This window comes from Peromyscus eremicus, chromosome 3 (genome assembly GCF_949786415.1).
Source record: "Peromyscus eremicus chromosome 3, PerEre_H2_v1, whole genome shotgun sequence".
NCBI classification, from domain to species: domain Eukaryota; kingdom Metazoa; phylum Chordata; class Mammalia; order Rodentia; family Cricetidae; genus Peromyscus; species Peromyscus eremicus.
The window spans coordinates 52,135,509-52,207,597 of record NC_081418.1 but is presented as its reverse complement, the minus strand read 5'-3'; the positions used below and the strand labels follow the sequence as shown (position 1 = coordinate 52,207,597).

General features: G+C 38.5%; 4 protein-coding genes and 1 pseudogene across 5 annotated transcripts; 4 read left to right on the top strand and 1 right to left on the bottom strand.

Moving 5' to 3' along the window:
* Window positions 1-13,461: 13,461 nt before the first annotated feature.
* On the bottom strand, window positions 13,462-16,938 carry LOC131906827 (trypsin-4). Its single transcript, XM_059257631.1, has 5 exons — window positions 16,899-16,938; window positions 15,416-15,587; window positions 14,879-15,129; window positions 14,231-14,367; window positions 13,462-13,702 (listed from the first exon to the last, which is right to left on the bottom strand). Exons 1-5 carry the CDS (start codon window positions 16,936-16,938, stop codon window positions 13,553-13,555), a joined length of 750 nt encoding a protein of 249 aa, XP_059113614.1. The 3' UTR covers window positions 13,462-13,552.
* A 14,507-nt stretch (window positions 16,939-31,445) lies between these two features.
* Window positions 31,446-33,586, top strand: LOC131906253 (trypsin-4-like). The gene is made up of 4 exons (XM_059257022.1): window positions 31,446-31,639; window positions 31,923-32,176; window positions 32,690-32,826; window positions 33,356-33,586. The coding sequence occupies exons 1-4, from the start codon at window positions 31,446-31,448 to the stop codon at window positions 33,503-33,505; spliced, it is 735 nt and encodes a 244-aa protein (XP_059113005.1). The 3' UTR covers window positions 33,506-33,586.
* A 3,719-nt stretch (window positions 33,587-37,305) lies between these two features.
* On the top strand, window positions 37,306-42,672 carry LOC131906252 (trypsin V-A-like; annotated as a pseudogene).
* Window positions 42,673-46,278: 3,606 nt separating this feature from the next.
* On the top strand, window positions 46,279-54,403 carry LOC131906826 (cationic trypsin-3-like). Of its 2 annotated transcripts, XM_059257629.1 has the most exons (7): window positions 46,281-46,408; window positions 46,654-46,796; window positions 49,458-49,613; window positions 51,087-51,249; window positions 52,319-52,572; window positions 53,132-53,268; window positions 54,162-54,403. In XM_059257629.1, exons 3-7 carry the CDS (start codon window positions 49,574-49,576, stop codon window positions 54,309-54,311), a joined length of 744 nt encoding a protein of 247 aa, XP_059113612.1. In that variant the 5' UTR covers window positions 46,281-46,408; window positions 46,654-46,796; window positions 49,458-49,573; the 3' UTR covers window positions 54,312-54,403. The 2 variants fall into 2 exon arrangements, with proteins under 2 accessions (XP_059113613.1, XP_059113612.1); XM_059257630.1 differs by lacking the exon at window positions 46,654-46,796 and having other exon boundaries at window positions 46,279-46,408.
* A 3,600-nt stretch (window positions 54,404-58,003) lies between these two features.
* Window positions 58,004-65,070, top strand: LOC131905769 (serine protease 58-like). The gene is made up of 5 exons (XM_059256582.1): window positions 58,004-58,313; window positions 59,074-59,221; window positions 61,342-61,592; window positions 64,261-64,406; window positions 64,820-65,070. The coding sequence occupies exons 1-5, from the start codon at window positions 58,274-58,276 to the stop codon at window positions 64,967-64,969; spliced, it is 735 nt and encodes a 244-aa protein (XP_059112565.1). The 5' UTR covers window positions 58,004-58,273; the 3' UTR covers window positions 64,970-65,070.
* The last annotated feature ends 7,019 nt before the right edge of the window (window positions 65,071-72,089 follow it).

The following is a 72,089-nucleotide window of genomic DNA, read 5'->3' as shown; positions in this document are numbered from 1 at the left end:
ATTCACAGCCTTCAAATTTCCTCTCTCTATATTCTATGTTGCTGAAAATTCCAAGGTTTTATATCTTCTGTGTTATAAGTTTTACCATCACAGGTGGACAAGACAGACTCTTAGGGAATTCCTACAAGTATTATGTGTTTATCTAGGCTCTCTAATTTTCCTTTGAAATCTGGATGGAAGTTTCCACAGCATTGCACCAGTTGCATTCTGCATGTTTCAAAACCATCATCAGGGGTTGGGGATTTAGCTCAGTGGTAGAGCGCTTACCTAGCAAGTGCAAGGTCCTGGGTTTGGTCCTCAGCTCTGAAAAAAAAAAGACAAAATATCAAAACCATCATCAAGTGAATGACTTCAAATTTTGCCAAAAAACACAACTGTGTCTAGGCTCAAATAGATCATTTCTGCAAACTCTATAAATCTGGTTTGATAAATATGCACACTTAAGGAAACAACTTCCTAGGTGGTTGGGTCTAAGTCATACATTTAATGGCATTCTTTACCCAAGGGACACATAGGAAAGTTTACTACTTCATGTCCTTGAACTTTTGATGGAGGACATATGGTCAGTTCCCAAGATATACTACAGATATCTTTCTTGTTGTCCAGGTATGAAGCACATGGCTTCTGTGTGTTAAGCCTAACATTTTTAGGAAGCAAAACTTCCTTAGCACAAATATGAAAGAATTTTCTAACCAAACTGCTAAACTTCAATACTTATTGCTCAGATTTTCTCTCTTGACGTCATTGACTTCAACTGTAAACTTGGCCAAAAAAAAAAAAAAAAAAAAAAAAAAAAAGATGTAATGACTATGCCATGGACTCAGTGCTAGACTCCCTTAAAATTTTCTACATTAGATAGATCACTCCATAAATTTTCAACTCAGCCAGCCACTAAGTGTCAGGACATATACCATGTAGACATATTCTTTAGAGAATGGAGCATGAATGGCATCTATTTGATTTACAGATAGAGTGTTCATTGTACAATAAAAACCCAGACTTCACTATCCTTATTCCTATCAACAATGGGACTTCTGAATACCCAAAAGCTTTGTCCATTGACATCAGTTTGTAACATTCTTTGGTTTCTACTGCTATCTTCTCTAAATCTCCCAAATTGTTCCAGCTAAAGTTTAATAACCACAGAGGAAGATTCATCACAATGATGAAGATGCCTCTTTGGTACCAACTTTCAGTGTTAAAAATTTCTTATATGTAGAAAAATAATTAATATAAATTAAAAGGAAGGAAGACTTGTAGTGGCTGAGATGGCCTGGAATAAGCCCATCACTGCTTGTCTTGATGTCCTAGATAGCATCATGTAGTCAATACAATGTGATGGTCATTACTCAGTTCATAGCAGATAGAAACAAAGAAAGAACAACAGTCTCTAGGCTTTAGAGGCATGCATTTAATCAGACATTCTTTCTCATTATGTTTCATCCAAATATACACTATTTCCTACAATAATTTTACCTTAAATGCATAGTCCTTATAAATTTGCATGTGCACTATCTCTCTATTCAGATCCTGTGCATCTACAGGAACTTAACACCTTTTTTTCTGGCTGGAGAAATACTGTGAGCCTTGTGGGTAAGTGTCAATGGCTGTTAAGTTCTAAATGTACAAACACTAGAGATGAAAGGCATATTAGTGGTCAACTAGTCCAAATTGTCACTCTGGACCAAACCCCCAGAAGACAGTTTTCAACTTAGGCATTCTTGGAGTAAACTAATTGGAGTCTAGTCTTCTGGACTCCAACCATGTGGAAAACACAAGAAGAATGTGCTATTAGCAAGATGCAGAATTCTGTAACTGGTGGTCAGTGAATGATACTAAGGGAAATGAAAGTCAAGCGACAAATAGAACTGATTCTCAGAGATTTGGAGTTGCCTAAAGTATTCATCCAGTGGAGCAAACACTGTCCCTATATGTGAGACCCTAGACCACTAACAGTACTGTCATGGAAAGAAACACTTGCCAATTAGAACTACTGAGAAAATTGTCAAAAACAAAAGTAAGTCTAAATTGTAAATGTTTGACAAATTGGAACACAGGGAATGCTGTAAAGCACAGCAGAAGAAGTTAGAAATTTTCAGGAAGGTACTGAGGGATCTTCCATTTTCACTCTTAACAGGAAAATACCGTCGAGCCTTCAGTGTCTGGAAGCCACTGTCTTCTTGGCCATTTCTTCCAGAATTTTCTACCCAGCTATGGTCACCAGCAACCTGTTCTGCCTGGGCTTCCTGGAATGTGGAAAGGACACCTGTGATGCAAGTGTTCTTTGGGTTACTTCTTCAAAAACTACACGTTCTTTCTCTCCTCTTCAGCATAGTTCTCCTAGACTGAGAAGTCTGAATGTCTGTCTGGAAGGCTTCACATGAGATGAGAAAAGGCCTATGGATGAAAACAGGTTTCCTCACTGTGACACTGATGGTTAAATTTAAGAGCAAATTAAGTACAGAAAATGGTGTGCAAATAGTACGTAAAAGCAAAATTCTGTGAAAGTGGTTTATGGGTTGTGACCACTCTGGAAGGTCAGTGGGAAGAAGTCCAAGAAATTATCCCAGACCTTAAATTTTCCTGACCTTATATGCCAATTAAGGATACAGAAGGTTATAGAGAAATGATGAACAAGGATGGGAATCTTACAATTAGATATGCAGAGAGTCTGCATTGCTTCTCATAGTGTCAGTACCTGCTACACCAACCCCATGGTAATGAGGAACCATCCTGGAGTCCATTCTCTAACATCAGCATACTTACATGGTAACAGTCTTTTCTTTCTGACCAGGTGACTCTGGTGGCCCTGTCATCTGCGATGGAGGGATCCAGGGCATTATCTTCTGGGGTTCAGAATGTGCAATGAGAAGCAAGTCTGGTGTCTACTCCAAGGTCTGCAACTACCTGAGCTAATTTCAGGAGACCATGGCTGCCAAATGAGTCCTTTCACCCTCCATAAATCACCTGGTCTTGATCCATTTCTCTTTCTTCCTATGCTTGAAATAAACGTTAAATAAAAACATTTTCTCCAGCTCCATAACTGTCAAAATCTGTTTTTTTGCTTGATATTTGGGGGCATTCTCTGAAAACTTAGTAATAAACGAGAACATTGTCAGTGAGTTGAACGGATGCTTAAAATATTTCAGCAGTCATCTATTTATGAAAACCTATTGGTCTCCTTCTGTGATACGTGAGTTACAGAGGATACAATGGTAAATGTGAGTTCAATTATCGCTGTATTTTTGCAAAATGTTTTATTAATAAGTAGGGTACATTTTGTTTATAACATCTATAATACATGTTAAGACTTGCTTCATGGTAGATTGTATAATCATATCTTTTTATAGAACACAGGTATAGTAGTTTGAATGTAATCAGCCCCCATAATCTCGTAAGGAGTGGTACTATTAAAAGATGTGGCTTCATTGAATTGGTTATGGCCTTGTTGGAGGAAGTGTGTTACTGTGGAGATGGGCTTTGAGGTTTCCCATGCTCAGTATACTGCCCAGTGAGTCAGTTGACACCCTTTTTCCTGCAAGAAGTAGGATTCTCAGCTATTTCTCCAGCACCATGTCTGCCTGTGCATGCCACCATGCTCTCCACAATGATGACAATGGACTAAACCTCTGAACTTTAAGTGAGCCACCCCAATTAATTCCTTTATTAGAGTTGCTGTGGTCATGGTGTCTCTTCACAGCAATAAAAACACAAACTAAGACAGAAGTTGGTACCAGGGACTGGGGTATTGCTGTGATAGGCCAGACCTTGTGTGTATTTGGAGGAATTTGGACTTTGGTACTTTGAGTTATGAAAGCAGGAGAATGCTTTAAGCACTGCTTAATGGGCCATACGAAGAGAAGCATGGAAAGACAGCGGTGCTAGTCCGAGCATGGGCGGCATAGGTGCTAAGAGTTCTTTGAACTGTCAGGAACTCATTCAAGAGGTTTCATAGGAGAATTTTAGTATGTTACCTAGAGATCATTATTGTGATATTTTGGTGAAGGAAGTGGCTGCCTTTTGCACTTGTCTGAAGAGTCTTCCTGAGGCTAAAGTGGAGAGTCTTGAATTAATTCTGCTCTTAGAGGAAATATCAAAACAACTCAGTATAGACTCTGTCGTGTGGTCACTAGTGTTCATGCTTATAAAGATTTATAATGAAAAGGAGCAAGCTGAGCAGGGTAAATTACAAAATGTAAATTTCGAGGAGAAAAAGAGCACCAGGAAGTGGGATGGAGTTAAATCCTGTGTTCAAGGATGAGTTAAAAAACAGAATATAGGAAGTGGTGACCTCAGGGCAGTATCCCACCCAGCTAAGTTTCCAACTTGTGAAAAGGAACTAAAGAAAATCTTAGAGCCTGGTGTGCATGGGCACATCTTTAATTCCAGCACTAGGAAGGCAAAGGCTATTGTAATATCTAACAAAATTGACTTCAGTGGTGATATATTGTGTATCCTAATAAAATTTGCTTGAATATCAGAGAACAGAACAAGTCACTAGATTAAATACAGAAGCCAGGCAGTGGTGGCACACACCTTTAATCCTAGCACTTGGGAGACAGAGATCCACCTGGATCTCTGAGTTCAATGCCACCCTGGAATGAGATTGACTCAGTCTAGGAGAGAAATAGAGCCAAAGAGTGGTGGCACACATCTTTCATTCCAGTACTTGGGAATCATAGGCCTTTAATCCCAGCACTTGAGATCTCTTGCCTTTGCTTGGGAAGCACACATGCCTTTAATCCAGCACTAAGAAGGAAGTGATGGCTGGGCAGAGAAAGGTATAAAAGGCATGAGGAGATAGGAACTAAAGCTTTTTCAGGCTGAGGAGTCCTAGAGGTAAGATGTGGCAATGGCCTGTCCCTTTGTCTCTCTGATCTTCAGGCAAATTTTATTAGGGTACACAATATATCACCACAATTTCCAACCAAAATTAGTCAAAGGAGATGAGGAAGGACATTTCATACTCATAAAATGAAAAACCCACCGAGATGATCTTTCACTTCAGAACAATATGCCCCAAATGCAAGGGCACACACATTTGTAAGAGAAACATTACTAAAGCTTAAATCACACATCAAACCCCATACATTAATAGTAGGAGACTTCAACACTCTATTCTCACCAATGGGACAGTCACCCAGACAAAAAAACTGAACAGAGAAACGCTGGAGCTAACAGACATTATAAACCAAATTGACCTAACAGATATCTACAAAATATTTCACCCAAACACAAAATAATATACCTTCTTCTCAGCACCTTAGGCAACTTTCTCCAAAATTGACCACATATTTGAACACACAAAGCAAGTCTAAACAGATACAAGAATATTGAAATAACCTCCTGCATCCTATCAGACTACCATGGATTGAAGCTGGATTTCAACAACAGAAACAACAGGAAGCCTACAAACTCATGGAAACTGAACAGCTCTCTATTGAACAACTACTGGGTCAAGGCAGGAATAAAGAAATAAATTAAAGACTTCCTAGAATTAAATGAAAATGAAATTGAATGAAAAATGAGTGTACAGCATATCCAAACTTATGAAACACAATGAAAGAAGTGCTAAGAGGAAAGTTCATATCACTAAGTGCCTTCATAAAAAAAAAAGGAGAGATCTCATATTAGCAACTTAACAGCACAATCGAAAGCCCCAGAACAAAAAGAAGCAAGCTCACTCAAGAGGAATAGACAGTAAGAAATAATCAAACTGAGGGCTGAGATCAATCAAATAGAATCAAAGAGAACAATAAAAAGAAACAATGAAACCAAGAGTTGGTTCTTTGAAAAAATCCACAAGATAGACAAGTCTTTATCAACCCTAACTAAAAGACAGAGAAAGAATATCTAAATTAACAAAATCAGAAACAAAAAAAGAGACATAACAAGGCATTAAGGAAATCCAAAGAATTATTAGGTCATACTGAAAAAACCTGTATTCCAAAAAAACTGTAAAAGCTAAAAGAAATGGATAATTTTCTTGATAGATATCACTTACCAAAGTTAAATCCAGATAAGAAAATTTAAATAGACCTATAACACCTAAAGAAATAGAAGTAGTCATTAAAAGTCTACCAACAATAAAAGGCCAGGGCCAGACAGTTTTAGTGCAGAATTATTCCAGACTTTCAAAGAATATCTAATACCAATACTCCTCAAATTATCCCACAAAATAGAAACAGAAGAAACATTACCCAACTCATTCTATGAGACCACAGTCACTCTGTTACCCAAACCACACAAACACTCAACAAAGAAAGAGAATTACTGATCAATTTCCCTCATGTATACTGATGCTAAAAGATTCAATAAATACTGGCTAACCAAATCCAAGAACACATCAAAAAGGTCATCTACCATGAGAAAGTAGACTTCATCCAAGAGATGCAGGGCTACTTCATCATATGAAAATCAGTCAGTGTAATCAACCACATAAACAAACTGAAAGGAAAAAAAGAACGTGTTCATGTGAAACATGCTGAAAAAGCCTTTGACAAAATCTAATACCCCTTTGTGATAAAAGTCTTGGGGAGATCAGGGAAATAGAAACACACTTAAACATAATAAAGGCAATTTATAGCAAGCCTATAGCCAACATCAAATTAAATGGTGAGAAACTTGATGAGCAATCTTAATTAGTCTTAATAATAAAAACCCAGAGTCAGATATTGGGGTAAAAGCTGAATGATCAGAGAAATAAAGAAGCAGCCAGAGTCACCTCTTGTCACTCAGACTACTCAGACCAAAAAAGGACTGAGCTCCTATTCGCCCACCTTACAACTTCTTCCCTCTGCCCAGCCATAACACTTCTATCTGTACAGACCTCCAGACCTCTATGGTTAACTAGTGGCTAGCTCCACCCTCTGATCTTTAGGCAAGCTTTATTTGTCAGAACACAAACAAAATGTCACAACAGAAACTCAAAGCAATTCCACTGAAATCAGGAACAAGATAAGGCTTCACATTATCTCCATATCTGTTCAATATAGTACTTGAAGTTCTAGTTAAAGCAATAAGAGAAAGGAGATCACATGAATACAAATTTAAAAAGTAGAAGCAAAATATCACTATGTGCAGCTGATATGATATTATACATAAGCCACCTAAAAACTCCTACAATGGATAAATACCTTCAGCAAAGTGACTAAATATAAGTTTAACTAAAAAAAATCAATACCTCTCATATATATATATATATATATATATATATATATATATATATATACACACACTACAAAACAGACTGAGAAAAAAAATCAGGGGAAAATTACTCCCCACAATAGCCATAAATAATATAAAATACCTTGGTGTAACTCTACCCAAGCAAGTAAAAGACATGTATGACAAGAACTTCCAGTCATTGAAGAAGGAAATTGAAGATATCAGAATATGGAATGACCTCCAATGGTCATGGATCTGTAGGACTGACATAGAAAAATGGCCATTTTACCAAAAGCAGTTTACAAATTCAGTGCATCAAAATTCAAACATAATTCTTTACAGACCTTTAAACAACAATATTCAATTTTATATGGAAAAATAAAAAAAATCCAGAATAGCTAAAACAATACTATACAAGAGTAGAACCATCCCTGATTCCAAGCTGCACTATAGAGCTATAGAATGAAATCTGCATGGTATTGGCATAAAAATACACAAATTGATCAACAGAATTGAATCAAAGACCCAGACATAAATACATACACCTATAGACCTGATTTTTGATAAAGAAATCAGAAATATACAATGAAAAAAAGAAAGCTTCTTGAATAAATGGTGCTGGTCTAACTGGATGTCAGCATGTTGCAGAATGTAAATAGATCCTTATCTATAATCCTGTACAAAACTCAAGTCCAAGTGGATCAAAGACCTCAATGTACAACCAAATACACTGAACCTGATAGAAAAGAAAGTGGAGAATATCCTTGAAAACATTGGCACAGGAGACAATTTCTTAAACAGAACACTTATAGCACAGGTACTAAGACCAACAATCAATAAATAGGAACTCATGAAACTGCAAAGCTTCTGTAAGGCAAAGGACACTGTCAATAGAACACAATGACAGCCTAAAGACTGGAAAAAGATTTTCACTATCCCCACATCTGACAGAGTGCTAATATAAAAATATATAAAGAATTCAAGAAACTAGAATCAACAAACCAAATAATTCAATTTAAAAATAAATCTAAACAGAATTCTCAACAGAGGAATCTCAAATGGTAGAGAAACTTTAAAAAATATTCAACATCCTTAGCCACCAGGGAAGTGCAAATCAAAATAACCCTGAGGCTTCATCTTACGCGTATGAGAATGGCTAAGAATAAAAACACAAGTGACAGCTCATGCTGGAGAGAATATGGACTAAGGTGAACACCCCTCTATCTCTGTGGAAGTGCAAACTTGTACAGAGACTTTGGAAATCAATGTGGTAGTTTCTCAGAAAATTGAGAATCAATCCACCTTAAGACCCAGCTATAACACTGCTGTGTATATACTCAATAGATGTTCCATCCTTACCATGTGGACACTTTCTCAACTATGTTCATAGCTTTATTCATAGCAGGTAGAAACTGAAAGCAACTTAGATGTCCCTCAGCTGAAGAATGGATAAAGAAAATGCAGTGCATTTATACAATGGTGAATCACTCAGCTGTTAAAGCAATGTCATCATGAAATTTGCAGGCAAATGGATGGAATTAGAAAAAAACCATCCTGCATGAGACAATCCAGCCCCAGAAAGACAAACATGGTATGTATTCACTTATAGATGGATATTAGCTGTAAAGCAGAGGATAACATTGCTACAATCCACAGACCCAGGTATAACAAGGAGGGCTCAAGTGAGGATGCATGGATCTCACAGAAGGATAAACAGAATATATTTTGAGGGTGGACTATGGGAGGGTAGGGATAGGAACATAAGGGAACAGGTCTGGGGGTGGGGAGGAGAGTACTGGGAGAGATGACTGCAATTGGGGAGAATTTCTGGCATATGTAGAAACCTAGTGTAACAGAAACTCTCGGGAGTTTACAAGGGTGACCCTCGAGAAAACTCCTAGTAATGGGAGATTAGGAACCTGAACTGGCTATATTCTGTAACTAGGCAAGACTTCCAGTGGAGGGACTGGGACACCAACCCAGACACAAAACTTTAGACCTACAATTTCTCCTACCTGAAAAATGTGGTAAAGATGGGGTGCAAGATGGGTTAAAGATGGCAAAGAACACTGTGGTCACAATGACTGGTCCAATGAGACCCATGCCAAGAGAGGGAGCCCATTCCTGACACTGTCTAGAGAGCCAGGAAACAGGCTGGATAGTCCAAAGGCCAGGATAGAACCAAACAAGTCTGAAAAAAAATCAATGAAATGATTCCTAAAGATACTGCTATGCTCATAGACCAGAGCCTAGCACAATTATCATCAGAGAGGTTTTATGCAGCAACTGAAGGGAGCAGATAGAGACCCACATCCAAACATTAGGTGGAGCTCAGAATCCTGCATAAGTGTAGGTGGAATTTTCCTTGGGCCACCAGCTCATAAAAAACAACAAGGAGACTTATTATTGATTATGAAAGCTTGGCCTTAGCTTGGGCTTGTTTCTAACTAGCTCTTATAACTCAAATTGACACATTTCTGTTAATCTACATGCTGTTGCATGGCTTGTGGCTTTTACCTTTCCTCCTGCATGTCTTGATTCCTCTGTGTCCAGCTGTGACCCCCCCTTTCTTCTTCTCCCCAGAGCTCTCTGTCCCCAGAAGTCCTGCCTAACCTCTTCCTGTCTAGCTAATGATAATTCAGCTCTTTATTAAACCAATCACAGTGACACATTTTCCCATATTGTAAAGGAATATTCCACAACACAGAGAGAATGAGGAAGGAATGTAGGAGCCAGGGGGATGAAGATACTACAACAAAACAGTGCACTGAATCAACTAAGTAGGCCTCATAGGGGCTCACAGATACTCAACCAACAATCAGGAAGCCTATATGGGTCTGACCTAAATCTTTTGCTTATATGTTATAGTTGTGTAGCTTGATGTTGCTGTGGGACTCTTAATAGTGGAAGAAGGGTCTGTCTCTGACTATTTTGCCTGCACTGAGGACCCTTTCCTCCTACTGGGTTGCTTTGACCAAACAATATAAGGGGAGGGGCCAAGATTTATTATAACTTGACATGCCTTGTTTGGTTGATATCCACGGGAGGTTTTCCCATTTCAATGGGAAAAGGAGGAGTGAAACTATGGGAGAGGGTACTTGGCTGTGGCGGGGAAGGGGACTGGAAAGAGAGGCTGCCCTCCTCTCCTTCCAGTTTACCTGCTCTGTAAACTGCAATCTGAATGGAATATATGAGAGAAGAATAAATTAAAAAAAAAAAGACATGGAAATCCCAGAAACATGGTATGTATAGAGGAAATTTCAAGCCTTGAGTGGACCAAGATCAAGAGAACACCCTGTTCATGTGGGCTAAACTATGAAATACAGCCCATGGTTTCATGAGTTGAATTCTCAGTTCATGGTCCAATTTTGGGAGGTGAAATTGAGTCGGGAAAAGTGGTTAATAGGGCCATGTCTTTGTGTGTTATCTCTAGTCCTAATAGCTTCTCACTCTTTATATTCTGGCTGTCATGAACTGCTGAGGCTTCTTTGCCAACAGCTTCTGCCACCATGATTTGCTGCACAAGTATATGAAGCCGAGTAATGTTAGACTCAATCCTCTCAAAGCAAGAGCCCAGGTCATTCTTTCCTTCCTTAACTTGTCATGGCATGTAATCGTCATAGAGCTACAAAATTCGACCACCACTTATTTATGATTTCTCAAGTTCTTGGGACAATGTTGCAAGCTAACATGGAATCACCCACAAATATTTATTCTTCCTCTGTACCATACGGCTAATGATGATGCTATATTTTATGACAGATGGCTACTTGGCAGATATTTAGGAGTAGAAGTTTATACTGTAAGATTAGAAAACTATGGAGGATAATTTCTATTTGCAAGCTTTCAATTCATTCTATAATTAATATCTAATGGACACACGACTACACTAATGTTGCAGGGAAGAAAGAATACTAATAGCTCTCCAATAACTTGAGTATTTGTGGGAAGACACTAGAGAAGAAATTCAGGTATAAAAGACTGTGCAGTCTGGTTATTACTCACAGCTTATAGAAAGTTTATAGTGAGAATTGTGAACAAAAGGGAGACTAGACTAGTGTAAGAAATGAGCATTTATGAGTTTAATTACTGAGAAACTACTGCAGTCATAGACCAAAGGATAAGTTTCCTTCTAGCTTGCTGTCTAAGAGGTAGTGGCATTGCTGGCATGAAGGATCCAAGTGTTACAGAGTTATGCAAGCTTGTATCTAGATCACTAGGAAAACCTGGCCTTTGAGCCACTGTGTAGAAGGGTCAGATTGCATTAAGGTAGCTTGTGAGTGGGCTCTGCATGAAGCTATGGTTGAAGCCCAAGTGGATGTGAATAACTGCAGTCTTAGACAGGCCAAGAATTTGGCTCATCTGCTGAAAAATGCTAATAGTTTTGGGTTACACCTGCCTGGGAGAGAATGTGTACCATGTGTGGTAAGACAAGAGAGGTGGACTGTCCAAGACTCTTGGAAAGCAGATGATGCCAGGATGTGCTCCAGATACTTCACAAAAAAAGCATCATGAGTCAGTGCTCATTCTTCAGAGTCACATTTTTTGATTGGTTCATTATTTCCTTTCTATTTCAATGCCTCCTTTTTGGCATGGAAATGTCTTTCTTGGACCATTGATTTTGGAAGCATGTAAAGCTTTGTGAATTTGTAGGAGCCTAGTGTGTACATACTTTGTGTCTCAGAGGGGATTTTGGACTTGGGCTTTTGATCACTTGGAACTGTTTTGAGAGTGAAGACTAAGGAGAAATTTACTTCTGCTTTGAAGCTGGGCCCTGAGAAATTTTTTGTAGCAGCCTGAGCTTTCTAAGTCAATATGTTTCCTTTCTTTAGCTCTGAGGATATAGTTATTCTTCTCCAAACCCTTCCATTTATTCCACTGTGTTTTTACTCAAGTACATTTTGTTCTGCATTTCCATGGATCATTTAAAATTATCCCAGGAAGCATTTGTAGGCTCTTTTATAACAATTGTGTAGTTTGGTAATCCATGAACAAATGATGATTAGAGGAGAGCAAGTGAGAAAACAAGGCTGATCTAAAAATGCAGTTGACAGATCTCTACCAATGGCAACATGACAGTAGAGGAGTTAATAGACATACTGAAAAACTTTTTGATGTATAATTGGTGTTGGATATGGATGTAATTCATATGCAGTCTGTACTTGGGTGAAGGTTTGGGTGAGTTGAGGTGACTCAAGAAGCCAAAATTTAGAGGAAAAAATATATTTAAAAATAATTCTTCAAGGACTTTAGATATGCTCAGAGGTAAAGAGCATATACTATTCTTATATAACCCCAGAGTTTGATTCCCAGTAAACATGTCAGCAAGTGCTCAAATCCCAGTACATGCAGAACAAGGTGTCTAACACCTCCTTCCTCTACAGATACTTGGCTTACACGCATGCACATCCACGCAGGCACACATATATTTGTAATTGGGAAAAAAAAATCTCAAAATTTCTTCATCTTGAGTTTGCAGTCACTAAGCACCATAGAGATTCTGAGCTTCTAAAAGATTAAGAAAAAAAGGAAGGAAGACATATCACTGTGTCTTAGGGCACACAAGACACAAGGCATCAGGACTGTTCATGCTGAAATTCAGTTTGTCAAAGAAAATACTTGGATAACTTGATAATGTGTAATAACTGCAGTTTTAGGTTATCTTAAGTTATAAATATACAATCTGCCATGAAGCAAGTCTGAACAGGTGTGTGTGGTAGCTATGTCTTAAAACAAATTGTATCCCACCTATTAATAAAGCATTAATAGTTATTTTGGAAAATACTGATAATTGTAAGCACATTCAACACTGTATCCCCTATACTTCACACACTATAGAAGGACGTAAGTAAATCCCTATTGTCAGCTGAATGTTTATTTATTTACACTATTCTCAACTTTCTGACCTTATTCTCATTTAGCACCAAGTTTTCAGAGAGCACCAAATAATAGGATTGTAGTGGGTAGCCATTCTAGCTTTGATCTGGAAGTTCCAACCCCCATTGAGGATTTGGTAACTGTCACGCCTACAAGGTGGGGCCAAGGGAGGACCCTGAAGACCCGAGATTCTGATGCTTGGGCCTTCTTGGTTTCTGGACCCTGGACACTGGAGGTAGACCTAGAAGATTTCTCCAGAGAACACCGCTGGACTGTGCCACAACTTTCCCAGATTCTGTAAACTAACCATTCTTTTGTAATTTACCCCACAAAATAAACCTCCCTTTTAACTACATGAGTGGCCTTAATAATTTCACCAATATAGGATGCAAGAATAAAACACTCACAGGGATAGAGCAGGGGAAAATGTATTTATTCTGACCTCATTTCAGGAGGGGGAGGAAAGAGAAATGGATAAGGAACCAGTGATTCACATAAGGGAAGAAACTCAGTTGGCAGCCATGGTCTCATGAATCCAGCTCAGGTAGTTGCAGACCTTGGTGTAGACACCAGGTTTGCCTCTCAGTGCACAGCCTGTACCCCAGGAGACAATGCCCTGGATCTCTCCATCGCAGATGACAGGGCCACCAGAGTCACCCTGGTCAGAGAGAAAAGATCATTACCGTATGCTTATGCTGATGTGAACAAATGGACTTCAAGAGGATTTCCCCTTATCATGGTGCCAGTGTGGCACACATTGACACCTGAGAAGCAATGCAGACTCCATGTCTATCGAATTGTCCATTTCCTAACCTGGTTTACCATTTCTCTATAACTGTGTGTTTCCTAATTGGCACTTAAGATCAGGAGAACCTGAGGATTCGAGTATTACTTTCTGTAATCCTTGTTGTCCTGCCAGAGTGGTCACATCCCATAAAACAGCCTGTTAGAAATTTGTTTTTATGTGATATTTACACCACGCCATCTTCTGTACATATTTTACCATTGAGCTTAACCATCAATATCACAATGAGAAAACCTGTTTGATCACTTGTTTTTCATCATAGACTTTTGTCATCCAACATGAAATCTTCCAGACATATGTACAGGCTTCTCAGCCAGGAGAAATAAATATACAGAAGAGAATAGACTGCAAGTTTTGGGGAAGAACTTGAGGAAAACTCACATCACAGGAGTCCTTTCCACCTTCCAGGAAGCCAAGGCAGAACATGTTGTTGGTGATCATGCCTGGGTAGGATTTTCTGCAGGAACTGGCAGAAAGAACAGGGGCTTCCAGACACTGAAGGATTGCTGGGTATTTGCCTGTTGGGAGCAAAAATGGAAGAACCTTCTGTATATTCCATGAAATCTCTAATTCTTTCAATTTGCCAAACATTTGTCATTTAAAAGTACTTTTGTTTTGTTTAGAAGATTTTTTTTATTCATTTTAACTAACATGCTGTTCTTTTTGTGACAATATCATCATTGGCTTAGATTTCAAATACTGAGGCACGGTTTCCCCCAAGCGGTAGATACCTCAGGGAAAGCAAATACTTGGGCATCTCTTCTACTTCTCACTTGATTTTTCACTTCCTTCGCATCACTGATTACACTCGCTAAATACCTCAGCATCTTGCTAATAGCTCATTCTTAGTGTGATTTCCACATTGTCTCAGAAAAGCAATCTTCTGGACTTCAGACAGTATATTTCAACATCACCCATGTTGAAAACTTCTGGGAGTATGGCTCCCAGCGAGTATTTGGGCAAGTGGCCACCAATATACCTTTCACCTTTCATCTTGTGCACATGGAACTTAGAGTCATTGACACTTACCTCCAAGGTTCACAGTATTTCCCCAGCCAGACACGAGGCACTGAGCACCTGTAGATGGGCAGGATGTGGGCAGAGAGATTGTGGACACTTGAGAGTTGAGGGTGGCAGGTGACTTCAGTTTAATCAGCAGGATGTCATTGTCTGTAGTGCTCTTGTTGTACTTTGGATGGCGGATTATCTTTTCTGGATCAATGAATTGCTCACCACCCTCAAGCACATGAATATTGTGTTCTCCAAGGCGAACCTGAAGGCTCCTGCATGGAAAGGTTAAGGATTTCTTAGCATCCCTGTTGAGCTGTTTCTCTTCCAAGCTCAAAGTTCAGAGCATAAGAACACAAACACCATCTTCTTAAACCATTTAGTCCAACAAGGACTATGCAGTTAAGGTAGTATTATGCCCTACCACCAATGTGCAGGATAGAGGATTCCTTAGGGTGTGTCCTGCAAGTACAGATTCGTAAAGGGCCATACCCTTGGAGCTGGTAAGAGAGGACTGATGGGCCTTAGATTACAAGAATTTGAGTATTGTTCCCTTACCTTCCTTTATAGCAGTGAGCTGCAGACAATACCCATTGGTCGCTGATGAGGGAGCCACCACACTTATGGCCATCACCATCATTCAAGGACACTTGGTAAGGAATGGAATGTTTTGCACAAGCATAGCCTCCAATGATCTTGTCATCATCATCACCACTGGCAGGGAAAGCAACTGAGGAAGGATTTTGTCTCATTAGCACAAGAAGACTTGTCTCTAACTCAGTCTTCTACACGATGTTTGTACAGAAAAGACATGTTTTTCCTGTTGAGCAACATATGCTTGTAGTATTTTAAAGGTATCATTTTCTAACTCTAGCAATATTCTTTTGATATCATTGCTATATGTTTGTCTGTACATGTACCTCTCCTCTCTCTCTTCCTCTTCCTCTCTTTTTCTCTGTCTCCCTGTCTCTCTGTCTCTGTCTCTGTCTCTCTCTCTCTGTGTGTGTGTGTGTGTGTGTGTGTGTGTGTGTGTGTGTGTAGCATAGTGCCTTTGTGGAGGACAAAAACAACTTCCAAGTGACCACTCCATCTGTTCACTGCATGGCTCCCAGCATCTTTCCTGAGTCCTAACACTTAGCAGCAAGTACCTTTATATAAGAATCAATTTTCCAGCCCAGATAATGTACTTTAATTTATTTTTTAGTTTTCTTTATACCTAACACATACAAAGATTGAATGAGTTAATTTTTTGGATATAATTTGTATACATCATGTAATCACCACCCTATGATTTTCTTCTCAGAACTTCCCTTTTATTCTAATTATCTACTGGACATATATCAATACATTTAGCATTTTTAATGAAGACTGATTTCTTAGTTTTGGCAAATAATATTTTTATTATTCATACTGAATTCCATAATTTTATATGCTTTATATTGATGATATCCACTCCCAAATTTTCTTATAAAGACTGTAATGAATCTCTCTGGGCCATACATTCCAATATGTAAAATTAATGGTGAAGTTTCCAAACATAAGAGAATTTACTAAACTGAAAGCCATTTAAATTGTAAGAATTTAGTTTTAAATGTAGAGGTTTTGATAAAAAAAAGAAATTTCTGTTCATTATTTAATGACAGTATAATAAAAGACTGATTTCATCAGTAATGATTTTGAGAGACAGGGTCTAAGGTTTTTAATCTCTGGATAATAACATATCTCTTCTAATTATAATAACTCTGTGTAAATCAGCAGACCTTGATTTTCCATGGACTCAGGAATTAATTTTCTCACTGTCTTTTTGGAGCAGACAGTAATTCCAGTTATTTACACTACGTTATAGAGAAGGAAGACACACACTTGTGTCATGTGTCCTTTCTTTTCCTGACTAAGCCATGGAACACATAAGTGTAGGAAATAGTGTTGATGGGTTACTTGAAGGTCCTTGCTCAAAACGGCCTTTGCTGTTTTCCCACCCACAAAGCACAAACTTGCATGTATGATAGAATCCTTGTGAAATGTTCCTTTAAAGACTCACCAGCAGCTCCCAGGAAAGCAAAGAAGATGAAGATCTTCATGGCTTCTCAGTGTGTCTGGAGTAGGCACTAGGATGAAGGCTTTTCCTTCACAGCTATTTATACCTCTAGTTTTGGTTTCAACAGCCAGGACCACAGTGCCAAAAAAGGTGATATCATTGAACACACAAAAATACAAATTTAGAGTTCTGTTCTATGATTGATGGAAGGTGATTCAGCATCAAGTTTCCACATCCCCTTTCCTCCCAGTTTTCCATAAAGGTAATGGGAAAGGAAGTAACAGTTCCACCTGGTGGCAATGCATTCCTATAGTAGGAAAGCACACTGTAGAAAGACCAAAGGGCAGGTTCAAGGTTTCCAGAATTCTAGACACAATCACAGAAACCCTGTTCCCTCAGGAACTTAAGAAGTGTGTCTTGTTTATAAGTACAGCCTTGTGCATTTCACCTGCCGTGTTTAATTAATATTGTGTCTCTTATGATTATATACTTTTTTAAGGTCTGTTTTAGATTTCAATTTGATATTATCTTCCTATTGTTAGAAACAACCTGTACTAAATAGAAAAAATAATGAACAAAATTGAAAACAATTGTAAGCTATTCCTTATTTTCTTACTAAATAGAATAAAAAAACACAAAGCAATTTGAGAAACCACCCGTTTCTTATGGATAGGGATGTTGTTGGTAGTAAATTATGTTAGTTAGAAATTAGAACCTTAAAGCCTGAGAAAAGTTTCACCTGTAAGCATTTTCTTAGCTCTTTTGTCATCACCGTGAATACCATGGGACAGGAACTGAGGAGTAATGGCTTTACTCTGGATTCTGGTTTGAGGGTATATATAGTCAACATAGGCCATGGAAGCATTTTATGGCTGTTGGTTTAGGATTGTCTGTGTTCTTTTTCACATCTGGGCAGATTAAGAAGGAGTGATATCAAAAGAAGGTGAACTGTAATCATAGCCTTTCTCCCTTACATCTGGGACTCCTAGTACTGGAGGATATGGAGCCTGGACCAGCCATTTTCTGTAACCAGGCTGGGTTCCCAGTCAGGGAAGTTGAACACCAACCCAGTCACAAAATCTAGGATGCACAACTTGCCCTTTCTGCAAGATACCCTGGGTCAGTTGTAGCTTAGAACTCATGGGAGTGAGCAACCAATGACGGGTTCTGCCTGGGTCCTATATCAAGGATGAAGCCCATATCTGACTTAGATGACCAGGATCCTGAAGTTGGATGGCTCAGAAACCTAGAGGGTAGAACCAAACAAGACTACCAAAGAAAGTCTATAAATGATTTCTAATGATGTTCTGCTATACTCTTAGGATGGGTACGTAGCCCAGTGGTCATCAAGGAGGCTTCCTCCAGCAGTTGTGTTGAGAACAGTTACAAAGACTCACAGGCAAATATTAGATGGAGCTTCTGGAACTCTGAAAAAGAGGAGGAGGAAGGAGAGTAGGAAACAGAGGGGTCGAGGACCCCAGAAGAACATGAATTAATTGAGAGTCAACTAAGCAGGACTTACAGGGGCTCACAAAGAGTGAAGCAACAAACTTAGACCTTCATGTTGCATACATGTTGTGGTTCTTTAGCTTGCAGTTTTTGTGGACTCCTAACAATGGGAAAGGGTGTGTCTCTGACTCTTTTGCATATTCATAGAATCTTTTTCCTCCTACTGGACTGCCCTGTCCAGGCTTTATATGATGATTTATGCCTAGTCATATTGTATCTTGTTATGCACAGTTCAGTTGATATCCCTAGGGGGGACTGCTCTTTTCTGCAGGGAAGTAGAATATCAGTGGATCAAGGAAAGAGGGGAGGGGACACTGGGTGAAGGAGATTGTAGCTGGAGAATTTCTCTCCAGCTCCCGTCACCAAGTTCCGCCAGTCCCAGAGCCCACTTATAAAATAAACACACAAACTCTTACATTATTTAAACTGCTTGGCCATTAGCTCAGGCCTGTCATTGTCTAGCTCTTACTCTTATATTTAGCCCATTTCTATTAATCTTTACTTTGCCACATGGCTCATGGCTTACTGGTACCTTACATCTTCCTTGTCCTGATGGCGGCTGGCAGTGTCTCTCTCTCAGCCTTCCACTTCCCAGAATTCTTTTCCTTGTCCCGCCTATACTTCCTGCCTAGCCAATGGCCAATCAGTGATTTATTTACTGACCAATCAGCAACACACTTGACATACAGACCATCCCACAGCACTTCCCCTTTTCTTTTCTTAAAAAGGAAGGTTTTAACTTTAACATAGTAAAATTACATATAACAAAACAATTATCAAGCAAGAATTACAGTTACAATATTAAAGAAGAGAGCCTATCTATCTTATATTTGTAAGTTTAAGGTTTTATATCTAACTTATCTTTTATTATAACTAAGGAAAATTGTAAGTATCTAGTCTTTAACCACATCAAAGACCTCAGAAGGATATACTACTACCTGAGAAATGGAGAAGGATATAAGCAACTCTTAGGAGTCTTGTAGGGTAGACAGAGACAGCTGGCAGCCTGGACAGTCATTCAAAGTTCTCTTGTAAGGTTGGGGCATCTGTCTTCAGCCCACAGGCCTAGAGTCTCTTATTCACTTTTCTCTGTGTCCTGTAGAATGTCTGGCAGTTTTCTCTGCAAAGCAGGAACCTGAAGGACCATTTTGTCAAGCAAAGTTCAGTGGTCACCTTTGTATGGGTCCTGCATGTCCAGTTGATCAGGCAGTCCAGGCAAGAACAGTTTCTTGCCCAAATGGCTATTTTTGTCAAGGTGAAGATAAACTCCGTATGGAGTGTCTTCGATGCCCATCCTCCTCTCTGAAGTAAATCGGTGCTGTCAGGAGCAGACACGTCTCACTGTCCAAAAAGTCTAAACTTTTAAAACATTTTAAATGCCATATTCTGTAGGTCTTTGAAGTGTTTGAAGACTACCTATCTATCTGAAATATATCTATGTATACCTAGAAGACTTAACTAACATGGCTACAAATATTATCATAGATGACTAACTATTAATTTATTTTTTAATTATCCATTACAATTTTAAATGAGTTACATAAACATAATACCTCAAACAAGAATAGAAATATATATACAGTATAACAAAATTAAGTTTAAATTTGTATCAATAAACTAAAATCTGTAGCAATGTAAAACATTTTAAACAAGTTGTTACTCTTTAAAAGTAGGTTCATTAATCTACCCTTTCATCCTATCATATCTAAACTATCCCCTTTTTTTCTTTAGAAAGAGATTGTATTTATAATCAACCTGCTTTAAATAAAAATATTGGTTTTTGTCTGTCCCACACCAGAGGGCTCTTCTGATTTGGGACATAAGAATCTCTTAACCATTTTTTTTTTTTGAGCAATATGTCTGGTTTTAGAGGGGGAGTGAGCCAATTCCATCTCTAAAGCCAGCTTGGTATATTTGGGAATTTGGGCGTAGCTTCTCTTACTACTTCCTGCTGGAGGGGGGCGCTGTATCTTATGGGGACACGAAGAAAATTTTAGGATCATGGAGTAGTCCATGAGGCTGTATCGTCTGAGCCAGTTGCCTTGGAACCATTCTGGATGTTGAGTCATCTGGGCCATGGTGTCATTGGAGACCTTTCAGGGGGTCTTGGCTGGTCAAACCTGATGTATCTTAATCTGGAACAAATCCATAGTCTCTGGCTTTCTGTGGAAACAAAAGCAGAGACTCTTTTCCAAAGCAACATATCCTTATATCCAAATTTTGAAGTCAAGGTACCTTTAAAATTTACATTTTGGCATACCTCAACAGCTTTTACAATCAAATGTTTTTCTTCAGTTACAAATATCAAAGACAACATAATCCAGATTCTCTGTGTGATAGCCATTCTTTACATGGCTTATTACCTTTAATGTTTCTTTAAAGACTTTATTTTTAATAACTATCTATTTGTTTATATAACTGTATATATTTTTTTTCTCTTTTAAGCCTATGTACATTTTACACACATTGTGAACTATTCCATCTGAATCAGTCTTATTGTGAACCTATTGATTTAAATAAACTGCAGCCTTGTAAGACTGAAATGGTGCTGTGGCTGTTGGCTCCGCCCACTTCAGTTTCCCAACATGGTGGTGGTCCGTTTTCTGCCAGCTCTGGGAGCTGTAACTCTCAGAAATAGTGGGTCTACGCTTTTTATCAAAGTAGCATGTAGCCCAGAAACCTCTTTTTTTTTTTTTTTTTTAATATATAGTAGTAAAGAGTAAATCTACCATACAGCTTAATGTGCCGCTGGCACACGTCTCACTCCTGCCATACTGCAGGTCAAATGCATACACCAGGAACCCGCCAGTAGTTCAAACCCGCATTTTGCAGCGTCTAGCCACCCATATGAGACATGAAGCAGGAACCTGGTTTTGGCTCTGTTTAGAATTGGTTATTAAATATTCTCAGGTTTAAGGTGGAAACTCGAGCCGTTGGGCGCCATTTGTAGCTGGAGAATTTCTCTCCAGCTCCCGTCACCAAGTCCCGCCAGTCCCAGAGCCCACTTATAAAATAAACACACAAACTCTTACATTATTTAAACTGCTTGGCCATTAGCTCAGGCCTGTCATTGTCTAGCTCTTACTCTTATATTTAGCCCATTTCTATTAATCTTTACTTTGCCACATGGCTCATGGCTTACTGGTACCTTACATCTTCCTTGTCCTGATGGCGGCTGGCAGTGTCTCTCTCTCAGCCTTCCACTTCCCAGAATTCTTTTCCTTGTCCCGCCTATACTTCCTGCCTAGCCAATGGCCAATCAGTGATTTATTTACTGACCGATCAGCAACACACTTGACATACAGACCATCCCACAGCAGGAGATGGAGGAGAGGTTGTGGTTGAGATGTAATACGTAAGAGAAAAATAAACAAAAAAAGAATAAATAATGTCTTTAAACATACTACTCAGTCACAGCCATCTAGGAAATTGTTTCCTTAAGTATGTTTTTATTACAGTTAGCTATACAGGTTTTAAAAAGTTTCTAACAGGATCCATGTAATCCTAGGCATAGCTGAAGTTGTGGCAAAATTTGAGGTTATTCATTTGATAATTATTGTGCAAAAGTGCAGAATGCGAGTGGTACAATTCCATCAGTGCTTCCAAACAGATTTCAAAGGAAAACCTTGGAGTCTGAACAAGCATACAGATTCGTAATAATTGCAGGAATCCATTAAGAGTAGGGCTCTTCCTTCTGTGATGGTAAAAACTATAACATAGCACTGATATGAAACCTTAAAAATGCAAGGGCCATGGAATATATAGCTTGAAAAGCTGAAGGTTCTGAGTGGACCTAAATGAAGAGAGACAGCCTGGTCAAATGTGCTAAAGATAGTAAGTCTGTAGGTCTACTAGCTCATGTCAAGGTAGCATATGTCATGGGTGCTGACTTGGTGCTGCAGGATTTACTGCTTTTGATTTTAAGTGTTGGTCTTACCCTGTGATCTGCTCTTTCCTTGCTTTGGTCTTATTCCTTTTGTTTTTAATACTTTTTATACATTGGTTGTTGGAAGAATGCAATGTGATTTTAAGTTTGAAGGAATTCACAATGAAGAAGCTTCCTTGAGCCTTAGCATACACTGTTCTTTGTTTAATTGAGATTGAGCCCAAAGTGACCAAAGTGGACCAAGTTGGCCTCAAGTCTTCTGTATCTGAGGCTAGACTTGAAAGGCTGATTATCCTGATCTCATCATTCCTCCCAAGTACAAACATTACAAATATGTAACAATATCTTGTCTACAGAGATTTTGCATATATACTACCTTTCCAGTTTTAAACTTTGGGGGAATTCTTGGAAATGATTTAATACATTTCTCACTATGAAACATCCATAAGCTTTTGAGTGTCAGTTTCAGAAACTTGTTGGTCAACTATGAAATGTACCTCATAGTCTTGTGTGTTAAACAACTCTTCCACAGTTTATAGGACTACTTTGGGAGGTGGTGTACAATTGGAGGAAGTAGAATACAGGACCGTAACTTTCTATGTTATATCTAGTCCTAATATGTTCCCATTCTTTATTTTCTCCCTGTTACAAAGTCATGGATCTCCCCTGCCAGCAATTTCTACCACCATAGTTTACTACCCACCTACATGAAGCCAAGTAACATTAGACTCAATCTTATCAAACACCAAGCCCTGATAAGGCTGTCTTCCCTTAAGTTGTCACATCACATGATGTTCACAGAGATACAAAAGTTGTTTGATATCAGTGCCAAATACAAAAAGTTCACTGATAAGATACAATCCTTAGAAAGACCTACTAATTAAACTAAGAAAAATATTCACACACAGAGACATTTTAGTGCAGAACCACTGCACCATTACATTATGAAACTGAAGAAAGGTGGTCCAAGGTTATTAGAAAACCAACCTTAATTTATCTAATTACCTTTCAAGAACAAACACTAGATAATAGCCACCCCTAAAGCAATTCGTAAATTAACTGGGATCATATAGAATGTTAGATATGAAGAGATTTAAGGAAGCAGTAGTTTCATGTCATATTCATTCAACCTTTTAAAGCAGATGTTAAATTCATGGGCCATTTGGCAGAGAATTATTCCACAAGACTGGAAAGATTTAGGTACAGCTGTATTGGAAGTTGGTCTTTAGTTACAATGGAAAGCATGGTGGAGAGAAGAAGCTAGGGTCATAGAACAATGAAGTAGGGCTAAATATAAGGAAATTTCCCAATAAGAGATCCTCAATTGGGCCCATTTTGCTGATTTGCAAAGACAGATTACATTTGATGATCACATCTTGACTCTATGCCATATTGTAGCTTTAAATTCTTGGGACAGGGCTAAAGGATCAGGAAAAATGATTGAGTCATTTATTAAAATTATACAAGGCCAAAAAGGAAGACTTCACTGATTTTTTTTTTTACAAAGATTGACTTCAGATATAAATAGGATGATATCAGATCAAGAAATTAGACAAATAATAATTGAATCTTTGGCTTTTGAAAACACTAATTCAGAATGTAAAAGGGTGATTAGAACTTTAAAGGCACAATGGGCACCAATAGATAAATGGATTAGAAATACAGCTGATATTGGATCTCATGGTTATGATGATATTTGAATAGGAGAAGTGATTTCTAAAATTTTAAGAAAAATCAAAAGGTTAGATGTTTTAATTGTGGTAAACCAGGTCATCTGAAAAGGATTTATAGACAAGTCATTCCTAGAAAAAATGTTTTTTCTAGAGATAATCTGAACAGAGGTCCCAGCCTTCTAGAATATACAAAGATATGGCAAGGCCAAAATTGGATGAATGAGTGCAGATCAATATGGGCTAGGCAAGGTAACCCTTTGCCATCAGGAAACATTTTAGCAGCCTCTTTCAGGCTCTCTTGTCAAATTTGGTTTAATCATGCCCTGTCAGCATTGGGGAAACTCCTCCATGGAGCAATTAAAAGACTTAATGCCTGATGTGAAAAACCATACTGCTCTGGATGACAGAACAGCTTCATTTCATAAAACACAAATTTCAGGACAGGTCATGAAACAAATATTTTAGCAAACTTCTATAAATGATCAAAGACCAATGTTAAAAATAGAAATAAATAACTCTGAAATTGAGGGTTTGGTAGACACAGGTTCAGATGTAATGATAATTGCACCAAAATCTTGGCATCCAAATTGGCCTTCTCAGGAGGTAAATATTCAGCTTCTAGGGATTGGAATTTTATCTCAGGTAAAACAAAATGCAAGATTGGATTGGTCCAGTGTATAGGGTCAGAAGGACAGAAAGGAAAAGTAAAGCCATATGTGGCTTACATAGAAATGAATTTATAGGGACATGATTTGTTATAGCAATTGAAAACACAGATTAACATTCCTCCAGTCTCAGAAACAAACCATAAACTAACATATGCTTCTAAGAAAAATATTAAAAGGTATTATCAAGAACAGTCACCAACCATTAAGGATGTACTTAGGCAGGGCACAACAGCTGCTGAACTTTCAAAGTTACCAACAGCTCTACCTTTAAAATGGTTAACTAACAAACCTATTAAGGTGCAATAATGGCCTTTGATACCAGAAAAATTACAGACATTAGAATAGCTAGTACAGGAACAGCTAAATGCTCAAAATATTGAAGAATCAACCAGTCCTAGGAACTCTCATATATTGTCATTAAATAGAAATCTGGAAAATGGAGAATGGTAATAGATCTAAGAGCTATTAATAAGGTGATTCAGCCAATGGGCTCTTTACAGTCTGAAATTCACTTGCCTTCTATTACCTAAAAGAATGAGCTAGTATAGTGATTGATTTAAAAGACTGCCGTTTTACTCTGCCTTTACAAGAACAGGATAGAGGAAAATTTGCCTTCACAGGGCCTACTTGTAACAATTCCCAGCCTGTTAAAAGATATCAGTGGAAAGTTCTTCCAAAGGAGTGTTAAACAGCCCTATCTTGTGTCAATATTTTGTAGAACAGCCATTGGAAATAATTGGTAAACAGTTTCCTCAATCTATAATTTAACATTATATGGATCAGATCTTACTAGCTGATTAAAATGCAAATACCTTAGATAAAATGGTTGAAGAAATTAAAAAAAATGCTTTATAGTGGACTACAAATTGTTCCTGAAAAAAATATACAAAGAGGAAATTCTATTAATTACCTAGGATATACAATAGGTTTACAAAGAATTCAATCACAGAAAGTACAAATTAGGAGAGATCAATTATAAACTCATGATTTTCAAAAATTGCTGTTAGATATTAACTGGCTATGGCCAACAATTGAATTGACAACTCAAGAACTAAGTAATTTATTTCAATTACAGCATATAATTCTGCCTTTTGAAAATAATCATAAGGGCTTTGATCCACTTTGTTTAAATTTCCTCATTATAACCTGTCTTTCCTGATTTATGAAGTCCTGATAAGGACTTGAGTAGTCCAAGAAAATTAAAAGCTGAGGCTGAAAGAGAATTGGCTTTGGTAGAAGAGAAATTACAGGATGTACATGTGAATTGTTTAGATCCACAGCTTGATTGTATTCCAGTTATTTAACTGTCTACACATTATCCTACATTATGAAGAGAGAAGAGAGTATCTTAGAATGGATATTTTTACCACACAAACAGAGTAAAAAAAATTAAACCATATGTAGAAAAGTTTTCTGTATTGATTCTGAAAGGAAAATTAAGATTTTGACAATTAACTGGAATAGACCCAGCAGAAACTATGGTACCTTTTACTAACACTGAAATTTCCTCATTATAGACAGAAAATAAACATTGGCAAAGAGCTTGCAGGATTTTTTTGGGAGAGATTAGCAACAAATATCCCAAAAGCAAGATATATCAGTTTATAAAGAGAAATAATTAGATCATTCCTCATATTGTACAAGGAACATCAATTTCTGGAGATCCTACATTCTATACTGATATAAATAATAAATCAGGGAAGGTAGGTTATAAGTGAGTAAATTTAAATAAAGTAGATCAAAGCCTTTATGATAATTTTCAAAAGGCAGAATTATATGCTACTCTCTTGGTATTAATAGATTTTCCAGAACCTCTTAATATAGTTATTCTCAATATAAAGAAAGAATTGTTTCACTTATTGAAAATGATGAACTTATTCCAGATGATTCAGAATTAACTCTGTTACTTACACAATTATGAGGAATAATCAAATAAAAATCATCTCTTGTATATAACACATATCAGACCCCATACAGGTCTACCAGGTCCTGTAGCACAAGGTAATGATAAAATTGATAGCTATTCATAGGAATAGCTAAAAATGTGCTAAAAAAAACCCCTCAGAATTTCATAAGATACATTATGTTAATAGCAATGATTTGAAGAAAGATTTTTCCATCACATGACATTAAGCCAAGAAAAGTATAAGGAAATGTCCTACTTGTTCTTGGTATAACCAAACTACACTACCTGCAGGAAGTAACCCAAAGGGTACTCAAAGAAACAAAATTTGGCTAATGGGTGTGTTTTATATTTCAGAGTTTGGAAAATTAAAATATGTACATCAAGCCGGGCGGTGGTGGCGCACGCCTTTAATCCCAGCACTCGGGAGGCAGAGCCAGGCGGATCTCTGTGAGTTCGAGGCCAGCCTGGGCTACCAAGTGAGTCCCAGGAAAGGCACAAAGCTACACAGAGAAACCCTGTCTCGAAAAACCAAAAAAAATAAAATAAAATAAAATAAAATATGTACATCATACCATAGATACATAGTCAGTATTTCAATGTGCAACTTCTTTGAATTCTGAAAATGCTGATTTTTGTAATTACACATTTATTAGTAGTTATTACCATCATGGGGATACCTGTACAAACTAAGACTGACATTGCTCCAGCATAAGTCTCTAGTAAAATGAAACAGAGTTTTGCATATTACAACATAAAGCATATTACAGATATACCATACAATCCTGTATGGCAAGCAATTATAGAAATATCTAATTGCACCTTAAAAGATATGCTTAATAAACAAAGTGAGGTAATAAAGACCCCCAGATATAGATTGCACAATGCTTTATTAACTTTAAATCTTTTAAATGTTTTTTCTTTTTTTTTGGTTTTTCGAGACAGGGTTTCTCTGTGTAGCTTTGTGCCTTTCCTGGAACTAGCTTTGTAGCCCAGGCTGGCCTTGAACTCACAGAGATCCACCTGTCTCTGCCTCCTGAGTGCTGGGATTAAAGACGTGTGCCACCACCACCCAGCTAAATCTTTTAAATGTTAATGAGAACTGTAGCTAGAGTTTTCCTGCCTGGCCCACAGTCAGGACAAATCTCTCTCACCTGCCAGTCCCACAGCCGCTCAGACCTAACCAAGTAAACACAGAGACTTATATTGTTTACAAACTGTATGGCCATACCACGATACTTGCTATCTGTCCTTATATCTTAAATTAATCCATTTCTATAAACCTATACCTTGCCACATGTCTCGTGGCTTACCAGCATCTTCACATGCTGCTTGTCATGGCAGCGACTGGCAGTGTCTCTCTGACTCAGCCTTCCACTTCCCAGAATTCTCCTCTCTCCTTGTCCCGCCTATACTTCCTGCCTGGCCACTGGCCAATCAGTGTTTTATTTATACAGAACAATATTCACAGCAGAGAACAACAGTTAAGGAACAACAGCTGCAGAGATAAAGCGGAGAGTAGAAAAAACTACTGAATTAAATCAGCCTGTATACTTTAAGATGTATTGACATCAGAGTGGAAACCAGGATATGTGTTACATTGGGAAAGAGATTTTGCTTTTGTTTCCACAGGAGTAGAAAAGCTATGGATACCATCAACACTGATAAAGATTAGATTTGAACAAGAGAGACCTCATCATTAGAAGAGATGACAGTTCATCAAACAGCATGACCATTCAGTCTAAACTAACTTATAAGACTAACAAATGCCTTTCATTTGATCAACTATAACTTGACAAAAAAGGAAATTCCCTAAAGTTAGGGTTGGGGCAAGGCTTTGTTTCCCTTTTCCCAGGAGAAGAAAAATATCAAACTAAGGAATCTAAAGACCACTGGACAAATGAGACATATGAGGAAAAAGGACAAATCACCCTGAGAATATCTCTGAAGAAAAAGAGTAATAATATGGATCGTTTCCAACAGGATAAAATTTCATAAATCTTCCCAAATATTTACTTCTGCTCTTTTCTACAGACATACAAGGCAAATGGTCTTTTTGTGGTCCCAGCTCAATTAAAAATTAAAGCTGGCTTTGGAAATGGTACATGGCTCTCTCCTTCTCTGAACAGAAGCATGCTTGTTAAAAGAGAATCCAAAATCTCTGTCTCATGTCAGAACAGCCACCTGATATGGGACAGAAAAAAAAAACTCAGGGTCTATTCTAATGACACTAATATCATAATACTTTGGATTTATTTTGACTCTAAAACTTTTCCTAAGGTATAAATATTATCTCAAATTTATATGATATATATATATGTATATGTTTAAATCTTCTATTGTGATAATAATGATCATATAGAGTACTAATTCTAGAAAAAGGCTTAATCTAGCTTCCTGTACATGATTTCAGGCTTGTCTCTAGAAGGTAACTAGAAATCAAGTAGGTGTACTCTGGATGTACATAACAAATTGTGGTCCTTTATCCTCTTTGAGATCTGTTGCATATGACATTTAAAATCTTTAAGTTTTATGCAGTGAACCATAACAAGGTTGTGGGGCCTAGATCAACAGTTGGATTGCTGTCTATCTCCCACCACTGGGAAGCTAGCCAGTTACAGAAAATGGTTGGTTCAGGCTCCACATCCTCCAGTACTAGGAGACCTGGATGTATGATAGAAAGCCAATGAACACAGTTTCACTTATTTGTATCACTATTCCTGATCTTCCCAAATGTGAACAAGAACACACACAATCCTAAACCAACAGCCATAAACTGCTTCCAAGGCCTGTGATGACTATACCCTCAAATCAGGATCCTGAGTAAAACCACTACTCCTCAGCTCATATATCATAGTAATCACAGCAATGACATAATCTCTAATAAAATACCAGGAGATGATGTTTTTTTCATGCTTTATGTTACTATTTTCTAACTAACATAATTTAAACTAATAACAACATCTCTATCCATAGAAAATATGTTGTTTCTCACAATAGGAAGAAAATAGCAAATTGAAATCTAAGACAAGCCTTAGAGAAAAGTATTTAATTAATTATTTAATTTAATTACTTTAAATTAAAAATTAATTTAAAGACACAATATTACATAAAAACAGGAGGTGAAGAGCTCAAGACTGTATTTATAAACAAGACACATTTCTAAGGGAACAGGATTCCTGTGAATTGTGTCTAGAATTCTGGATACTTTGAACCTGCCCTTTGGTCTTTCTACAGTGTGCTTTACTACTATAGGAATGCATTGCCAACAGCTGGAATTGTTACTTCCTTTCCCATTACCTTTATGGAAAACTGGGAGGAAAGGGGATGTGGAAACTTGATGCTGAATCACCTTCTATCAATCATAGAACAGAACTCTAAATTTGTATTTTTGTGTGTTTAATGATATCACCTTTTTTGGCACTGTGGTCCTGGCTGTTGAAACCAAAACTAGAGGTATAAATAGCTGTGAAGGAAAAGCCTTCATCCTAGTGCCTACTCCAGACACACTGAGAAGCCATGAAGATCTTCATCTTCTTTGCTTTCCTGGGAGCTGCTGGTGAATCTTTAAAGGAACATTTCACAAGGATTCTATCATACATGCAACTTTGTGCTTTGTGGGTGGGAAAACAGTAAAGGCCGTTTTGAGTCTGTACTCCATGTGCAAGGACCTTCAAGTGACCCATCAACACTATTTCCTACACTTATGTGTTCCATGGCTTAGTCAGGAAAAGAAAGGACACATGACACAAGTGTGTGTCTTCTATCTCTATAAGGTAGTGTAAATAACTGGAATTACTGTGTGCTCCAAGAAGACGGTGAGAACATTAAATCCTGAGTCCATGGAAGATCAAGGTCTGCTGATTTACACAGTTATTATAATTGGAAAAGATATGCTATTACCCATAAATAAAAACCTTAGACCCTATCTCTCAAAATCTTTACAAATGAAGTCAGTCTTTTATTATACTGTCATTCAATAATGAAGAACAGAAATTTCTTTTTTTTTTTTTGGTTTAAACCTCTAAATTTAAAACTAAATTCTTACAATTTAAATGGCTTTCAGTTTAGTAAATTCTCTTATGTTTGGAAACTTCACCATTAATTTTACATATTGGAATGTATGGCCCAGAGGGATTCATTACAGTCTTTATGAGAAAATTTGGGAATGGATATCATCAATATAAAGCATATAAAATTATGGAATTCAGTATGAATAATAAAAATATTATTTGCCAAAACTAAGAAATCAGTCTTCATTAAAAATGCTAAATGTATTGATATATGTCCAGTAGATAATTAGAATAAAAGGGAAGTTCTGAGAAGAAAATCATAGGATGGTGATTACATGATGTATACAAATTATATCCAAAAAATTAACTCATTCAATCTTTGTATGTGTTAGGTATAAAGAAAACTAAAAAATAAATTAAAGTACATTATCTGGGCTGGAAAATTGATTCTTATATAAAGGTACTTGCTGCTAAGTGTTAGGACTCAGGAAAGATGCTGGGAGCCATGCAGTGAACAGATGGAGTGGTCACTTGGAAGTTGTTTTTGTCCTCCACAAAGGCACTATGCTACACAAACACAAACACACACACACACACACACACACACACACACACACACACAGAGAGAGAGAGAGAGAGAGAGAGAGAGAGAGGGAGGGAGGGAGGGAGGGAGAGACAGAGAGACAGGGAGACAGAGAAAAAGAGAGGAAGAGGAAGAGAAAGAGGAGAGGTACATGTACAGATAAACATATAGAAATGATATCAAAAGAGTATTGCTAAAGTTAGAAAATGATACCTTTAAAATTCTACAAGCATATGTTGCTCAACAGGAAAAACATGTCTTTTCTGTACAAACATCGTGTAGAAGACTGAGTTAGAGACAAGTCTTCTTGTGCTAATGAGACAAAATCCTTCCTCAGTTGCTTTCCCTGCCAGTGGTGATGATGATGACAAGATCATTGGAGGCTATGCCTGTCCAAAACATTCCATTCCTTACCAAGTGTCCTTGAATGATGGTGATGGCCATAAGTGTGGTGGCTCCCTCATCAGCGACCAATGGGTACTGTCTGCAGCTCACTGCTATAAAGGAAGGTAAGGGAACAATACTCAAATTCTTGTAATCTAAGGCCCATCAGTCCTCTCTTACCAGCTCTAAGGGGATGGCCCTTTACGAATCTGTACTTGCAGGACACACCCTAAGGAATCCTCTATCCTGCACATTGGTGGTAGGGCATAATACTACCTTAACTGCATAGTCCTTGTTGGACTAAATGGTTTAAGAAGATGGTGTTTGTGTTCTTATGCTCTGAACTTTGAGCTTGGAAGAGAAACAGCTCAACAGGGATGCTAAGAAATCCTTAACCTTTCCATGCAGGAGCCTTCAGGTTCGCCTTGGAGAACACAATATTCATGTGCTTGAGGGTGGTGAGCAATTCATTGATCCAGAAAAGATAATCCGCCATCCAAAGTACAACAAGAGCACTACAGACAATGACATCCTGCTGATTAAACTGAAGTCACCTGCCACCCTCAACTCTCAAGTGTCCACAATCTCTCTGCCCACATCCTGCCCATCTACAGGTGCTCAGTGCCTCGTGTCTGGCTGGGGAAATACTGTGAACCTTGGAGGTAAGTGTCAATGACTCTAAGTTCCATGTGCACAAGATGAAAGGTGAAAGGTATATTGGTGGCCACTTGCCCAAATACTCGCTGGGAGCCATACTCCCAGAAGTTTTCAACATGGGTGATGTTGAAATACACTGTCTGAAGTCCAGAAGATTGCTTTTCTGAGACAATGTGGAAATCACACTAAGAATGAGCTGTTAGCAAGATGCTGAAGTATTTAGCGAGTGTAATCAGTGATGCGAAGGAAGTGAAAATTCAAGTGAGAAGTAGAAGAGATGCCCAAGTATTTGCTTTTCCCTGAGGTATCTACCGCTTGGAGGAAACCGTGCCTCAGTATTTGAAATCTAAGCCAGTGATGATATTGTCACGAAAAGAACAGCATGTTAGTTAAAATTAATAAAAAAAAATCTTCTAAACAAAACAAAAGTACTTTTAAATGACAAATGTTTGGCAAATTGAAAGAATTAGAGATTTCATGGAAGATACAGAAGGTTCTTCCATTTTTGCTCCCAACAGGCAAATACCCAGCAATCCTTCAGTGTCTGGAAGCCCCTGTTCTTTCTGCCAGTTCCTGCAGAAAATCCTACCCAGGCAAGATCACCAACAACATGTTCTGCCTCGGCTTCCTGGAGGGTGGAAAGGACTCCTGTGATGTGAGTTTTCCTCAAGTTCTTCCCCAAAACTTGCAGTCTATTCTCTTCTGTATATTTATTTCTCCTGGCTGAGAAGCCTGTACATATGTCTGGAAGATTTCATGTTGGATGACAAAAGTCTATGATGAAAAACAAGTGATCAAACAGGTTTTCTCATTGTGATATTGATGGTTAAGCTCAATGGTAAAATATGTACAGAAGGTGGCGTGGTGTAAATATCACATAAAAACAAATTTCTGAGAGGCTGTTTTATGGGATGTGACCACTCTGGCAGGACAACAAGGATTACAGAAAGTAATACCCGAATCCCCAGGTTCTCCTGATCTTAAGTGCCAATTAGGAAACACACAGTTATAGAGAAATGGTGAACAAGGTTAGGAAATGGACAATTAAATAGACATGGAGTCTGCATTGCTCCTCAGTGTGTCAATGTGTGCCACACTGGCGCCATGATAAATGGAAATCCTCTTGAAGTCCATTTGTTCACATCAGCATAAGCATACGGTAATGATCTTTTCTCTCTGACCAGGGTGACTCTGGTGGCCCTGTCATCTGCGATGGAGAGATCCAGGGCATTGTCTCCTGGGGTACAGGCTGTGCACTGAGAGGCAAACCTGGTGTCTACACCAAGGTCTGCAACTACCTGAGCTGGATTCATGAGACCATGGCTGCCAACTGAGTTTCTTCCCTTATGTGAATCACTGGTTCCTTATCCATTTCTCTTTCCTCCCCCTCCTGAAATGAGGTCAGAATAAATACATTTTCCCTTGCTCTATCCCTGTGAGTGTTTTATTCTTGTATCCTATTATTTGATGCTCTCTGAAAACTTGTTGCTAAATGAGAATAAGGTCAGATAGTTGAGAACAGTGTAAATAAATAAACATTCAACTGACAATAGGGATTTACTTTTGTCCTTCTATAGTGTGTGAAGTATAGGGGATACAGTGTTGAATGTGCTTACAATTATCAGTATTTTCCAAAATAACTATTAATGCTTTATTAATAGGTAGGATACAATTTGTTTTAAGACATAGCTACCACACACACCTGTTCAGACTTGCTTCATGGCAGATTGTATATTTATAACTTAAGATAGATAACCTAAAACTGCAGTTATTACACATTATCAAGTTATCCAAGTATTTTCTTTGACAAACTGAAATTCAGCATGAACAGTCCTGATGCCTTGTGTCTTGTATGCCCTAAGACACAGTGGTGTGTCTTCCTTCCTTTTTTTCTTAATCTTTTAAAAGCTCAGAATCTCTATGGTGCTTAGTGACTGCAAACTCAAGATGAAGAAATTTTAAGATTTTTTTCCAGTTGCAAATATATGTGTGCCTACATGGATGTGCATGCGTGTAAGCCAGGTGTCTGTAGAGGAAGGAGGTGTTAGACACCTTTGTTCTGCATGTACTGGGATTTGAGAGCTGACTGACATGGTTCTGGGAACCAAACCGGCTACATTTCCCAGCCAGGATGGCAATTTAAGTCTGATAGATACTGACACTCTTAATGTTATTTTAGAATGTTGCTAGGAGTCTTAGTTGGTGTCATCCTTCCGGATTCCTGGGGTTTTCCCTAACACCATGTTTCTCCCTAGCCCCGAATGGGTCCCTCTACCAAGATGTCTCTTTCATTGCTCTCCCTCTCTGTCCCTCCGTCCACTCGGCCATCTCAGTCCCTCCTGTTCCCATCCACCATCCCTTCCCAGAATGTTTATCACACTTAGAAATATAAAATACAGCCGGGCAGCGGTGGTGCAAGCTTTTAATCCCAGCACTTGGGAGGCAGAGCCAGGCAGATCTCTGTGAGTTTGAGGCCAGCCTGGTCTGCAAAGCGAGTTCCAGGAAAGGCGCAAAGAAAAAAAGAAAGAAAGCAATGAAGAAAGATAAAATACAATGCCCAATCCTCTATTTTCTAGGCTCCCCAATAGTTTAACTTTTGCACCCCCTTTTTGGGCTCTCTCCTTAGGAGATAGCAAAACAGTTGGATCCTCCTTCACAGCCACAGTTGCCCCACTAATCAGAAAGCTGACAGGTTAATTTCATGTAGGTCTGATTCTTATCATTTTCTCAAGAAATGTAATGTGGCCCTCAAATGTAACTTTTAGATTATCTAAAGTTTTCTGTTGGCTATATAAGCTGTGTAGAACAAAGAAAGGAGAGAACTTAAGAGAAATAGATAGAATGACCATCAGTACATGTGTGAGTCTTATTCCCTCAGATAGATAAGAATTATTCCTAAGCCCTCACTACTCTGACGCGTTCCTTTTATAACCCTGGAGCCATTCTGGGAGCTGGTCTCTCAGGCTGCATTAGATGCACTGAATTTCTTCTTGGTAGAAACTCTATAACTACTATCATTGATAAAGAAAGAATTCTGTACCAATCTGACAAGAACACAGACTGATCCCACCAGTGCTTGTGGTGTGCTGCAAGTACAGCACCCTACTACTTTGGTCCCTTATATTCACCTCTTTAATGAGTTTAATCGGCATCTCATGTAGCTGTCAGGAAAATAAACTTATACAGAGAACTTAGAATGCACTCATAGCCTTACATATAGAGAATGCATTTCAGGCCCCCCACTAAATACATAATAAGTTAAATTGTAAAAATATCACAAAGAATTTAATTTATTTATATATAAAATAAAAGTTTAGTTTATAGTTGTTAAAAGTAAAAAAGTAACATCACTAGTTGTTAATAAAATGAGCACAACACTATAATGTATTGTAATCATGTTGTTTTGCCACAAGGTCCTTCTATAAAGCTGAAATTGGCCTTGAACTTGTGATGACTTAAATTCTTTTTTTTTGAACATATTATTTTTATTAAGAAATTTTTTATTTATTTTACATACCAACTACAGATCCCCCTTTCCTCCCTCATCCTGCCCCTCCAGTCTCCCCCCTCAATCCATCCCCCATTCCTTCCTCAGACTGAAATTTTTAATCTCCCTGACTCCTCTCAGATTCAGAGACTAAAAACATGTGCCACTGTGAGTGGCCAAAGTTATTTCAAACTTAAGAATTATTTTTTCTAGAATTTTCCATCCATTAATTTTCCTTCTTATCCACAGGTAAATGGATCACTGTTTTCAGGGACACTGAAACTCCATGTAAGTGGGATTTCTACATCCTTTAAACTTGATAAGGTTTAGATAATTAAAACTTAGTATCATTACTTTGTTTTTCCTCTTAACCTACTATATTTTAAATAATAAAATGATTACTTGCACCAGGAGAACAATCTGTCCCATTAATAATGACAATTACCATGACATATCAGAATTACTCTAAGACAAAGCAGCTGATATACCAAGAGTTCTGTCCTTATGATAATCCCTTGTAAAATAGTTCACATGTCAGTGAAATAGCTATCAAGATATTTGGCTGAGAATCTGGAAACTTTTAGCTATTATCTGTGAGCTCATACCAATATGTTTTTTTCTTTTAGGAGGACTAGTTCCTACCAGGTGGCTTTGCAACTTCCATTCCCATAACTTTCTGGGATAATGTTAATTAAGTCTTGAATTATGCTCCACCTGTCATAAAATAGGATTTTTTTTTTTAAGGATTCCTTCTTTATTCTCTCAATGTTGCTCTTATGATGTTTCTTTTTTATTAAGAAACTTTTTATTCATTTTGCATACCAATCACAGATCTCCCTCTCTCCCCCCCTCCCCAGCCCACCACCCATTCCCTCCTACAAGAAGGTAAGGTCTCCCATGGGGAGTCAGCAGAGCCTGGTACATTCAGTAGAGGCAGGTCCAAGCCTCTCCCCCTGCCTCAAGGCTGTGTGAGGTATCCCACCATAGGTATTGGGCTCCAAAAAGCCAGCATAGAATAGGATTCTAAATTTAGATTTGTGACTTTCCAGTGAAATCACTTTTTTGGCACCTGAGACCGTGGGTGTCATTGATGGCTGTGTGTGGCTGCATTTCTGCTGAGCTGCACCTGGCCTGGCTCCAGAGAGTTACACCTAGCCCTAATCCATCCTTTGTTTAATAGATACCTTTTGTTTCTCTAGCCACCCTGTGTGATTCTTGTCTGAGAGTCTCCTAAGGATACAAAGCCTATGAAAAACTTGGTTCTGGAAACCCAGGAAATCTTGGTACCTGAGATACTGAGGAATTTGTAATTGGCATTGTATTTTAGGGAGCTCCTTTCAGGTTGTTTTGAGCAAATGGAAATTAACTAGCTAAACCATAATGGAGAGAAATAAAAATGCCTGAGATGAAGGGAAGGTTCTTCAGTCCTTCCAGGCTTACCCCTGCAGCCATGAAAGGCTAGATTCATTCTTAAGATGGCTCTGAGTCTTCTTTCCACTGACCCGTGTGAACCCACACACCCATGCCACGACAAACAGCAACAGCTGTGGAGGTATAATTATCCATGAGGAAAAAACAAAACAACAAAAAAACAAACAAACAAACAAAAAACAGTCTTATTGCCTGGTCCTGACCCAGTGAGCAACCATGAAGATACTCCTCTTTGTTCTCCTGAGAACTGTTGGTGAGCCTTTCAAATTAATGAATCTGCAAGTGTCAGAATTGCAAGTTTGTATTTTGTGCTGGGAAAATCAACAATGCTCATTGCATGTAAGGGTTGAAAGCAAGAAGCTTAAAAGGCAGAGATGCGAGTGTATAGTACCCATGCTTATTAGAGATGAAATCTCACTTGATAGTGTTATACCCAGTTCTCAAAACTACCAGAGACCACCAAGGAGCCAGTTTCTGATACAAGCACATAAGGGTCCTTTTATTCAGGTTCAACCTGGGCCACCACACAGCAGATGTAAGGAAATGTGGCGGTGGCCACAAGCCCAGGTATAGAATTTTTATAGGGAAAAATCGCAAGGTGGGAATTGGCAACTTGGGTTTGGGTAGAAGGGATATGAGACAAGGCAATTTTTTGAAACTATTGGTCTAGACTTTGGGCGAGAAACCACATTTGAAACCATTGGGTTAGACTTTTGATGGGGAACCACAACCTGCTGAACAGGATTATCTGGACTGCTCAACAGGATTACCTAGATATCTTCAAGGGCCATAAACTGCAGACAGGATGTTTATAGGAGGATACTGCTCTGTATCTGTTCAAGTTGTCATGGCACATTCCTGAGGTCCTTCCTGTACAGCAAGTAGTCTGAGATGGTGGCCCTTTCCCTAAGATGGAGCCTGTAAAATCAAGTCTAGACCTTCACAATGGTGGAAATTCATGGCATCAAGAATTGATTCAGAGAGAAGGCCTCATAAAGAATCAAAAGGTGTTTTGAACTTCCATGTTGATTCCAGGAATTTAGAACAGAAGGGAAAGGATAGTACACACACACACACACACACACACACACACACACACACACACACTTCCACTGACTCCTAGGATGGGGCCCGTGATCATCAAAGCCTAAGTGCCCTGAACACTGAAGGGGGCAGTTATTTACCCAAGAAATCCCAACAGATGAAAATATTTTATTTCTCATTGATAAAAATCTTGGGCTGTGCTTTTAGACAACTTATTAAGTGAGATCTCTCTAATATAAACTCACAAGTCATACAGTTGTGATAAAGAGAGATGAGTGTATTTTTAATACTACTGAATTAATTTTTAATGCTACTAAAATTTTATCATTAAAATTTAATACTTACTTTTCCTATGTAAAACCAGTAAAAATGTAATGAATTTGTATCCTTGTCTAGAAATTTCTTTGCTAAAATTATTTGAAATATTTGATAGGAATTCCAACTACGCCCCCATGGTCATGCATGTCCTGCGGGACACTTAATCCTTTCTGCCTAGTCATTTCTGGGTCATACATCCTACATAACCCAGGCCCCACGGCTGCGTGGTCGCATAATCGCACAGCACAACCACGTGATCTATGCACATGCGTGAAATAGCCACATGGGCCTGTGTGCGCAGCCTCGAACTGGCCCTTAAAAGATGGGCCCCATGTTCCCCCTCCCCCTTCACACACATGTTCTGTCAGCAGGCCTGATCACATCTATCCCTTTCTCCTTGTCTTAATAAAACTCTTGTTAGTGGATTCTGTCATGTTTCATGACTTTTCCTTGCAAGGTAAGAGGACCGCTAAAAACCATCAGTATTGAATAATAGAACTAACATTTTTTAATAAAATGCGTGTGGGGCTGTAAGAAATCTTAATAGATAGCGGGGAAACATGAAAATGCTGAATGACTTGTTGGATGTTAGGATAGTCAGATAATAATTTTAAAAAATCAAGTAGATTTTTTCTCTCATTTGTGTTGGTTGACAAAAAGGTATTGTTTCATTGAGATAAGAATTTTATCCATAGTTTGTTCATACTATCCTGAAACTCACTATAGACCTGTTAGTCTAGAGCTCATATTCTAGAATTCATAAATTGAAAAACAATATGGCTATTTATTCTAGACTCCAAGAAAGAAGTTGATTAAATAAAAAATCAAAACTATGATTTCTTTATAGGACAGAATATTCTCTTATGGATTTTAAAAGTTTCCTTTTTATTAACAAATGGAGGTACCTTTTCCATTTTAACATTTTTATCAACTATTACAAACATACACCAGGAAAACTCCTGGTAGGTTTCATGTGTGTGTGTGTGTGTGTGTGTGTGTGTGTGTGTGTGTGTGTGTGTGTGTGCTGGAGTACTCACCTGTGGATGTGAAGACCAGAGGTCAACTTTGTATATCTTTCTCTGTCATTTTCTACCTTACATTTTTAAGACAAGGTCTCTCACTGAACTTGAAATTTTCTGTTTTCAGCTTAACTGGCCGACCAGTGGGTTCTGGTTATTTTCTCTGTCTCTGGTTGCTCTCCTCCCAACCCAGGATTGGGGCTATAGAGCATGTCACCATTCCTGACTTTTATGAGGATGCTAGAGGGCTGAACTCAGGTTCCTGTGCTTGCACAGCAAATTGTGCCTACTGAGTCATCTCTCCACCCCATACCGCAAAGCTTTCTACATATTTGCATGGAAATCGATAAGGTGTGTCTTTAAATGATTAGATCTTAAGTGGTGGTGGTAAGACATTTTCTAGAGAACATGTGATCTGCATACATTTGTGGTTTTACATATATATATGAGTTATAATGTATGTGTTTGTGAATGCATTATATATATACATATATGTCACAATAGAAAATATTAATCAAACACATCATATATTTCAAAAATACTTGTTCACTCATCATTATATAAGAAGAGTCTGTATTCAAGGTACAGAATAATGAATAATCAAAAAGATTACCTAAAGCCAGTTATATTAGCTACTTTTCTCACTATTGAGACAAAACCAGACAGGAGCCACTTAAGGAAATACTATTTTGGCTCATGTTGAAGAGGGTATAGCCAACTTTGGCAGGGAAGCTGTGTTGGGATAGCTCATAATAGTGGTAGGAGGGTAAGGCAGTGGGCTCTATGATGCTGGCAGTCAGGAAGCAGAGTGCTAGAGCTGATGCTTTCACCTCTCCCTCTTTTGTTCAATCTGGATCCCTACCCCATGAAATGATACCACTCGTGGTTAGAGTGAATCTTCCTTCTGCAGTTAAACCCCCATAGAAATAACCTCACAAACAAGTCATCAATAAAAGTTAACCATCACATTGATAGGTCTTGACTGTGTGGTACAGGAGAGCATTATCATCTCTTTTGTCCTAAGCTTGAAATATAACTTCATGGTGCATGAAATAATATGATAGAACCATGTAACAGAGAGCTCCTCACTTTTCTCTCATACCTTCCTTCCTCACTGAGGAGAATGATGATAGGATTGTTGGGGGCTACACTTGTCAGAAGCATTCTGTCCCCTACCAAGTGTCACTGATTGCTGGATCTCACACATATAGGTGATCGCTCATCACTGACCAATGGGTACTGTCTGCTGCTCACTGTCACCATCTGTAAGTAGCCAATATTCACGTTTTTTATGCTCTAAAATCTCTTTATCCTCTAGGCTTAAATTTCAATTTGGCAAAAGGCAGAGTTATGCTTGATAGAGACTCTTTAGTCATCCCACGGTTTTATTAGGTATGATCTTTATTGTGAACTTTTAATCCTTAAACCCAGCCAACTACAGGTGCATCTCGAAGAACACAACATTCATGAAACTGAAGGTGATGAGCAGTTCATTTGGTGCAGCTAAGATCATCCCCATCCTGATTATAGGTGGACTATTGATAACGACATGATGCTGATTAAGCTGAGGTCACCAGCGACCCTCAACTCTCAAGTGTCTACTGTCCTTCTGCCACAGTCCTGCCCATCAGCTGGTACTGAATGCCTTGTGTCTGGCTGGGGCCTTCTGCAATTTGGATGTAAGTGTTTCTGTGATATATAAACTAGTAAGTGTGAGTACTGAAAGTGAATGGCACCTTAATGACAGCTAGTACAAATTCTCATTCAAAGTATGGTTCTCAGAGGACAGCTTTGAACTTACCATTGGAGAAACACTAGATGAAGTTAAAAAAACTTCCTCCAATGAGCCCATGAGACAGAAAAAAAATGAACTTAGAAAACTGTCAAGGAGTTTGACTGCATCTTGATTACTGATGAGCTAAAAACTATAGAGAAACTAAAGAAAAACTATCTAGAGCTGAGACCATTGGACTCAGTGCTGGCAGAAGCCTCTGGCCTTGAGAGCAGTGCTCACTGATATTAATGTCAGAGGAAGAGTAACCGACAAGTAAAACTATTTAGAAAATCAACCTAAAAATCTCCTCTAAATTATAAATTGTTTTTACACTTTTATTTTTTTATGTCTTATATATGCATGCTCTCTCTCTCTCTCTCTCTCTCTCTCTCTCTCTCTCTCTCTCTCTCTCTCTCTCTCTGTGTGTGTGTGTGTGTGTGTGTGTGTGTGTGTGTGTGTATGTGTACCACATTCATGCCTGGTGCCCTCAGAAGAAGCTTCGAAAATAAAAGAAAGATGTTCTCATGAAAAGTAATAGGTAAAGTAGGAAATGAATGTTGAGTCAGTATGAATAATTTGAATTTCACCCTTAGCCTCTATAAGTCCTTCACTTCTTCAGCGTCCAGATGCTCCTGTCCTGTCAGACTCCAGTTGTCATGAGGCTTATCCAGGTCAAATCACTAACAACATGTTCTGTCTTGGTTTCCTGGAATGGAAAAGACTCTTGCCAGGTGAGTTTTGTGTTGTCTCTGTCATGATGATCCACTTCCCTTACCCACCATATTTCTTCTATGAAACAGAAAAAGGTAAATCTATACCTGGGTCTCAATCTGGAAGGTGAAGGGTCTCAATCTGGAAGGTGAAGAAGGGCTTTGAGAAAAATGTACACTGGTTTTCTCTTTTGATGTAATGATGAATATTATGGGTAAAAAGCCAAAGAGCTGATGCTGGGTAAACTGTAAATCCCACCCCCTTGTGTTGTGGGGTGGAGTCCATATGAAAGAGACAGAGCTTGTGGGTCATATTAGATCTCTGCAGTTTTCACTCTTTTCTGTACCCTCCCATACAACAACTGCAGAAGAAAGAGGTGGACACAAAAACGAACAAAGTAATAGAGATAGGGATACTGAATGGATTGAAAACTGGATTTTTAAGGATAGTCAGTGATTTGTGGAGGATCGGTGGCCTACAAACATATCCTGGGAACATGGAAGAACATCTTGAATCCCATTATTCCTCAAAGGATAACCAAGTCTAAATATCTTATCTTTGTTGTTCAGTTTGACTCTGGCAGCCCTGGTCTGCGGTAGACAAGTCCAGGGTATTGTTTCCTGGGGTGAAGCCTGTGCTTGGGAAGGGAAACCTGGTGTCTACACCAAGGTCTGCAACTACCTGAACTGGATTTATCAGATCATTGCTGAAAACTAAGTGCCTTTAGCTCAGGAGTCACCCTTTGATGGCCTTCCTTCTATCTCTACAATCCATATGGAAATAAAACTTTTTTTCTCTGCTCTAAATCTTTTGAATCTTGATGCTAAAGTAAGAAATTAGGTAAAATGGAGCAATTCAAGTTTAGGTTTTATTCAGTCACTGGTGCAACCTAGTCAAACAATTTCATTATCACCTGCTGTATTCCAGACTCTGTGAGATAGCAGCGAGGCTGAAATAAAGTTGCCTTTAATAAAATTAATATATCAGATTAGCCATGCAATAAAATTCTGGTACCATACACATTGGGTCATAGTATATATAGTATATCATGTGCTCATGACTTTCCAGAAAACACAGAGAATTAAAATCGGTTGCTAAAACTCATTCACATTGTTATTAGGAAAAGCACGGTAAGCCCAGGCTGTCCTTACCCACCCTATGTTTTGTAGAGATACCAGAAACCCAAGCTCAGCATTTAGAAATGTTTGGATTAACAAGATTCTTGCATTTGCCAATCTCACCTACTCTCCTGTTTCTATTCTCTGGGGTCCTCCTGTATTCCAGTGCCCTCTGGGGAGACTCTGTAACCTGTTAACAAAGCCATCTATACAAACCCAGCCTAGGACAAAAATATAAGCCCTGGGAAGCGAGTCTACCACAACAGAGAAGTCTGCAGAGTGTGGGTGTAATACTGGGAGGGTAAGAAGTTCTTGGGTTGTAGAGGGGTTGCCTGGACTTTTCAGGCCTTGCTGGGATGCACACTGTCTTTGATTTGGTTCCTTGGCAGCTCTCCTCCAAAGTGTCACTTTTTCCATGGATCACCATGAAAAAGGTTTGTAGAAGAGGCTCAACACCATATTCCTAGGAATATCAGGCACAAGACAAAGGAAAAGACACAATGGCACCTGAGCAAAAATGCCTTGATTGACTGAGTCAGGTTTAAAGTAGAAAACCAAGCCTGTACAGTAAGGTGCAGGCATAACTAATTAATCAGCTCATACTATTGTGACAAAATTCTTATGGGCTGGAGGTCTTCAACAACACAGAGCTTCATTTCATATTTATGGATGCTGTTAAGTCCTAGATCAAGGTATCCATAAGCATAATTTCTAAGGAAGGCTGCCTTCCTGTTTTTCTACTATATCCATAACCTTATATGGATATAGATGAGAAAAGTGATTCCATTTTGATGGAGACAATTTTCCAGCTTTGTCTCTGGATGATTTATATGAAGACATCACTGCACAACAATCCTATAGTTGGGTTTTTCTTGCCCTTGGCTACTTATATAGACCTGTCCTTATTGTTGATCCCTCATCACGGGGCATTATGAAAGACTGGGAGTCAGAACTGTAATCCTTTCTGCAGTGTTTGGGCAGCCAATGGATGTAAAAGGAGTTGTGTTCAGACTACAGGGAATTCACTGTTATGTTTGACCTCATTTGTTCTGTAGGCCAAAGCTAACATCTTACAAACAGATACTTTCACATGAGTTGCAAATCTGCACTACATGCAAAATAAAACCTAAACTTAAGTGATCAAAGAAAGAGATTCAGTTATCTTAGATTTGAATCAGAAAACATTTTGTAAAACTTTTTCACAAAAAATATCCAGATACTCAAAGAAAACCCTGTTTGTAAAATTCTTTAGTTCTATCAGAAAACTGCAAAGAAAATGGGTGTAGATACCAGTAGACAGTATGTAAGCATGCTGAATATACACAAAAACATATCAGATTCATATGGATATCAAACAATCTATGAGAATATATTAATAATGCATCTATAAACATAGATCTGTGTATTTTTAAATGTCTGGGTCACTCTAGAAATCCTAAAGTTTCTTCTAGACCAAACAATAATTTCACATTTATCAAGTACATTAATGGTTTGAAATACAAATTTAAATAAGATCACTGTAAAATAGAAAAATGATCATAAAACATACTCATTTCTCTTCATAAGACAGACACACAAGAAGTGACAGGATTCTGACTGTTAAGCAATTTAACTAAACACAAAAAAGTAATATAATTAGAGTAGATCAGCTCTCCAAGCAACCCTTTTTCTCATTTCAATACAGAAGATAAAAGTTTCACTTCGGAACCAGCGTCATTGTACATGCAAGAAGTCATGGCACTGGGGAGGGAGGACAAGACTGGAAAGTACCACTTCAAAGCCACTCTGGGCCAAATTCAAGACTCTGTTTCCAAAACAAACAAGAAAACAAAAAGTTTAAAAGTCTTTTTTTTTTTTAATCTGTTCAGTTCCTACAAAAGCTTATAATTTTCACCAGTCACACAAAATCTTCAAGTTTTAATAGTTCTCAAAAACATATTCATAGAGCTAGACATACTGCTCAGTGGTGAAGGGCACTTGCTGCTCTTGAAGGGAACCCACATTGGAGTCCCAGAACTCACAACTCCAGCTCCAGGGCACGTAACACACTCTTCTGACCTCCATGGGCACCCATACATGTGTGACTTTACACAGAGAAAAACATATACATACACCTAAAATAGTGATGATGATACTAATAATTAATAATAATAAACATACATATTCTTTCATGTGTTTTAATCTTTCATAGCTTGTTTAAACTCCTATTTTGTATTCTATTTTTGCTTTCCTGTTATGGGATCATAGTTAATGTAACTTTCTGAGAAGAATCAAATCATATAATTACTTAATGTAATTCCATATCTTCAAGTTACTAAAAAAATTTGAAACGTAGAGGATTTTATTTGTGAATATTATTTCTGTGTGAATTCATTAAATTTATCTCTTCTCAGCAATTCTGAACTGTTCATGGAAAATCTGAGGCATTAAATAAGTCTAGGGGGTCATTATCCAGGTATTTTGTTTGTTTTTCTGGTTCTACTGTTATTAAATAAATCTTTTAAAAAAAAAAACCTACCTGCAAGGTCTTAAGTGATTGTTTTATTTCCATTTTGCCATCCTTACCTAATGTTTTATGCCCTGCAGTTTGCTTTATGATATAGAAATTGTTTCAAACCCGAGGTAAACACAGATATAATTTACAACCGCTATTTGTCAGTTTTCTGTCTTTATGCCTATAATCCACGAGAACTATCTCTGGAACTCCAGACGAATCTCCTGTCTGTCACACCTATCATCAGAGGTGATTACACACAGTAGTCCCCTTTCCTCTCCAATCATCATCCCAGCAGCACCCCTACTGCTACTAAATGCCTGCCATTGTCTATCCTAGAGTCAGCCTGCAAATAGATTTCAAATAGAAGACGGGGGGGTGGGGGGGGGGGGGAGTAATCCTTGAGAGAAAGTAATTTCTCTGTATCATGGCTACCTCTGTGGTAATCTCTGCTGCCCTCTGTCATCCTAAGGATCCCTGTTCAGGCACAGGCAGTCCCTATACCCGCCCATACCCACCATGATATTGGTCTGAATCTTAAAGATTTCAATACTTGCTGGTCTCCAAAGTAATCACCTCTCATGGGCAGAGCATCATCAAAGCTGTGTGGTGAGTTGAGGAAGGCACTCCAGCCTGTGTCTGGTAGACTTTAGATTTCTGGCTCAGCCAAAAGAACAATCACCACTGTCAATTCCAGGCGTTTGATTAGCAAGGTCTGCTAGAATTCTCCTGTTACCTGGAGACTCTTCACTGAGACTCAGGGAGCTGGGCAGGGAATCCCGGTCCTCAAACTCACCCTAACCGAACACTTTCAACCGGTCTGGATTGCTGGATTCACGTGGTAAGCACACTGCACTGATATCCAATAATCTACAGAATTCCTTAATGGAGTTTTTCTGTCACATCAGAGGGCAGGTTCCCCAGGCAAGCCGTGTGTAGGGTGGCGGTTTGGGAAGATGGCGCCAGCTGACACTGGGTTCCGGAGCAGCTTCACGGAGCGCAGGGGAGGATGAAATGGTCTTTCGGCGGTGCCTAATATACACTGCCATCATTATAGCCACATATTGTTGACACATCTCCTTCTAGGTCGTCTCTTTCATCAGCCCAGCTGACTAGTGTGGGGATGTAGGCTCTCCTCTACCAGTCTGCCCTCTTCACCAGAAAGTCTGCTAGGGAGATGATCTTCCCTTCTTACCTGTCTCTTTTGCTGAAGCCATCATGCTATGCAGGTATTTTTAAGGCCACCTCTTTAAATAAGAGCCCTACAACGTTAAATATGGTGATCTAACTAGCTACATTTTTATTAAGCCAACAGTACTAGAGAATGCACCCTATATAAGTTTGCCCAAGTTACACAAACTTTGAAAAGCACCTTTTACATTTCCAATTTATAGACTGTTATTTAAGTCACTTAGGGTTATTTACACCCTGTATGAATAACATTTTTGGTTTTGTGTTTTATCAAGATTTTTGAAAATTTTTCCAGGCCTGTAGCTACTTAGGAAATAAATTCTTACTTTAGAAGATCTTTTATTTTTATTTTACACATATAAATACTTGCAGGCATGTATGCCTGTGCACCATCTGCATGTTTGATGCCCTCAGAGCCTTGACAAGGACTTTGTGTGCCTGGGAAGCAAATCTGGATGCTGTGCAAGAGCAACAAGCACTCTTAAGTGCTGAGCCATCTTTTCAGGCCCAAGAAATCAACTCTCAACGTAGTGTTCATCAAAACATCTTTTCATGTGAAGTCTTTTAAATAATAAATGTATAAACAACTATAACATTGCAGAGTTCTTCGACTTATCTATGACCATATGTATGCAGATCTGGTATCTCAATTTCATTATGTTTTTATTTTTATTTATTAAAATATTTTGCAAAGATTGAGAGGGTTTAGGGAATATGGGTTTAAAACATGCAAAGTGAGCAATGTATGTTCTGTTTTGTACAATACGTACTGCATGTGGACCTTCATAGCACAGCAAAATGGCCATTAAATTGTTTTTGACATTCTGACTTTTGTAAATCCCATTTTTAAAATATTTAAGCCTGGTCTACAACTATGTGCCTTGACTAAGCCAGTCTTTTGCCATAGGAATTGGAAATACAGCTGCACATCAGGGAGTCACCTCTCTGCAGTCACTAACACCGCTGCCTACACTTGTAAGCAGCCTGTCTTAGTGACTTTCGTGATACCGTGATAAAAACACCCGACAAAGCCAGCTCAAGGCAGAATGAGTTTACTTTGGCTCACGGTTCTAGTGTGAATACAGTCCACCCTGGTAGGGAAGGAACACAAGCCCAGGGGTGGTAGATCCCCAGGCAGCAGCAGTCTGGAAGCAGACAGAGAAGAGGAAGTGGAGCCAGGCGAGGAAACCTCCAAGCCCAACCCAGTGGTATGCTTCCACTAGCAACTCCCACCTCCTGAAGGTTGCACAACCTTTACAAATAATGTCACCTCCTGGGTACCAAGCATTCAAACACATAAGCCTAGGGGGAGTATTTCACATTCAAACAGCAACCAGGCTTCAGGCCTTGATTTTTGTCAATGTGGGCGACCTCCAACTTTATACAGTCCGTGATTCTAAATTTCACTACAAATGTAGAAAAGTTAATACATATGGAGTATCTCTATGTAGCTGCAACGCTGATAGTTGTTGGTTTCTTGCTTATTAGATGAAATTATGTGTTCTGAGTATATGTGCCTTCAAAACTGCAAAGCTTTGAAGAATACTTTACCAAATTTTTGTACTCCAAACTAAACTTGGGAGTCGTGCTAGCCTTGTTTAGGCCTGCATTCTTGTGCTCTGAACTGCTTCAAAATAACTATGAATGACCAGGCACTGTGTACTATAAGCAGTACTACTCTAATAATTAAAAGGGTTGGTCACTGAGAGAGTATAACTGTAAACAAATAGAATTCATTCTACCTTATTTATAATTTTTAATCTCTTAAAATGCAAAATGAAATCGAGGTTTGTGTTTTAAATTCCTATTATTGATAAATTATGTCCCTTTTTAAGCTGAAACAAAATTTTAAATGCATTTATAAAGGTATAATAAGAACAACTTGATGGTCTTGACATAATATTTTTTATCATAATTATTATCCTCAACACTGCATGCTGAAACAACAGTATTGTTTTGTCAAGTGCAAAAACTTCCCTCAAAATTTGAACCAAGGTTGCTCTAAGTGTTTTGCCATCCAGTGACAAGGGACAATTAAAACCAAACCATAGGATGTTTTATCAGTGATGTCTTCAGAAAAAAACTGTTCAGAGGAAGGGGGGATGTTGTCATAAAGTGATAACCCATGACCCATGGTGGCACACAGCTGCAATCCCAGCACTCAGGAACCAAAAACAGGACAATTGCACAGACTGGCCCTGAACTTGCTATCAAGTTCCAGGGTGATCTCAAATGCAGTCCCCCCAACAATGAAAAGTAAGGACGAATATAAAGGATCAGAATTATCCTATGTCTTTCTAATGAATGAACCAGCAGGTACACTCTTTGCATTTAATTGTATGCTCTGTGCCTAGAAAATCAACAAAGTATATAACTGTGAAAGAGCTGTTAGTTACGCACCAGAGGTACAGGTTTAGCGCAGCCCTTTGGGCAAAAGTTCACAACAAGAATCTTTATCTGGGAATCCAGAAACATGCAGCTTTGTACTGTGAGCTGAATATAGCTTACTTCCTTTGGAGACAAACAATTTCCACTAGGTTTGCAACTTCCATTCTATAGCTTTCTAGGAAATTGGGAAATGCTTACATGTGGTCCTGCGTTCTCTTTTATCTATCACGGACTGAACTCTGTATCTTTCTTTCTTTCTTTCTTTCTTTCTTTCTTTCTTTCTTTCTTTTTTTTTTTTTTTCACTTTACAGTGAAATCTCTTTTCTGGCACCTATGGCCCTGAGTGTCAATGACAAATCTGGAGGCATAAATAGCTGTGGAAAAAAAGCCTTTATCCTATTGGCCTGTGGAGAACTAGTGAACAGCCATGAAGATCTTCCTCTTCCTAGTTTTCATTGAAGCTACTGGTGAGTCCTTCAAAACAATTCATCAGCAGAGATATACATTGCACATAAACGTGGGCTTTGTGTTCAGAAATCAACATTGGTTGTTGAATATAAGGTCTGAAAGCAAGATGGTTGAAATGTAGAGAAGTTAGTATGTAGCATCTGTGTTTATAAAAGACTAAATTTTTGTCAGAGAGAGTTCATCCAAATTAAGTGTCCAGTATGTGAGGCAAAGAGATGCAGAATGTGTTCTGAACTTCCAGGTAGGCTCTCTAAATTAGAGAAGAAAAGGAAACAGTAGTCCACATAAAAGAAGTGTTGGCCCTTATCTCTAAGGAGTTAATTGTTAAAATTAATCTGTGTTCACTGAAGAGTTTGTGACCATGTGAGCCTGAATTTCCTATAGACTAAAGGGCTGGTCATTTACTAGGAACAAGAGATCTGACCTGGCAAAGACATCTTATGTGTCATAGACAAAACCTTAACCAGTTTTGAGAAAACTGTTAATGAATTCTCATTGGTACAAAGTCTCATATCATTCAACTGTGAGAAAAAAGAGGGAATTGTCTATTTCAGTGTTAGTACTACTAAATTGTATCACTAAACATTTATATTAATTTCTTCCACATTGAACTGGTACAGTTTACTACAACTATCCACAAACTTAAAGACTCCTTTCTCAAAATTAAAAATTTAGATATTAGAAAGCAAAACCAATATTTCATAATTAAAGGCATTCATAGCTACAAGAAATCTCAACAAATATGCAGGTCATAATTCCCAATGTTAAATGCGGTAATAAACAGTAGAGAAGTAACCAGAATAACAAGAAAGATCAGGGAGGGTACTGTGATATTCTGTAAAATGTTCAATAAACACTTTAGGCTAAATCCAAAGAAAATGTGGACAAAATAAAAATTTAAAACAATTGCTTCCTGCAGAGCAAGAATATTCTCAAGTGGTTTCTGCAAACTCCATTTCTATTCCCTCCTAGAAACAGCTAGTCCACACCAACACTTCTGCAATCACTAATAAACATACACAACCAGCAAGTTACTGCATAAGGTTTTAACGTATTTGCATGGATGCTGAGTCTGATACTTTAAAACGATATTTATATCCTAAAAAGTGGCTGTAAGACATTTATTTTCTGAGTCTCTGCTGTGTGTGAATGCCATTATGCGTGTGTGTGTTAAAATATATATGCAAGAATACAAGGTTTATCAAACTTAAAGCAGTATCTAAAGGTGAATGTTTTCTTATATAAGGAGGTTGACATAAAAGACATAATAAGTTACAAAAATATCTACATTGAAATAAATAAAATGTAAAAAAAAAAAAAAGAAAAAAAAAAACAACTACCTACCTAAAGTCCAGCATTTTCTGATTTGATGATGATAGAGAACACTGGCACCTGGTGTAGTCTGCATAAATTTCATGAATGGAATTCCATGACAGATCTGTGTAACAAAGTTTCTGCCTCTTCCCTAACAGCTGCTGTCCCCAGTAATGACAGTGATGACAAGATTATTAGAGGCTATGCATGTGGGAACAACTCTGTCCCCTACCAGGTGTCCCTGAATGCTGGCTACCACTTGTGTGGGGGCTCTCTTGTCAGTGACCAGTGGGTACTGACTGCTGCTCACTGCTATAAGCCGTAAGTATCCAATATTCACACTTCTAAATCTAAGGTCATTTTTTCCCTTAGCCCTACAAAAGAATAAATAAGAATAAGAAAAAGGTAGAGTTATCCTTTTTTTTTTTTTTTTTTTTTTTTTTTTTTTTTTTTTTTTTTTTTTTGGTTTTTTGAGACAGGGTTTCTCTGTGTAGCTTTGATACCTATCCTGGATCTCACCTGCCACTGCCTCCCAAGTGCTGGGATTAAAGTTGTGCGCCACCACTGCCCAGTAGCAGAGTTATCCTTAAATGAGTAAAATAGTTTTTATATTTATCACTTACTTTATGGGAGGCACATGTGGAGGTAAGCCGACAAGTTCGTGAGGTTTTTTTTTTTTTTTTTCTTCCACCATATGAGTCCCAGGAATTAAACTTAGGTCATCAGGCTTAACAGCAAACATCTCTACCTATTGAGCCATTTGCCATCCCACTTGACGGATTAAAAAACAAAAAATCAGAAGCTAAATGTCTTAGTAGTCATAGGAATTTTATGAGTGATGACATATGTTGCCCTTGGATTTTACAGGCATTTTTCTACACAATGACGTAGTTCAAAAACCTGAGACCATATACATAATCTCAATAATTGTATCTCAATTGTGATTATAAAAAATGTCATATGAAGTAATATTATACCATTTTTTATTATAACATGGAAAAGGAGAATTTGTTCTGTGCTCTAAATATTTTCCATCTTTGAGTCCTTCCTTACTTCTCTCTTAAATTTTGTGATCACAACCAGAAGAAAATATTAAGTGCCATTCAGTCTTCTCCAATCCCACGTTCACCCCTGACTGTTCTGTAGGGGACACTCGTCTCTATCTGCTGCCTTGAATTCTAGTGAGATGGTGGGCTCTGAGCCTGCACTGGCAGAGATGCAAAAGGAACTCTGTATGACTGGGAGAGGAGTAACCAGTGCTATCTAAAGTGCAATGAACTAGATTCTTGAATAAGAGGGTGTTTGTGTTTATGTTCATGATTAAAGTTTAGAGGAGGGGGAAGAACTCCAAGATGGATACTTAGAAAACTCTTCATTCTTATAAATACAGCCAACTACAGGTTCGTCTGGGAGAATCAAACATTCATAAAATTGAGGGTAGTGAGCAAATCGTTTATGCATCCAAGATCATCCCCCACCCCAAATACGACAATGACACCACTGATAATGACATCATGCTGATTAAACTGAACTCGCCAGCCACCATCAACTCTCGCGTGTCCACTGTCTCTCTGCCAAACTCCTGTCCAACTTTTGATACTGAGTGCCTTGTGTCAGGCTGGGATGACACAGTGAACGTGGGAAGTAAGTATTACCTAGAGCATAAGTCCCAAATGTGAGAACCCCTAGACATGGAAGGCATGAAAGAGATTACCTGGTCCAAATTCTCATTCAAAGCTTGTTTCCCTAAAGATAATTTTGGACACATGCAGTCTTGGAACATGCTATTCAAAGTTTAAGAGTTTATTTTGCTGAGATCATATAAAAGATAAAAGAAAATTTAATTATTAGAAAGAAGTCAATGAATTTAATTTAAGTATGATTGGTGATAATTATAGCGTTAGATACTGGGATGGTATATAGAACATTACAAGATTCAGTTCAGCCTGGAGAACACAGCTTAAAGAAATGTCTCTGGACTTCAGATCTGTCACCACTAACATTTATGTCAAGAAAGAAGAACTTGTTGGTTAGAAATATTTGGAAAATCTTTCAGGAAAAAAAAAATAATCCTCCAAAATTCTAAGGCCTAGTCAAATTGAAAGACACAGAAAGTGTTGGTATTGTGAGAGAGAAGAGAGGGTGGGAAAGAAACATCATGGGACACTTGAACACTTTTCTGTTTCTGCTCTTCACTCCACAGACAGCTTCTCTTCAGATCTTCAGTGTCTGAATGCCCCGATCCTGTCAGACTCTGTTTGCCACAGTGACTACCCACATCAGATCACAAGAAACATGTTCTGTGTTGGCGTTGTGGAAGAGGGAAAGGATACCTGCCAGGTGTGTTCCTTTCCCTCCCCTGCCAGCCTGTCAGTCTCAGCCCCGTCAACGTATTTCTCCATATGAAATGCAGAAGGCCATAACTCTGTATCTGAGGGGGCGGGGGATATGGCTCAGTGGATAAAGCACTTGCTTCACAGCGACCAGGGCTGAAATTTGGATCCTCAGAATCCACATAAAAGCTGACAGGCATAGCAGCCACCTGTGATGCTGACACTTGGGAGGTAAAGACAGGGGATCTCCGGAACAAGATGAATAGCAGAGTACCAAGAATTCACAAGCTTAAGTGCAACGAGAGACCCTGTCTAGAGAAACAAAAATGGAGCACAGTGAAGGAAGATGTCCAGTATCAACTTCAGACCTCCATCAGACACTCACAACACATGCTTGCCCTTCGCCACACAAGCACAAACACACGTACACACACACACCCCACATATACATACAAAATTAAAATTAAAGTTAAACTTTTTCTGAGGTTGAACCTGAAAGTTGGGGAATAGCTTTAGGATGAACTATAAGTTTTCTATTTGTGATGGGATAGTTAAAATTGGCGGTAAGACTGTCCAGACAATACCCACAGGCAACCTTTTGAAATGTATTGCAGGGAACTTATGTGGAAATGCAGAGCTGATGAGGCAACCTTAAATCTCTCCAGTCTTCACCTTTTATAGCCTCTACAGGACTGTGACAGAAAGAAGTAGCACCATTAAAAAAAAAATAAGTGTATTAGGGATATAGTAAGGATACTGCGTGCTGGATTTCCGGAAGTAGAGTGGGTATCACTTGAAGGACTTGAGAAATAGCCCCAGGATAATAATGGACTGCATCCAACCTCATTCTGTCATCTGGGTATCAACAAGAACACTGATTATCTTTTTCTTCTTGTTCAGTATGATTCTGGTGGCCCCGTGGTCTGCAATAGAGAACTCCAAGGTGTTGTCTCCTGGGGCGCTAATTGTGGTGAGAAAGGGAAACCTGGTGTATCCACCAAAGTGTGCAACTACCTGGAATGGATTCAACGGACCATTGAGGCCAATTAAGTATCTTTCCTGAGCCACCCTTTCACAGTCAGCTTCACTTTGCTACTGCGCCCGAGATGGGTGTGGAAATAAAAACATTGTATTCTGCCGTATATTTGTCTACGGATTGTCTTTGGTAATGATGAACTTTCTCTTCAAACTTGCTGAGAGAAGGATGTCATCTTCAGTGATGCGGCCACTGATAAACCCCCCAGACTCCAGGAAATAAGTTCCTATGATGGCAATAACCATCACTAAACTCAATGAGTTTTTTTAAAAAGGCACCAACATAAGCAAGTTTTTTATTATTTAAGAAGGCCTTCATCAGGATAGGAGAATAAAAAGAGGTAATGTGGGGGCTGGAGAGATGACTCAGTGGTTAAAAACACCAGCTGCTCTTTCAGAGGACCGGGGTTCAATTCCCAGTGTCCACATGGCAGCTCCCAACTGTCTGTAATTCCTCTTTCAGGGGATCTGACACTCTCGCACAGACATACATACAGGCAAAACACTGATGTACATAAAATACAAATAAATAATTTTTAAAAAGGTAATGGGGATGAAAACTCAGAATCCTATTATACAGGCTAAACAAGTTATATTCAAGAATGTGTATCTTTAAACGTGTACACATATGCATACAATAACAATTAGCAAAAAGAGAAACCACGAACTTGAAGGAGAGTGATGAATGGTATATGGAAGAGTTTGGAGGGAGGAAAGGAAAAAGAGAAATTAGTATATTATAATCTCAAAAACTAGAAAAACTACATAAAAACAGTATACATGTGTATAAAATTGTCAAAGAATAAAAACAGGTCAAAAGGAAAAAAATGAAAAATGAGAAGGTGAGCAGATGTTGAACTATTATGGAATTTGAAGGTTTCTTTCATCATTTATTCAACCGAATCAATAAAAACTCACTGATTGCTTGACATATGGGAGACTCTATGAAACCTTACTGTTATGAAAATGAATAAGGTTACTGTTTCCATTACATTTTAAAGAAATAATAAGGTGTTTCTTAATACATCAGGGAAATGTTGCTACAATGAACATCCCTGCCACATAGCATGAGTTATAGAACTCAATGACACTGAAACGCAAAGTTAAATAATCAGTTGCCCAAAGTCATTGGAATAATTCACAGCGAAGACAGAACAAAGCCCAGAATGTCCTTGTTCCCAAAGCATCAGGGCTTCCGTGACAGGGTGCTGCCATTTCTTCTTCTTTTATCAGTTTTTCTCTGTTTTCCTAAGCTCCACCCACCAGTATGTTCCCATTCTCCAAAATCTTGTTTTCCAAGGGTGTATTACTACTTGCCAGTGTTTCTATGTTGGGTGTTTGGTGGAATTTCTAGAGACTAAGTTCTAACTGGAGGAAATATAATAGCACTGAAGGTGTCACTCTGTAGAATTGACATGATCCTCAGTCTCCCTTCTACTGCTTCCTGCCCACACTTAGGTGAGTACCCTCTGCCATCTGCCTCACGTTACCCAGAATGAATGTAGCCCCAAACTGTTGACCTCTAAATCATGAGCAAATATAAATTATCCCTCAAATTATCTTAGATATTGATCCAAATAATGAAAAGCTGATGATCACACTACTAGAGTAGCCATGGTCTCTGGCAATAATATACCCCTAATCTCAGTCCACCAAATCAGCTCAGATTATGTACTAAATTAACTGAAGATAAAATTTTAAATGGTGAGTGTATATACATTTAAGATATAGGTTCCAAAGGTGGTGGTTATCTGTGCTTTGAGTCCAGCCTGAGAATGGATCTCTCTCTCTCTCTCTCTCTCTCTCTCTCTCTCTCTCTCTCTCTCTCTCTCTCTCTCTCTCTCACACACACACACACACACACACACACACACACACACACACACACACACACACAAAATGCTTTAATTCCTGACTGGCTCAAGTCTTCATTACCTCACCAATCATCCAGAGAAAGTTCTGCAATTAAACCACATGATTCCTGTTGTTATCTGGAATGACCCAATGGAAAGGAAATAATGAGTAGGGCCTGAGCACAGATAACACTGAATAAATGGAGTAGGTTTGAACAAGGAAAGGTATCCCATCCTGGTGATGAGGAAAATAATAATAATGCATAAGTCAGCTCAGGTAATCATCACAAAACACCAGACCCAAGGGGATTCAAAAAGACATATATCTCAGTTTTGAAGGCTAGTGAGTCTAAGAGCAAGGCAGCAGAAGGTCTTGAGAGAACTAGTGTCCTGATTTTCTGATGTGTCCCCATACCTTGTTTAATTGCATCCTCTTGTGGTCACATGAGCTACCTCTGGTCCTTCCACCCCGTAAACAGTCCATCGTGGGTGCTCCATATTCCCCACCTTACTTAAGCATGATTACTTCTCCAGCCTCCTCTTTTTTGTACCATCTTATCCTGGGTTAATCAAATATCAGAGGAATACAAGCATGCTGTCCACAGGAGACTCAGGATAGACAGTGAACAGAAAGATGGTTATTCCATTACTCATGGTCTAACCCTTTTTAATTCTTGCTGATATTTGATTAGATAATCTCTGAGTTCAAATGTAATATTATTATTTCCCCTAAGATGAAGCTAAAGAAATTTCTTAATTGTGAAATCAATAGGCTGCTAACTGTACAATCACAACTAACCTCAGTGTTATTTTCTCAGTTATCACTAAACTACCTTTTTGTTGTGTTGAGAGGAACGAGAATTGGTGAGGAGAAATGGGAGGGGGATGGATATGATCACATTTCATTATATACATTTATAAAATTCTCAATAAAACAGTAGAGGTAAACCCTTACTGTATGTTACCTGTCTCTGGGGCAGATGGCAATCAGGAAACTATCTTGTCAGATTTTCTCATAAAAAATAACATGGTCCATTCAGAAAAAAAAAGCAGTGGACAAAATAACAAAAAGCAAAATAGGAAGGAAATTGGCTTCATTTACTATTCCAACCAAATAATGCCAGCAGGGTAGGTTTTACCCCAAACCTTTATTGGGGTGAGGAGGTTTAAGTAAGTTTTTGATGGAGAAATTCAGATTCAGGGTTGTTTTGCAATCAACAGAAAAAAAAAAACCAATTAGCTGAATAGAAAATGTTTAAGGATAGCTAATTTTAAGGAAATAAACTTCTATCTTTCCTCATCATTTATGATGAAAAATAAAAATTTGGTAAATCTGAATATATCTGGCCTGGTAAGAAGATAGAAGCTTCAGGATCTGCTGTGGGAGAACAAGGGAATGAGCAATCATACTGGAATCAGAAAAAATAAAAGTAAACAGAAGACCTGACCCATGTCTTATGAAGGTGGTACTCTGTGTTGGTTTGTTTCCCAGTCACAGAACAGTGAGAGGATTTCATAACCAATGCTGTTTGCTAGGAGCCCAGGTCTCAGATAAAGCTCAGTCTTATCGACAGGGAATCTGAAGAATTCGTTCTGAGTCCTGATTTTGCCACTAACTTCAGTAAGAACTACAGGCTCCTCAGCACAAAAAGGAAGGGAGAAGTAAAAATGGTATTGACAATGTAGTTTATACATCAATGTTCTGAGAGCCTGCGGAGATGGCAAGGAGACTGCAAAGGCAGAGCTGCTCAAGGAGGCGGGTTTAAAGTCACAATCGGGGGAGGAGAAAGACAACAAAGAAAAGCCATGTCACAAAGAGAGGAGGGAAGGGGTCAGCAGGTACATCTGATGACTGGGGAAGGTTTTAAGTATTACACAGGAAGCACCAAGGTCCCTGCCTTGGTCTTCCTCTCCACCTTCATCAGAGTCAGATTCTGGGGACTCCCACATATCTTGAAAGGTCAGATCTTGAGAAAATAGTTTGAAGATTTTTGTAAGTCCTTTGCCTTTTCCTCCTACCATCAGTGTTTCTCCTTCAGCCACCGTGGTCAAGGTCCCAGGGCTCCAAGTTGGACAATCGACAGGGTGGCCACTTAGTCTACTCTGGTGAAACCGTAGCTCGCCATGAAAATGTTTTTCATCCTCACTCTCTTGGGTGCAGTAGGTGAGTTTGAAGTCTAGTTTCTGCTAAGGGTGAAATCCAGAGAAGTACACCAGTGGTTGCAAGGTGGAGTAACCACCCATAGCTTGTGAGATAGAGTGAGAAATGGGGATTCATTTTAAAGATATTATCTGCCAAAGGAAATCAAAGAAAAGACTCTTATTTCACATATTTTACTACCAATATACTCTTTGGGTCCCTCTGATATCTGGGAGCATTTTGAGTACCCTGCCTGTGAGGGCTTTACAGAAACATGCCTAGGAATTCCTCAGTAGGCAGTTGATTCTCCCGACAGAGTCTCTGTTCCTTTTCCCATATCAGATGTTAGGAAGTTTGGGTCTAAGTAGGAAAGTAGGCTAATCAGAAAGTAAGTCTATAAATTTTGAGTTTCTATGCTCTTTTCACTACCAAAGTCAAAAAGTATTTAATTTATACCCCAATTATTGGCAAAAATTGGTGGTAAGAACTAGTATTTAAAGTATTTGTTGATTTTGTTCATTTTTCTAATACACAGTGCTGTCAGAATTTTTGATCAGCATCAGATGAGCCCATGTGTTAGTATTAGATAGCTTTGATATAATTCCATCTTGACAAAAACATTCATTAGTTTCCTAACATGTATAGCTTGTATGACACATTTATTTTGTGTGGATTTTTTAAATATAAAAAAATAAAGGCCTTGATATCTTTGAAAACTACCCTAACTAAATCTAGCTTACTAAACATTTTGTTTCTGTTCCTTCCCTAATCCCTAACACTCCAGAAACTGTATTGGGAGAAGATCAGAACTCAGATGAACCAGTTAATTTTAACATTCCTTACATGGTCTATCTGCAGTCCAAGCCAGAGCCTTGTGTGGGAACTCTCATTGACCGTCAGTGGGTGCTCACTGCTGCTCATTGTTCCTTACCGTAAGTGGCTCCTTAATCATGGGGGCTAGGGGGGATCTACACGATCGAATTTGGTCTAGGAAGCAACCTTCCATGCTTTTCATGGATTAGATGATCCAAGAAGATTGGCTCTTCTTCCATTTTTACACACTTCAGTTCAGAAATTACTAAGAAGCCTTAGAAGACTTATTTCAAATATTCATCTATAAACATTCACAAATCACTTACTATATTGTTTAATATAACCATTAAGTGAACATCCTAGAAATACATTTCCTTCATGGATCTTACATTCTGACCTAAGAAGTAATTCAAAGCAGAGAAGTGATCAAAAGTAAATAAAACAGGACAGCAAGGTGTGGGGTGTGAGAATAATGTATAAGGTGGGCAGGTTAGGCCTCTCTGGAGATAGGAGACACGCAGGAAGAACACAAGTCAGCTAAATGAATAAAGCCTAGAAGTGTTCCAGGGCATGAGAACAACATTCAATAGTCTCTGATGTAACAAAGCTGTGAGGGTTGTAGCATGGTCAGGAAGTAGGGTTGACTGAGTATATGTGGTAAGAGAGGTGGTCACGGGATGAAGTTGAAGGCAGAGATCACATCCTGCAGGTAAACAAGAGAAAGCAGGGAACCTCAGTATAAAATAAAGCATTTCTTGAAAATCCATTTTTCAATCATCTTACTGCAACGAAATCACAAATAAAAACATCACACCGATAGATGAACCGAGTCACTCAAGCAAATACTGCCCAGTCCCAAACTCCACATGTCTCAGTGAGTTCCTAAACATTTAGAATGACCACGTTACAGCCATGGAGCTTCACTTAGGGCTTTATGACTTCATTATCAATTACATTTTTATGCACTTACAAGAAAAAAAGTCATGACAGAATTAGAAGAAAAAATAGCTTTATACTCTCTTTCACAACTTATGTGTTATTCCATACTTCCTCATCACCCACTACTACTCTTCCTTGTTCTTTCTAAATGCTATTCTATAACCAGGTGAATATTTGTTTAAATACATACATATATACAATACAAGATAGGATCCCCATAAGAGGAAGAACATTATTTTTTCTTTCTGAGAATCTCAGTATTTTTGTTGGATATCAAGAATCCATTTGAGGGGATCTCTTGAGAGACAGTTCAGCAGTTAACAGCACTTGCTGCTCTTGTGAGAGGACTTGGTTTGATTCCCAGCACCCACATCACTCACATCACCACAGAACTCACAACCATCTGTAACTCAAAGTTCCAGCAGGATTTGATGTCCTTCTCTGGCCTCCACAAACACTTTCAAATATGTAGTGAACATACATGCATGCAGGCAAAGCACTCATGCACATAAAATAAAAGAAAATACTTTAAATTTTTAAGAAGAAAAAGGACATATTGAATGAGGGAGTCTGACCCAGAGCTTGAGCTCTATTTCAAACTTAGACACCTGGTTGTTTAAGACAAATTTGACTCAACAGAGATTGAAGTCTTGCTCTCTGCATTAGGACAGATACACAGGAAACAAAAACAGTTCACATGATGCTGGAGTTCATAAGCAGACTTTCTATTACTAATGTGAATTACTTTGGGAAGGGAATATCACTTTTGGTATGTTGCATGACTAGCCTCCTTGTGACAGGGGCATCTGAATTTGCCTAGAGAATGTAACAGGTAATCATGGCTTGTTATCTCTACAAAACTACTCATGGAAATTTGAGAATCTGGGATCAATGTAGATGAGACAAAAATAATTATCTAGTTCTGAGAAGAGTACTGGATAGGCTAAGAATGTTAGATGTAGTAGGTACAAGTTCAAAACCTGCCTGAGCAAATATGGAGTATACAAAGAGCTCTGGAACCGTCAAATGTGGTGACTTCTCTCCTGGCTTCTAGTTCAGATTATTCAAATCTTAATTAGAATAGAAGCTATTGAATATGCTGTAGATATCAGACCCCATGTTGGTCATTCCATGTGCATGATGATGACATCATAATCCTGTAAACTATTATTTTATGCACAATGTTAGTTTCACTTCAATTTTGCAGCTGAAAAGCAAAACTAAATTGATTGGATAAGGTGACTTCTGATATTGTGTGACAGTTTTCTCTTCATCTCTCTGCCTTTTCTTTTTCCCCAAGAGCTAAAATCCGACTGGGAGTTTACCAACCCAACATCAAAAATGAGAGGGAGCAGATCTATAGTTACTCACTGACTGTAGTCCATCCTGATTTCGATGCAAATTTCCGGAAAAATGACCTGATGCTGATAAAACTCTCTTACCCTGCTGCTATAAACATGCACGTGGGAACTATAGCCATAGCTATGGAACCCATGACATTTAATGAAACCTGCTTTATACCAACATGGACCTGGAATAGCTACAAAAACTGTGAGTGTTTGATTGTTTTCTTCATCTTGGGCAGGTTGGGGCTGGGAAAAGAAGTGGTTGAATATACTTGATAGAAAGAGGAAATATAAAGTTCTTAATCCTGTAGTGATTACCGTCAAGACTTTGTACTCCCAAAAGGTGACAGATAAACTCATGAGACTGATGCAGGACAGCTACTATGGCAGCAACAAATAGAGTGGGCCATAATTGTTCTGTCTCTAAAGTATTTGAGAACTGAGGCTAGCAACTGAATACAAATGAATTAGAAAGAACTGGGAGTCCTCATTGATAAAGAGGGTATTGAAGATGGAGGGCGGGCTTCTCAGTGAGAATTGCTGAAAGCCTACCATGTACTCCTTAGAAGAGAGGTTAGAAAAAGCAAAGCAAATTTTTTGTGATAGGTGAAGGAATGAAGGATGTTTTCAACTCTACCACAGAGAACCCAGGCTGTGTCCAGGAACATAAGGACACATTCTTTCCGTGGGACCCTGGATGACAAAGAAAAGGTTGAAGAAGGAGTCTGCCCTCCTGCCAGTGCTGGTTCCTTACAGAGTATAATTTTCATAATTTGTGACACAGCAAATCTCCTCACTTGTGGGTGTAGAGTTAGATGGTTCATAGACTAGCTGATTATTACAACATGCTTGTAGTTACATCTCTAGGCTGACACACCTCACTGGAAAATAATCATAGCATATAGTATAAGCACGCATCTGTCTGCCTTATGGGTCCAACTTGGCAAGACTAGAGGGAACTGATGTCTGCTGGAGCTTCTCTTCAAACATGGCTTTCTCATGTGCTTTCGTCCTTGTGGGCTGTGCAGTGATTGCTTGTATGTTATGCTTATTTCAGGTTTTCTCAAAGTTGCTTAGTCAGGTTTAAACCCAGCTTCTGGTGGCCACACCATGAAAACAAATTAGCACTTTCCAAATAAATATGATTTTCACAACAAATAAACTATAGAAACTTTGATTTTCTCAGTATTTTGAAACTTTGTACTTTAGTTTAGAAACAAACTGACTAGGATTCTGTGTCTAAGCTTTCTGAAAAACACAAACAAATAGTATATTTCATGTAGGTTTTGTCATTGACTTCTTAAGCTGTATTTGAAGTAATTCCATCACACCTTATGAAACTAATTTATTAGTTTCACACATGATGGAGAAATCCATATCTTTACTATGTGAAGATTTTATTGTGTCAGTTCTGTATATTAAAATAATCACAACAGACTATCTCTAAAAGACTTTCCTACAAAGGTCCCAATATCTATAAGGAAATTTTTATTTCAAGTAACTTGTTACTTTCATATAGCTTGTTAAGTGAATTTTTCCCAAAAATAAAAATACATAAAACTGAGCATAACTTGTTTCTCTCTTTCTTCTGACTTAACATGTTTTGATCTAATCTACAGAACACCATCTTACTAGATATGTATCAGCTCTGTAGGTACCACAATGCTTAGCTTGACAAATTGGTTTTTTTTCTTTCTTACTATTCTTTACTAGATATTAAAATACTTAGTCCCTTGGTTAAAGTACCCAGACTTTTGTAGCATAGTAGAAATTTCTGTGATGGGGACAAACAGTATGACCTCTCAGGGGGAAATGTGTATGTGCATTTCTATATAGACACTCATACATGGAAATAACCATTTATAAATGATTAAATTTATAGCCAAGAACCATATAATGGTGTTTCAGACAATGAGGAAAGACATGTAATAACAATCCCATAAAATTCAATTTATAGCTTAAAAGTGCCTAACAATATTCTACCAAACCTTTCAATGTTCACATATGTTTAGATACACAAGTAGTTACCATTTTGTGTAACAATACTAATTGCAGTCACATGCTAAGCAGGTGTATAGCCTAAGAGGGAAAGACTATAAAATATAGCAGAAATAGATAGTGGGCTCTACAACTTAATTTTGTGTAAGTAAATACTGTCTAGTAGGTAATTGTTAACTGTAAGTACAAATTGATACAGTTCTCAGAATACATCCATCATTAAGTGAAGCATGACTGGTTTTGGGGGCTGGCAAAATGGCTTTTCAGGTAAAGGCACTTGCCGTCAAAACTGATGGCCTACATTCAATCCCCATAACCTACATGTTGGAACCAAAGAACTGAATCCCACAAGTTGTCTTTTGACCTTCACAGGCTTACATGGCATAAGCACACACTTATACACATATACACACACTCAAAATGAAGAAAGGAAGGAAGGAAGAAAGGAAGGAAAGAAGAAGAAAAAAAGAAAGAAAGCTTAAAACATTAATTTTATATAGATTTGTAGTATGTGATAAAATGTAAAGATGATGAACAGATATCCAACAGAAGGTTGCAGAAGGAATTTTGGAGGCCAAGGGTTTTGTTTCTTTTTCTTTGTGGACATTCATAATCTCCATATAATTGATTCAAAAGTTTTGGATTATGCACAGTAGATAGAACTATATATCTAATGATGGATAGATGAGGAACTTTGGGATCTATTTCTCCAAAATGGAGATTGTGCATGAGAAACTCTAAGGTTTGGAGTGTCTACAGCTACTTGCATTGGATATTCCCAGGGATTAATTGATTCACAAACTAAGGGCTGGTCACAAGGTCACTCCTCAGAAGAACAACTCTGGGTCTCATCTGTCTTTTTTTCTCCCCCACAGTCACTGATCCTGACCTCCTGACATGGACAAATCAGTATTCTCTTTCCCAAAGTGACTGTTGGAATATTCTCCAAAAAGAGAAACAAGAAATATGGATGAACATCATGTGCATAGGACACTCGCTTAATGTTATGACTTCAATTAAGGTATCTTTACCCATGCAAGAGGACAGTACAGGATCTGTTATAGGATCAAGGCAGGGTTGGGAAATCAAACATCACATATCAAAAAGACTTTCCACAGAGTAAAGGGCAGAAAGCTAAAGTCCCTATCCCTGACTGTTCATTCTGCGATGTACTTCATTCCCCTCCTCATCTTATAGTGGGAGAAATCTAGGGTAGGCCATTTGTCCCTTCTCCTACTTACACTCAAGTTAGACAAAACTTGAACCGCGAAGAGAGAGAGAGTAGACCAGATAGAAGCAACAGTTGTCACCTCTCCCATTAAATGAATTCATTCCCCCAGATGATTTTGCTACTGGTACATGCCATGTCTTAGGATTTACTCTTGAGCCCTGGCAACAATGTGACACTGACATCTAGTTATCTCTTTCTGTCAGGAAGTCTCAGCTGCTCCAGCCATCTGCAGTGGGAGGCTTCATGGAATATTGTCCTGGGGAAAAGCAGGCATAACCAAGGGAAGTGAGGGCTTCTTCACTGAAATTCATCCTTACGCAAGATGGATCTTGAAAATGATGCATTCCCACTGAGAAGCCGTACCACTCAGTGTAAAATGACGCAATCTCTACAATGAATTAACTCTCTTCAAAATTCAAGAGAAAACACCCAATAAAATCACACCAGAAATTTATGACTCCTGCTTTTTTTCATAATGTAAACTTTGAGAAATTTAGTAACATTTGTTCATTTACATGAAAGTGATCAATCACCAGTTTCTTAGTAGATTCTGAGTGTACTAAGGGAAGCATGTGTGACTCTGAAGTGACAGATGCTAGGGGGACCTACTGTTGTCAGGTTTTTTGTTTTTGTTTTTGCTAAATGACCATGTTGTCAAACTGCGTTCTAAATATTTGTGTTATACCAATAAATGTATACAGCTCTCAATCTTGGTCATAAAAACTCCTTTTTTTTTCTCTTAAATGAGGCATTTGTCACACACACACACCACACAACTTGAACAAAATCAAGTCAGTTAAAAGTAAATATCCTACAATGATAATGATATCATCAGATAATGAAAATGTGGTACACACACAACAGAGTTCTCCTCAGCTGTGAAGAAAAAAAGAGATGATGGATGTAGAGGTTTGATGCTTGGTCACCAAGGAGTGGCACTATTACAAGGTGTGGCCTTATTGGAGTAGGTGTGGACTTGTTAGAGGAAGTGTGTCACTAGTAGTGGGCTTTGAGGTTTCAAATGCTAAAGCTAGGCCCAGTGTGTCTCTCTGCTCTTGATGCCTGCCGAGTCAGATGCAAAACTCTCAGCTACCTCTCCAGCACCATGTCTGCCTGCATATTGCCATGCTTCCCGCCATGACAATAATGGACTAAACCTCTGAAACAGTAAGCCAGTCTCAATTAAATGTTTTCCTTCGTAAGAGTTTCTGTGGTCATGGTGTCTCTTCACATAGAATGCTGACTAACACAATGGAATTTATAGGTAAATGGATGGAATGGAAAATATACTGAGTTGTGTAACTCAAATCCAGAAAGACAAATGTTGCATATTCTCTCTTATTTGTGACTCCTAACTCCAAATCTTTAGATTTGAGTATATAACCTGGAGTAAACATAAAAAGTATAGAGGGAACAAGGAGTTCTAAAAAGGGAGATTGTAGGAGACAGGTGTTGTAAAGGGAGAAGGAGAAAAATGGGGAGCATGTAACTGAGCAGAAGGGAGAGAGGATAATACAGAAGGAGAGGGAGGAAGAAAAGGTAAATAATATTAAGAACGTTTAATTAAAAACATAGGAAAATTATTTTATAAGGTCACTTGAAATTTAAAAATATGTGTGTGTGTGTGTGTGTGTGTGTGTGTGTATACATAGTTTAAATGGAGTTATACCACATGGAGTGATGCTACTTCCCCCAAGAGTCATACACTAACAAAAGTCCCAGTGTAAGACCAGGGAAATGCCCCTTTTAGTCAATTGTCATTTGGGGTAGGGGGGTGGGTGTAACGAAACCCTCAGTGGTCTATATATACCAATTTATTAAAGGATTCTATGGAGAAAACAGACTCACTGATACAGGATAAGGTAAATCCAGTTGCAGAGTCCAGTCCTTCATGCTGCCTGGTCCTGTCTTCATCACCCAAGAGAGTGCAGTGGGACCCCTTTCTCCTCCCTTTTAAGCGGTCACATAGGCAGCTAAGGAGCACCGCCTCTTTCAGGCCAGGTAGCCCAAGGTCATGGGTGGAACAAATTCCCACTACAGGTGGGGATTAGAGACTCTTCAAATAACATAAGCTATTGCCATCGCCTCCCAAAACTGAAAGGAGCGTCCTATTACTGAAAACATTACACACTCCTGTAGCTCAAGTTTTCCTGCCTGGCCCACAGTCAAGGCAAATCTCTCTCACCTGCCAGTCCCACAGCCACTCAGACCCGACCAAGTAAACACAGAGACTTATAAACTGTATGGCCGTGGCAGGCTTCTTGCTAACTGTTCTTACAGTTTAAATTAATTCATTTCCATAAATCTATCCCTTGCCACATGGCTCGTGGCTTACCAGGATCTTCACATGCAGCTTGTCATGGTGGCGGCTGGCAGTGTCTCTCTTACTCAGCCTTCCACTTCCCAGCTTTATTCTCCTCCTTGCCCCGCCTATACTTCTTGCCTAGCCAACGGCCAATCAGTGTTTTATTGATTAATCAGCAACACATTTGCCATACATCCCACAGCACACTCCTGACACAGGACTTGGAGGAATCAAGCCAGAACTAACCTATAAGCTTCTTCATTGAGGACTAGCTCTCATAGTAACAGAAGAAATGATGTGAGCTGCCAAGGGAGAAAAGCAATCAACAGTCCTACCTACCTGTAAAGTTTAGAAACCACTACAACAACAAGCCCACTAAGATATTCCCAATGATGAAATAGTGGCATTTCTCTCTTGGAAGTAACCAGCTGCTGTCATGTTTAGGCCATCACATTGGAGAGACTGTAGTTGGAGATTCTAATATTCCTAGGAGACACAGTCTTTGGCTCTTGCAATCTTTCTTCCCCATCTGCATCAATGCTTCCTGAGTCTTAGGTGTGGGAATGGTATTGTAGAAGTATCCATTGGTACTGGACTCCACAGCTATATATTTGTTTCATTATGGTTTTCTGTAATGAAAATATCCATACAAGTAATATACAAACTGAGCAGGTTGGATCTGTGTATTTAGGAAGAGAGAGAGAGAGAGAATAGACAGATATATAGATGACAGATTAGATAGATGATAGATAGATAGATAGATAGATAGATAGATAGATAGATAGATAAAACAATTAGTTAACAAAAGGTCATAAATGTGAAATTGAACAAGTAGAGGTATATGGGAGGGCTTGAAGAGAGGAAAGGGAATGGGAGGAATGATGTATTTATATCATAATATAAAAACATTTTTTTAATTTCAAAAAGCTATTAAAATAGCTTTGAATGCTCACTCTCACCAAATGTCCTCTGATTTGCTAGTAGGGGGTGGTATCATTTAGGACAGACTGGCACCACCAAACTCAGAACCATATCTAAATGTTGTTAACCCTTTTACTCTCTATCCTTTCTATTGTACTGGAGGAAGGGTCCTATTATCTACAGATGGTATCTCAACCTATGATGTGGATTCTCCCTGACATCCCCATTGGCTTCACTGTTTATTTTTCTATATCTCCTTTACTGACTTGAATTTGTGTGTGTCTTATTCTTATTGAGACATAATATTGGACATATTCATGGAGTACTGTAATTGAATACTCATATACAGTGAGTAATGATTAAATTAGGATAATTTCAACCTCCTCAAACACGATATTCTCCATGTATCAGCAAATATTGAACTCTTCTCATTTAATTTCCCTATACCATAACTTACTGTGAGCTGTAGTTCCTTCCTCTGTGCTGCAGAGCAGAAGAATTTTATCTCCTATGTCACTGTATTTTGGTGTCTGTTCTCTCTCCTCTTAGCTTCTTCTGCCATCACACAAACTACATAAACCTCATCCATTTAAAATACCGACACCAAGCACGTGCTTCCTAAATCTGCTTTCTTATCACAGAAATTCTGAATTTGTTCTGTTTTGTCCGATTCTCCTCTCTACTAGTCCTTCTCTGTCATTCTTCTCATAATTCTTCTAAGCCCTGGTTCATCTTTCCAGAGATTTCTCACCATTTTTCCTGTTTTTCTTACTGCTCTCATCCTTTTTTCCCTGTGGAGTGTAGCTCTTCCTCTAAGAGACACTATTTCTTGAATCTCTGCCTCACTTTACCCCCCATAGTTTGATATCGCACATGGTGGTAAATCTTAATACATGTCTCCCCTTTGGACTGTGACCTGGGAGATCAAAACCTTCATCTCTCTTGCCACTAAGTAACAAAAATCTAACAAAGTATCAGCACGTGGTCTATATTTGTATTATTTTCTATTACTATATACAAATGTTTAACACAGACTTAACACCTTAAAATAGCATTTTTATGACCTCAGTTTCCCTGAGTTCACAGTTCAGGCACAACTGAGTGCTGTGGGATGGTCTGTATGTCAAGTGTGTTGCTGATTGGTCAATAAATAAATCACTGATTGGCCAGTGGCCAGGCAGGAAGTATAGGCAGGACAAGAAGGAGAATAAAGCTGGGAAGTGGAAGGCTGAGTCAGAGACACTGCCAGCCGCCACGATGACAAACAGCATGTGAAGATGCTGGTAAGCCATGAGCCATGTGGCAAGGTATAGATTAATGGAAATGAATTAATTTAAGCTGTAAGAACAGTTAGCAAGAAGCCTGCCATGGCCATACAGTTTGTAACCAATATAAGTCTCTGTGTTTACTTGGTTGGTTCTGAGCGGCTGTGGGACTGGCAGGTGAGAGAAATTTGTCCGGACCGTGAGCCAGGCAGGAAAACTTTAGCTACAACTGAGCAAGGCCCTCTCCTCAGTTTCTGAAAAAGCTTCAAAGAAAGTAATTATCCATCAATTAATCAAGCTCCCATCAAAATTCATCTCCTGTGCTCACACTTCACAGAACCCTGGTTTTCTGCTTGATGCTGGTTGAACATTGCTACAAGTTCTTAGATTGTACTGCTTAGAGAGGTGGGCAATAGCCGGACTTCCTTACCACAGCTTCTTAGCTATAGGATTCACAACATTGGACTTCATCAAACAAGCATGGAGACTCTCCTGTAGGTGTTAGCAAAACTTACAGATCATATAATGTCATTACACATTAACACCATCGTGTGAACATACCCCACACAGAGTGTGTAATCTGCCCTTATGCATTAACATCATTATATGGACATACTCCACACAGAGTGTATAATCTGTCCATACGCATTAATACCGTCATGTGGGTATACTTCACACAGAATATATAATCCGTCCTTACACATTAGCAACATCATGTGGTATACTCCACACAGAGTATATAATCTGTCTTTACACATTAAAATCATGGTGTGGCTGTACTCCATATCTTCTGGGGTACTATATTAGAAGCCAGCCAGAAGCACTGCTCATGTTCAAGGGAAGAGGACCACAGAGAGCAGGGACATGGAACTTAGAATCTATATGCTACAAGAGACAATAGATCTTTGTCAAGTATTTAAGTGTCTCAGCTCCTCTTCTAGATGATGGATACTGACACAGCTCTTAAAGCATATTCTAGAGACTTGTACAAGAAAGGCTTCACTGCCTTATTTCTAACAGTCTCCTTCTAGCACTTGATTATAGTTTCACAAACATACTATATTGTTTCAGAAACTCACATCTTCACAGGATAGGATGTTAGTGTGTGTATGTGTGTATGTGTGTGTGTGTGTATTTGCAAACATGTATGTATGTATGCATGTATGTATGTATGTATGTGAGTGTGTGTGTTATGCATGCAAGTGTGTGGGTGTATGCATGCATGTGCATGCATTTGAAGACCAGAATAGGACAATGGATGTCCTCTAGCTAGGCCTCACTTTATATTGTGCACATCTTCAGATTTTGACAAGTGTGTATGTATCATTCCAGTGTCATACAAAAAGGAATTCACTGCCATAAAAATTCCCTGTATTATACCTCTCCACACAAGCCTCCCTCCAAACCTTTTCCAAATAAGGGGATCATACAGAATATACTGTTTTCAGAATCATGTCTTTCACTTAGAGATATAGACTTTCTCTATTATTTTTGTTGTTTGTTAGCTTTGTTTATAAAATCATTGAACTAAATACTTCTGCATATGGATATACCACACTTTATTTATCCATTTACCTGTTGATAGACAATTTGGCTGCTATGGATATTCATATGCAGCTATCACTGTGTAAATATTTTCTATTCACTAGGTTAAAACAGGAAGTGTGATTGTTTGCACATATGGTAGTAAGATATTTAGCTTCTGAGCGAACTTCTGAACTCCCTGAACTCCAGAATCACCTTATGTTGTCTCTGAGTAACCAGAGTTAAATGAGATTACAGAGGGAGAAGGAAAATCTAGTAGATCTCTTGAAGATTTTTATATTTAATCACATGTATACCTGTGTGTCTGTGTGTGAATATGTATATGAGTGCAGAGTCTAGAAGTCAGGTCCCTGGAACTGAAGTGATTGTGAACCACCTGACATAGGCCCTGGGAAATGAACTCAAGTCCTTTACAAGAGCAGTAAGTTATCATAACTGCTGACCTATCTCTCCAGCCTCAGAGCTAATGTTCTTTCTTAAAATGTTATTTTATTTGGATCTTCCACATATTTTGATCATATTCTTTCTCCTCCTCTCAGATCCTCCCCATCTCTGTACCCACCAAATTTCATGTTCTCATTCTCTCTCTCTCTCTCTCTCTCTCTCTCTCTCTCTCTCTCTCTCTGTCTAGCAAAAGCTAAAATTCAATAAAACAGACAGACAGATGGGCAGAAGGAAGGAAGGAAGGAAGAAAGGAAGACCAAATACAAATGTAACAAAATACCCCCCCCCAAAAAAAATAAATCACGGAGTCCATTTTGTGATGTTGTGCTGGCCAGTACTCCTGGGCATGGGGCTTGCTCTGGAGTGTGGTAAATAAACCTTCAGCATTCCAGTGGGAAAAAGAGATTTTTCATCATTCCAGTGGGAAAAAGAGATTTTTCCTTTCCCAACAGGTATCAGTTGAAAGTAGCTTCTTGGTTAGGGGTGGGACTTTGTGTTTACTTCTTTGAATGCTAGTATTTTGTCTAGTTTGAACTTGTATAAATCTTATGCATGTTGTCAGTCTCTGTGAGCTTATATTGTATTGGCCCCAGTGCATGTGGAAGACACTGCTCATTCAGAATCATCAACCACCTCTTACTCTTATCTTTCCACATCCTCTTCAACATAGTTCCCTGAGCTTTGAGGGGAGGGGTTTGATAAAGACATCCCATATAGGACTGAATACTCCAAAGTTTCTCACTCTCTTAACATTTACAGTTATGGGTTTCTGTCTTAATAACTATCTACTACAAGAATAAACTTCTTTGATGAGGGTTAAGTGATGCACTGATCCATGTGTATAGCAATATGCCATTAGAAGTCATTTCATTACTATATCCATTAGCATAATAATAGTGGTAGGTTTTCCCTTAAGGTCCAGAACCTGTTTAGTCTCAGGTTCTTAGCTACTTTAGCAGTGTCAGATATGGGTTCCATCTCATGGAGTGGGCC

Bases quoted from the DNA above. Each gene is read 5' to 3' on its own strand.
- LOC131906827 (XM_059257631.1), bottom strand. From the start codon at position 16,938: ATGAAGATCTTCATCTTCTTTGCTTTCCTGGGAGCTGCTG. The intron at 15,588-16,898 runs GTGAGTCTTTAA...ATCCTTCCTCAG, and splicing joins TGCTTTCCTGGGAGCTGCTG to TTGCTTTCCCTGCCAGTGGT. The intron at 14,368-14,878 runs GTAAGTGTCAAT...TGCTCCCAACAG, and splicing joins AAATACTGTGAACCTTGGAG to GCAAATACCCAGCAATCCTT.
- LOC131906826 (XM_059257630.1), top strand. From the start codon at position 49,574: ATGAAGATCTTCCTCTTCCTAGTTTTCATTGAAGCTACTG. The intron at 51,250-52,318 runs GTAAGTATCCAA...TTATAAATACAG, and splicing joins GCTGCTCACTGCTATAAGCC to CCAACTACAGGTTCGTCTGG. The intron at 52,573-53,131 runs GTAAGTATTACC...TTCACTCCACAG, and splicing joins TGACACAGTGAACGTGGGAA to ACAGCTTCTCTTCAGATCTT.
- LOC131905769 (XM_059256582.1), top strand. From the start codon at position 58,274: ATGAAAATGTTTTTCATCCTCACTCTCTTGGGTGCAGTAG. The intron at 59,222-61,341 runs GTAAGTGGCTCC...TTTTTCCCCAAG, and splicing joins GCTGCTCATTGTTCCTTACC to AGCTAAAATCCGACTGGGAG. The intron at 64,407-64,819 runs GTATCTTTACCC...TCTTTCTGTCAG, and splicing joins ATGTTATGACTTCAATTAAG to GAAGTCTCAGCTGCTCCAGC.
- LOC131906253 (XM_059257022.1), top strand. From the start codon at position 31,446: ATGAGACAAAATCCTTCCTCAGTTGCTTTCCCTGCCAGTGGTGATGAT. The intron at 32,177-32,689 runs GTAAGTGTCAAT...TGCTCCCAACAG, and splicing joins AAATACTGTGAACCTTGGAG to GCAAATACCCAGCAATCCTT. The intron at 32,827-33,355 runs GTGAGTTTTCCT...CTCTCTGACCAG, and splicing joins GTGGAAAGGACTCCTGTGAT to GGTGACTCTGGTGGCCCTGT.